Raw genomic sequence first — 69876 nt, 5'->3', positions numbered from 1 at the left:
TAAGTGTAATTATCCTTATATTTTAAGTTAGACAGATAACCGCGGTAGTAGTCATAGGCATTGTATAATGGTTAAAGAAGTTGCAAACAAATGCTATCCACTCCAATAGTAGCAATATAAATAAGGAATACAAAAATAATAGACAATGTTACATTACAAGCCACAAGTAGTCAAAGGATCACCATGCTTCAACCTTTATGTTCAACCTGGAAAGCAGATCTGGAAGGAGAACAATTATTATAGTAAAGACAATGATAATTGACTTGTTGAGACATGAGATGTAGGTTCACTTGTCATAGAGCCATGCATCCTTCTTAGCAAGGGAATAATTTTACTCTATGAATTGTTCCAATTAATCATTTACTATTCTCCACTTTTTCTACTCCTCTGCCTTCTTCTTTAGTCCTTACGTTCCTTCTTCTTTTGTTCCTACTTCAGTTCCTTCCACTTCCGAGCCTCCTTCCATTGCTCCTTAGTTCCTTCTCCCATTCCTCCTCCAGTTGCTTCTTCTTCTTCTTCTTCTTCCATTCCTTCTTCCGTTTCTACGTCAGCTTCTGACCAATGGGAAAATAAGTTACGGATCATATTAAGAACCAAAACAACTATATGTGTTGGTCAAGTGAAATCAAAAGAAATCTGACTATTGGGGGAGCTATATTTTTGCTCAGACATGCATACTCATGCCCTATCTGCAGGTTAATCCAAAAGATTAGTTGTCATCCAAATTTACATCACTTGTACTTAATATCTTATCACCCCAAGGTCTACTATTTGATAAGAAGTATACAATCTGAAACTAAGCAAAGAATCTAGGACTCTGGATTCAAGTCTTGAACATATCATGGCAGACTCTGTAGTTCATTTTCAGAACTTACTTTGTTGATTAAGTGCGTGGAAATCAATAACAAGGAAGATCAACAGCTATCTGTGATCTATGAAATATTGGCATAGAAGGTATCAACATAAGTAGAAAAGATTAGCCTTTGACCTAGCACGTATCTCAAAAATAATTATAAAAGAAGGAAAATAAATTAAAAATTAAAAATTACAACATAGTCAGAGAGTAGTAGCTTTCTACAATACGGACTCTTCAATGATCAAAAACATTAATAAAAAGAGAGAATTAACGAGCAAAAGACGAAATGAGGAGCAAACAACTGTAGGAGCTCCTTGAACTTAAAATGGCATATGTCTGTTTATTTTTGTTAATCCAAATGACAACAGGAAATCAGGAAATCCAATTTACCGCAATCGTAAGTATTAGGTAATAAAAATGGTAACCTCAAAGCTATTTCATGAGTGCTTGGTAAAACAATCCTGAGATAAATCCAGGTAAGCCTTAAAATTTGGACTTAACACAGTGGAGTAAACAGACCTTTGCCTCTGAGCTCCGGTAGATTGGTATCGTAAGTGAAGGGTAATTTGGTGTACTCCAGATAAGCAATTCTATCGATTGTGTAGGCACGGACATTGGAGAATTGTTGGATGATGGGCCAATCTTCGCATCCCATTTGACATCTATGGAGAACACGGATATTGCAGTCCAGTATAAATTTAAGATCATCGTTGTCAAGGTGTTGTCGCTGCTGTAGCAGACCCGGCAACCAGTCGGGAAGGCACTCCATGGATTCATCTACTAGATACAAGGATTGTAGTGCATTCACATTCTGTATGCAACTTAGAGCAAGTGATTGAATCACAATGAGCTCTCTTAGCTTGGGAAAATTTGAGACCCGCTCTATACTGTTGCTTTCAATGATCTGAAGCCATTGAGTAAGGAAAGGGAGGTTCTCCACTGCACTCAAGCTGTGAGCTCCTTCTATGTGGAAGGTTTGCAACATAGTCGCGTGCCTCAACCGGTCTGGAAGAGCTCTCAACTTTGGACAACCTATAAGAGTCAACTGCTTCAGACGAGGCAGCAATGATAGAGGAAAAGTCGGTGCAATCTTTCTTCCGACAGAAGAAGTTCTCTCCTCAATTTCTTCACCTAAGGACCACTCTTCCCAATTAGGCATTTTCTCTAAAAATAAGAACTCAAGCTTGGGAAATGCTGTTGCTATAGGTAAACTTGCCTTTACCCCATTACCTAGAAATTCTAGGCCGATTGTTATCACTGCTATTGCTCCTTCAATTCGAAGATATCTTAAATGTGGCAACTGGCCTAGTGGCGGAAGGTCCGGACAAGATATGCAATTGGAAAGACTCAACTGTGCTAGACTAGAATGAGGAGATGCCATGTAGGTAGGATATCGGCGACCAAAGAAACCATCAATGTAGAGATGTTCTAAGCACGAGGGAGGAGATAATTTCTCAAAGATTTTCTCAATCTTATTAGTCTCCTCCTCAGAGTATGGCTGTTGATGAGCCCGCTCTTCTTGTAATGTGCAACGTAGTTCTAACGCTCTAAGGTGATATTTCTTTTCAAGCACGACCCCCTCTGTTGCCCTCTCCAACTTTACTATAAGCAACCACCGTAGCTGGTCAAGAGACTCTATCTCATTCATTTCCCAACCATTTTGCATTTCACCGGTAACAGTTTCACTGGCCACTACAAATCCTCTCAAGTCATTAAGTAATTGCAATCTCCTTATCCCTTTCGGCACATCATTTAAAGGCGTACCAGCGACACGAAGATGCCTTAGATTACATAATTGAGTGAGACCCCTTGGAAGGGCACAGAGATGCTTACAACCTAATAGGTTCAAAGTTTGAAGATTTGTCAGGAGACCAAGTGAATTTGGTAGCTTGGATATTCTAGTAGCAGTAAGATCTAACATCCTCAAATGTATTAGATATCCCAAGGAATCTGGAATGCTCTCAATCCCTTTTCTATTTAGAACTAAGACTCGAATATATGCAATACTTGTAAAGAAATCATTCTCAACTCTTGGAGGACTCCTAAAATGCAGCAAAGTCCTCAAGCATAGATGCTTTGTCTTTTTCTCAGGAAGGATGACAATAGTCTCTCCTTCTGTTGCAATTGATAAGCGACGAATCTTAGACATAACAGTAGGATCTAATAATTGTGGGTCTCCATAAAAACTTTCGCTTCGTGACAAATACTGAGCAAGGGACCGTAAAAGATCATGCATTCTGCATCCTCCCCCAGCGACACTGTAAACAAGATCTAGTTGTAAAAGATTTCTTCTAACTAACTCATTATAATATTCTTCTGCTGTATCTTCCATAATTTGGTTACCTCCTCTTACTTTAATAAATCCTTCAGCCACCCAAAAGCTAATCAGAGCTTCACGCCCTATTATCGCATCCTCCGGAAAGAGAGAGCAATAGAGGAAGCATTGTTTAAGCTCAGGGGATAAGTCCTCGTAACTTAAATACAAAGCTCCCCTGAGTTCCTCAGGGAGCTCATTCATGGACCAAGCATTATTTCCAACTAGTTTTTCCCATTCTCTTTTGTCTGGTTCCTTTGTAGCTAAGAAGCCAGCAACAGTCTTGATTGCTAGAGGAAGGCCCCCACATTTCCTCACAATCTGAATTCCTACATCTCTCAAGCTTAGCACATCTTCTTCCCTATCTAGATAAGCTCTCTTGCGTAGTAGTTCCCAACCAGAATTAATAGACAGTTGCGCCACCTGATAGATGTATACTGCCCCCATTCCCTTTGCAACATTTTGGTCTCTAGTTGTTATCAAGATCTTTCCACTGCCTTGTTCACTTTGAAGGGGAACCTTAAGGAAATTTGTCCATACATCTGTTTGCCAAACATCATCCAACACAAGAAAGAGTCGCTTCCCAGTGACAACAATTCTTAGAACTTGCTGGAGTTCTTCCATGCTTTCAGCTCGTCCACAGTCACCCCCACTGCTTCTAATGATCTTCTTTAGCAATTCGATCTCTGAGTAGCTTTTAGAGACACATGTCCATACCATGATAGAGAAATAACTTTTTATTGCAGGGTCATTGTATACTTTCTGAGCAAGTGTGGTCTTGCCTATGCCCCCCATACCGACAATAGCAAGAATTTGATGTTGTTTTCCTTCCTTGCTAACTATCCGCTTCACCAGCTCCTCAGCAGCAGCTTTGATCTCCGCTCCCACAACATCAGCATCAAGAAGTGGAGATGTCATACGAGCACTAGCCCTTGCCACACATTGCTCGTCGGGTCGAGCATGCTCGAGAGTAAACATTACTTTGTCCTTGTGGATCTCCTCCAGTCTATTATTGAGGCTGCGAATTCTGCCTCCAATCTCATGACGCATTTGAATAGTGGTCAAGCAAGAGAGCAAAGGGAATAGGCAGCGTACTGGTGGGTTTGATGAAGAGGATGGTTGATCCTCCAATATGTTGGCAGCCTCATATCTGCAGAGGTCGATGATGTCATCAGCATCATACATGACATCCTTTAGCTCTTTCAGCCAAGTGACAATGGCCGAGTCTTGGATAATTCGCCTCTCCGCATCCTCGAGGACACCTTTGATCATCTCCATCCTTCTCTGCAGCCTCTTAAGCTCATCTTTCACCCCGAGTACAAGGACTACTCGCTCCTCAACCAAAGTAGCAACCATATTGACACAAGTCGAAACAAAAGGAAAGAGGATAGTACCCATTATTTCTTTTCTCCAAAGAGCTCAAAGACTTCCTTTCTCCAGTTTCTCCTGGAAACAATGATGATAATGGAACAAGTAAAAGAAATGCTGTCTACGATGCTTGTCACCCCTGATTTGAGAACATGATTTGAATCTCGAGGATAAAACTCAGAGAACCATTAAAGCCCAAGTGAAAAGTGCATCCAATTTTTTTGAGTCATTCTCTAATCACTTTCTCCATTTCCTGTAAAATAGCAAATTTTTTAGAAAATAAATAATTTTCTTATCTCTTACTTTATTTTAAAATTTAATACATGCTACAATTACATTCTTAATCATTCATATTTTATATTGAATAAATCAACATAACAAAAGATAATATTTCTTACTATGAAAGCCTATCAAAAACTGATAAATATGTCCTATTATCTATTTTTATGTATTTTGATCCGTAGCTATATCGCAATATTAATTGTCATTAGATTGGCATCCAAACATTTTCTGAATAGTCGACCATGCTAGGGTCACAATAGATTACCAGTCAACACCGACAAAAATTAAAATTTTTTTTTCCTAATTCTACCAAAGTCACTTAGCAGCATGCAGTCACATTACATTTCAAAAAAAAAAAAAAAATTCCTGGAAATTATTCTCTAAAAAATTTGAGTTATTAATCTAATTTTTACTAATATACATTTATCTGAATCAATTCGAATTTCAAATATTATAATTCGTCTATTCCCAATGCTTCCCAATATAATTTATCCGTGAAGTATCCACTATCAATATTTTCTCTATCCTATATCTCAATTCTTCATTATAAATCATGTATAGAAAATATAAATAAATAATCAAATATTTGATCTCATACAAATTCTCATATCATAAATAATTTTATTATAAAGATCTCTTAGATTCTACTTTCTATAAATAAAATATATAAGAATAAAGATTTCATATTACATCTTATTTTCTAGAAATAAAATATAATATTAAATATTTATGGAAATCCAAAAATTGCTTTTAAACTGAGGGATGAGGATTCGAAGGTTTAGAATTATGTCTAGGAGAAATATAAAGATGTTATAATCTCTTTTTGTTCTAAAAACATAGTAAATTTAAATATTTATAATTTGAGCTCTATAATTTAACAAATATGTTCATAAAATATCTTGTTGTTGAATTTGTTAGCTAAATTTAACTAAATCCTTGCTTAAGTTAACTATACAAAAAAGATTATAAATATATTTTCAGTTAAGTTATACTTACTCAACCTATACTGTCGGTGCAATTAAATCTAACATAATTTAATCCAACCCAACCTAATATAACCTAATCCAACCCAAAGGTATTTTGGTCTTTTACAAAAATAATTTAATTTGGTGGAATACTGTCAGTTGCCCAAAATAGTGTTAGTTTAAATCTAATCCAAAGTGTTTTCTATATGTATTCGCTAAATTATAGGACTTAATTTATAAATAATAAAATATAGAGTATAAACTATAATTTTATTAAAATACAGGGTGTTATATGCAATATATATATATATATATATATATAGTATGCATGAAGTCTCGACTATCTTTCGTTCTTGAATAAAAACTCGTAATAAAAAATTTTCTTAATCTACTCGCCTCGTTACTCCTGATGCTAAAAGACCTGACAGTGTATCGACTCAATTGCTCTGAAACAGTGAGCAAAAGAATTAAACTAATGCAATGATGGATTAACAATTCCATTCATCCATATCTATTCTTTTCGTTAATGCTAATTAATTACAAGTCCCCCACGAGATCCAAAACAAATCGCTCAATGCAGAATTCGTAAGAAACTGCACAGGAGTTATGAGGAACCCAATGAATCAAACTAATTCGTTGAAACATACAGAAGAAATCGAAAGGAGATGACGCTGACCTAGATCTGGCGAGATCATAGTGGCGGCCGGTGCTGGAGAAGATGAGTGCGCTGACCTCGGGATCGCAGAGGATTGCGAGGTCCTGGGCCTTCTTCAATGGACAGCTGCGCCGCTTCGAGAACGTCGCCTACCTGCTTGTCGTTTTGCCGATCCTCCCGATCGCAATCTTTTTCCGGTCCGGCAACCTTCAGAACTAATATCAAGATTAATTTCCAAGAACAAAAGGAACAAAGAAAGATGACCTTCAGCAATAAAAACAAAAATTAAGAGGCTAAACCAGCAGATGGCAAGAAACTAACGAGAAGGAGATGAGTTGTTGCCTCTCTTTTCTTTTCACTCTCTCTTAATCTCCGATCTCTCAGTTGGTCAAGGCCCAGAAAGTCTCGTCAAATCCTAGTATTGCTGTAGCTATGCTTAATGGTAAAAGCACTTCTAGAACAGAAAGCACAATGCAGGATAAATAAAAGCCGCAAAACCTTTTGCAATCAAATTACGTAAAGCCTTAGATGATGGGAGAAATAAGGGGAACATTTTGGTCATTATTTAATCATCACCACTGAACTACAGATGAAGTAGCTGCACAAGTGACAAACCTCTGCCTATAAGCGCTCAGGTAGGTTGATGTAGCAGTTGCTGGGTTGTTTGGCGTACTCTAGTTGATTTGTGTGAGCATGTATCTTGGAGAACTGTTGGATAATGGGCCAATTCTGACGTCCCTTTTGGCAGAGTTGTCTACCGAAATAGATATACTTTTTAATTTATTTATCAAGTTAGATAACACATAAATTTAAATATTAAAATGAGTCTATTTTACTATTATCCTAGTAAAATGCTTAACTATTAAGTATTTTACTTAAAAAATTGCTCATCTTATCGGTGTTTCTTAAGTAAAATGCTAATTTTAATTATTAGTGTTTTTATTAAGATGTTTTAGATAATACTTTGTATCCCTTAGCCTAAGAAGGTCTTTAAAAATATGTCCACGTCCACGTCCACGTGATATTAATTTCTATTTCTGTTGGTTGTTATTAGAAGAAATACAGATCGCCCGCTTTACCTTTTGATGGGATGTGATTTGATTGGGGAAGAGATAAGAATAATTTTACCTTTCTCTTCTCCATTTCGAAATTTAATTTCTCTTTTCATTCTCATCTAAGCATGCTGCCTCACTCTGTGCCCTAATCTCCTGTTGTCGCCTATATTACTTGAAGAACTACTGGTCATACTTTGAAGACGAGTATATTCTTGTACACTGAAGGTGTACTTTAACAACCCTAATATTTGATATTTTTTTTAAGTACAAATATCTTGGAGGTAGTGTAATGTCTATTGGATTAAGTTAAAAAATTTGATTTTTAGTAGGAATATATGATTTTTGTCTCTATCTTGGGGAATTGTTTGATTTTTTTTCTTGTAAAAACATAATTGCTTTTCTCTTTGTGGTCCCTGATATCTGGATCTAAGTTAAAAAGTTAGATTTTTAGTGTGACTGTGAGCCAAAAAAATATTTTTTCTTCTGGTACTGTTTGTAAAAAAATTATATCTGTGGTCTTTGTTTTGTTTGACCTGATATCTGGATTTCACTTTTGTAATAGTTTTGTCCCCTAGATTAGCAGCAAAATATTTTGCATGTAATATTTATACTAATTAATTTCACCTCAAAATAGATGTCTTTTGCCTATCACAAATTGGTCATTTATTATGGGAGAAGATAGTTTGCGGCCCCAATGTCAATTTTGTTAGAGGAGTTATATCATGCATAACAGTGGACCTGATTTGATGTCCTATATAGAAGTGTTGAGTATTTTGAAAGAAAAAATTATACTAAAGCTATGGTGTATTACAAGTTGCCTTAGGTTAACATGAATAGTAGATTAAGGAAGATTACTAATGATAATGATGTTTTAATCATGTTTGGCATGCATGCTGAATTAGAGGAGGTACTATTATACAAAAAATAACCTAACAAAACATATGAAAACGAAACATGAACCACCTAAGCTAATAGAATAACCTACTAAGCTAGAAACATATGTACCTTATCCCAAAACACTATAACCTTTTGAGCTAGAAACATATGTATCTAAGGATAGAATAGATGTATATTTTGATAGTTTGTAGGATGATAGTTATGATGAGCAACCTAGCGTTTGTGAAGAGGAACCATATTTAGGAGAATCATCAAGTGAAGTTGAATTTTTCGATGCTAGTGGTTTGCATTCTTTCAAACCTACCCCTACTTCTATCAAAAGAAAAAGAGCCTAGAACTTGGATGCTTTTTATGACTCTATCAATAGTCAAGAGGCAAAATGTTTGAGAGGGGCCTCAAATAATAATGATCAACCTAATTATGAAGAATATATGGGTGAGAAAGACTTAGAAAGCTCTAGATTATTTGTTGGTATGACTTTTCCTAATGTACAAGCATTTATGCTACCTTATCAAATTAAAAGTCTAAAAGGGTTTCATTCATGAAAAAGAGTCTTTAAAAATACAGTAGCAATAAGTACATGGCTTTCAAAAGAAATATATGGAGCAACTAATTGACAATCCATATTAGAAAGATAATTCTATAAAGAAGACAATTAGAAGAGACTAGATGTTAAATGTATCAAAATGCAAGTTTATAGGGTAAAGAAAAAGGCTTTACAAAAAATAGAAAGAAGTCATGTGGAGCAGTATGGTAAGTTATGTATGAAGTGCTAAGAAAACATAATCCTAGAAGTAGGGCCATATTATAAGCTGATAAAGCCTACTATGGATGCACAGCCAGTGTTTAGACGACATTTCACCATATATGATGCACAATTTAGAGGATTTTTGGATGAATGTAGACCCATAATTCAGTTAGATGCTTGTCACTTGAAAGAACCATATGGTGCGCAACTATTGCATATATTAGGGATAGATAAGAACAATTAGATGTATCCATTAGCTATACAAGTAGCTAAAGTAGAATGCAAGGACAGTTGAACATGATTTTTGAAGAATCTACTTGTTATGATGGGAAGGCCTAAGTATAAAGAATGGATTTTTATCTCAGATAAACTAAATGTATACTTTGTATAATCAATTATTTATTTTATCTAATAAGAATTAAGAATTTAATATTTTTTCTATCTATTATTACAGGGTTTTATATGGACTTTTGAAGAGCTAATGCCTAGAGTAGAGCATAGATATTATGCTAAATACCTATATGCAAATTTTACAAAGATATTCAAAAGAAAAAAAAAATACAAAGATATGATGTGGGCAGTTGCATCGACCTACACAACGTATGAATTTTAAGAAAAAAAAAAAGATGAGTTAAAGTCTCACAATCAAGAAGTCTATAATTGGTTGATGAAGGAGAACCTTGCTTGTTAGGCTAGATCCAGACAAAGCCTTAGAAGTAAGTGCGACAAAATTGTGAATAACATGAGTGAGACATTTAATATCTTCTTAAAAGATATTAGGGATAAATCAATAATCATAGTGGTGGAGGGTATTATAAGGTAGTTGATGACTAGATATCATGAGATGATGCAATTGGGAGTTAACTACAAACACAAAATTTGTCCTATAATTTTGAGAAAATTAGAACAAAGGTGGCAACAAGAAAATATGAACCATTATATATAGGCACCATCTTTGAGGTTAGCAATAGTTTTAAGACTAAAATTATTAATTTATCAAAAATGAAAGACTTAGGTCTTCTTCATTATTAAAAAATAATGAAGAAGACCTAAGTCTTTCATTTCAAACTCTTGTTGAAGAGCATCTTTGACCTTTTGTATAGCAGAAGCATTATTCCCTGTGATTATTATATCGTCTACATATAATAGAAGATAAACATGGTAAGATCCAGAAGTAAACACAAACAAGGAAGGATCTGCAATAGATGGTCTGAAACCAAGTTGGGGTAAGAAAGATGTGAACCTCTCATTCCAAGCACGAGGAGCTTGCTTTAACCCATATATGGATTTTTGCAATTTGCAAACATGATGTGGAAACCTTGAATCCTCAAAACCTGGTGGCTGTGACATGTATACCTCCTCTTTCAACATACCATGTAAAAAAGCATTTTTCACATCTAATTGATGAAGCTTCCAACCAAACTGAGCAGCCAGAGCCAAAATAAGACGCACAGTAGTATGTCGAACAACTGGACTAAATGTTTCTGCATAGTCAATACCCTCCTCCTGACTAAAACCACGAGCTACAAGGCGTGCTTTCTGCCTTGAAATTGAGTCATCTGAGTTTCGTTTAACTTTGAAGATCCATTTACAACTGACAATGTTCTTGTTAGCTTGAGGAGGAACTAAAATCCATGTTCCTTGTTTGGTTAAGGCATCAAATTCTTCTTGCATAGCAGCCTTCCAAACTGGTATTTGCAATGCCTTTTTGTAAGAATTAGGCTCACTAGTTGTAGGATCATACAAAGTATTGACTAGAAAGGCCTTTGGTTTAAATATCCCATTCTTACTTCTTGTAATCATAGGATGAGTACCTTTGTCAACAGAAGTGGACACAGATTGAGGTTGAAATGCTGAAATAATGCTAGAAGTAGCCTCAGATGGTGGATCCAAATTAATCTCAATATCAGATACAGGAATATAGACTTCTTCAGGATGTAAAATAAATTTCGTAGAAGAGCCAGGAATATCATTTTGAAGCTGAGATGAAGCTTGAGGTTGTGTAGTGTCAACCAAAGACGGAACCTCAATAGGAGTTGTAGCATTTTGAAACTGAGATGGTGGAGCTTGAGGTTGTATAGTGTCAACCACAGATGGAATCTCATTAGTAGCTATAGGGACAGGTGAGGTATGGTGCTGCTGTGGGATGGTCTTGGAGATATATGTATGTTTAAATGGATACCTAAGAAGAAACTGAGTAGGTGGAGGATAAGATGGATGGGAAGAAAAAGTTGTCTGGGTGGGTACAAATTGATAAGGAAATGATGACTCATCGAAGACAACATGTCTTGATGTAAGGAACTTAGAACTTGAGTAATTGTAACACAGGAAACCCTTGTACCCTAGTGCATAGCCCAAAAATATGCACTTAGATGTCTTGACTTGCAGTTTGTTAGAATTATATGGTTTAAGCAAAGGGAAACAAGCACACCCAAAAACCCTTAGATTATCAAGACATGGAGGTTTAGAATAGAGTAGCTCATAAGGAGATGACATGGACAATATAGGTGATGGCATTCTGTTTATAAGAAAGACTGAGATAGCACAAGCATGGAACCAGAATTTGGGAGGAAGATGAGCTTGATGAAGAAGTGTTAATGCAGTTTCCACTATATGCCTATTCTTTCTTTCTGCAAGGCCATTTTGCTGTGGTGTATAAGGGCACGAGATTTGGTGAATAATACCAGTTTGAGAAAGAAAAACTTTAAACTTGTGACTCAAGTATTCACCTCCTCCATCAGTTTGCAGAACTTTAATGGAAGATGAAAACTGATTAGAAACAAAGGAGTGAAAGGCAATGAATAAGGAACAAACTTGTGATTTATTATTCAAAGGAAAAATCCAACAAAATCTTGTACAATCATCTATAAAGGTGAGGTAATATTTGAAACCTTCAATGGACAAATGAGGAGAAGGACCCCACACATCTGAATGTATAGTATGAAATGGTACAGATGATCTAGTACTAGACTTTGGAAATGGTAGCTTGGTAAATTTACCAGCTAAACAAGATTCACAAATAGAAGTAGATGAAGCTATAGTAGGACATATTTTGGACTTTGCTAACATGGACGCTGTAATGATATTGGATGGATGACCAAGGCGTTGATGCCAAAGAGACTGAGATATCTTGGAGCCAATGTAAGCTATAGGTTGTAATGGAAGTGAATGGAATATGTTCTTGGACATATACATTGGAATAGGATAGAGACCATTCTCACTAAGGCCTTGAAACAGCACCTGACCTGTCACCTTGTCCTGTATAAAGAAACAAAACTCATCAAAGATCATTCTGCAGTTGTTGTCCTTGCATAATTGAGATACAGAAAGCAATTTCGCTGCAAGTTTTGGAACATGTAAAATATTCTTTAATGTAAGAATAGCATGTTTATTAAGAAAGATAGAGCTATTGCCAATGTGCTTAATAGAAAGACCTGCACCATCCCCAATTTGAACTTGAGCACCATCAGAATATGTGGTCACGTTGTTGAGATTATGAGCATCTGAAGTCATATGTGTAGAGGCTCCAGAGTCTGTGATCCATACTTCCTGAGAAGAATTTGGTGTGTGCTGATGAGATGCAATCATTGCTATAGGTTGACCTTGAAGAGCAGCAAATTCTGTTTCCTGATTGCAATCTACAGCAGTATGATTTGTTAAACCACATAATTGACACACCATAGCAAAGGAAGATGTCTCATAACCTTGAATCTTATTGAGATGCCAACAAATTTGTGCGGAATGTCCAGGTTTGTTGCAAATTTGACAAACAATTCGAGGCTTGTATGTAGAGAAGCCACCATTAAATCCATTGCCATTGTTCCCAAATTGTGAATTTGCACCTCTATTTGAATTTGCACCTCTATTATTCCAACCATTGTACCCACCAGAGTTACTAGGTCCACCATTGTGGTTTTTGTAACCTCCTCCAGAATTTTGTCTAAATCCACCATTAGATCCTCCATTATGTCTACCATTATGCTTATAGCCTCCCCTATTATATCTTGGACCATTATCTTGAGCCAATAACCCATTGTAATTAGGTGTTGACAAGATTCCCTTATCTTGATTTTCTAAAGAATAAGAATTGTTCTTGGCCACCATGGCAGACATAGAAGGCAATACAAGAGATTTGGACTCACAATCCAATTCAGATTCAGCAGCAAGAAGCAAAGAACGTAGCTCAGACATGGATATTGGAGCATGTTTAGCCTTAATCATCATTCTCACAGTACTAAATTCTGAGGGTAAACCCTTAAGAACAAGAATCATAATATCTTCATCTTCAATCTTAATACCAATAGCTGACAATTGATCTCTAGCATTTTTGACTCGAAGCAAATATTTATCAACACTATCTGACCCTTTTTCAATAGATTGCAAATTAGACTTCAGCTGAACCACATTAGAGCGAGACACAGTAGCATACCTATCTTTTAGAGTATTCCATACCTCCAAGGCTGTGTTACAGCCAACCACATGAGACAAAGCTTCAGGAGATAGAGTTGCAGTAAGCAAAGAAATGAGATTGCAATCCTGCTCTAGCCAATCATCATGATCTTCAGAGGAATTTTTTATGAGACGACTATCATCTGAAATGGAGTACTGAGATGGACAAGGATATGAACCATCAGCAAACTTGAGCAAACCATGACCTCGAAGAAGAGAATACATCTGGAAATGCCATGTGGTATAGTTGTTGTCATCAAGCTTGACAGAGATGATGTTGGAGAGATTTGCAAGAAGAGAGACTGTAGTAGAATTCACCATTATTGTAGATAGTTCTTGATCTTGAATCTTGAATCTTGAATCTTGAGGATTGAGAGATCGAAGAAGAAGAAGCAAGCAAAGGAGATGGAGGAGAATTAAAAAATGGATTGGATTTGTAATCCTAGGCTCTAGGCTCTGATGGGAAAATGGATTGGATTTATAATCCTAGGCTCTAGGCTCTGATACCATGCAGAATTGAAAGGTTTGGGGTTTAGGGATTTGAGAGTTGAGAAGAGAGAGATGAGGAAGAAGATGAGATTGTATTCCTCTTTTTTCGATATGTCTCTCAATGACTAATACAAAGATTTATTTATAGAGCTAAGCTTAACAGAACTCTAACAAACTTTAGTTAAATTGCTAACAACCTTACAGCAACAACTTGATGTTGTTTTCCTTCCTTGCTGCTAACTATCCTCTTCACCATCTCCGCAGCAGCAGCTTCGATCTCATCCCCCACAACATCAGCATCAAGAAGTGGAGATGTCATACGAGCACTCGTCCTTGTCATATGAGGGTCATTCGATCCACCATCCTTAAGGCTAAACATTACTTTGTCCTTGTGGATCTCCTCTAGTCTATTATTCAATCTTTTAATTCTACCTCCAATATCATGACGCATTCGGACAGTAGTAACACAAGAGAGCAGGGGGGATAGGCAGCGTACCGGTGGGTTTGATGAAGATGATGGTTGATCCTCCAACAGGTTCCCACCCATGTACCTGCAGATGTCGATAATGTCATCAGCGTCGTACATGACATTCTTCAGCTCATTCAGCCAAGTGTCGATGGCCGAATCTTGGATCCTCCGCCTCTCCGCGTCCTCGAGTACACCTCTGATCATCTCTATCCTTCTCTGCAGCCTCTTAAGCTCATCCTTCACACCGAGTACAAGGACTACTCGCTCCTCAACCAGAGTGGCAAGCCTATTGACACAAGTAGAAGCAAAAGCATGGAGGATGGTTGCCATTACTCCTCTTCCCCAAAAGAGCTCACTAACTTCTTCTTCTCTCAAGTTTCAGAGACTTGTCTCAGCCTGGGAGCAACATTGCCCACAACTTAAACCTCCAAAAAGTCGAGGACACCAAGACTATCTTATGAACCCAATAAGATGCAGACACGCATCAAAGAAAATAGAGCATTGCCAAAACAGTCAATTTGTTTACCCTGTAGACCGGGGTATCATAGAAGGTTTCACACCAAATTTATGACCCAATTTAACCCAATAGGCTGTAAGATAATAAGCACCCACAAGTTTATATAGGAAAAAGTTTTCATTGTGAGCCTAAACGTCACTTCGTTAGCAACGTTTATGAAAGAAATTATAGTTAAACTGAAAACAGTGAAAACATTGACGGTCATTAAAGATCTTATTCGTGATTAGCTGATATAGTTATTAATTATCTTAATGTGCTTTAGCTTTGGGTGCTTATCTATTCTCCTTATCCGACACTCTCACCAAATTCACTCCGGTCTTTTTTTTTTTTTTTAATTCACTCCGGTCTTTACCATAAGTCCAAGAACGATAAGATCCTTTTCTAATTCATATAATTATTTGCAAGACTTAGCCCGACTTTATTTTTCCAAGTCTTCTACAGAAAAACAGCGCATGCATTAATTACTTGCAAGACTCTGCCAGACTATTCCGAGTCTTCTTGCATGGTGGCTAACTCAAGCAACTCCCTCTTAACCTTGGAAATCCTATGTAAAGCTCTAGTCCTCCCCTTCAAGAACTTAAGTAAATATTATTTTATACCTACCCCTTTTGTGGCCAGAAACTCATAAGACTCGTAGCATATGGATATTAAACTCAAATCTCTTCACTAATATTTTATTATTATTATCGTTTATACTCTACTATATGGATATTTCTTATTTGACCCTTATATTTTGCGTTTAGTCATTAGAAAACTAAGTTAAATTTAAGGGTTAATTACGCTGACACCTTCTGAACTATATTTGAATATATAGTATTATACTTAAATTTAACTTATTATCAAAATTAACGTCTTCCTCCCCTATCCATCATCACCCACTTCTCCCTTCACCATCATCGGCAACCCCTTCACCATCGCTGGCCACTAACATCGCCTCCCCTTCGTTGGCTTGTGACAGCCAGGAACCAGTCGACCAACCTCTCTGCTATTGGCTTGTGATAACTAGGAACCAGCCGGCCAACCTCCTCACGCGTCGAAAGGCTAGGTCGTGGCAAGCTTCGCTGCCCAGCTGCATAGGAGGGGAGGCCACGAGAGTGAGAAGAGAGTATGGAGAGAGAAGAGCGTGAGAGGGGAGGCCATAGGAGAGAGAAGAGAATAAGGAGAGAGAAGAGAGTAAGATAGTTAATATTTTAATTTATTTTTTAAAATTAATAATATTATGATATATTAATTAGGGGTACAATTGGTCATTACGCATTTTCCGTCACTACCATTACCTGTTTCATTTTATCCTAAACTTTAGGAGTGACATTGTAATCTAAAAAAGTTTAAGGGTTTTTCATAAAAATTGAGTATAATTAAGAGGGTGTCAATATAATTAACCCTAAATTTATAATTAACAATGTAATTAACTCTAAATTTAACTTGATAGTAGTTGTTAATTAAAAATTAAAATTTAAACACCTAAATTACATGGCACTCATATTTCTTCAAGATGACCTAGATGCCCTCATAAACCTTTTAATTAAATTAAGATAAAAGAATATATAGTATTATACTTAAATTTAACTTATTATCAAAATAAACGTCTTCCTCCCCCGTCCATCATCACCTACTTCTCCTTTCACCATCATCGACAACCCCTCCACCATCACTGGCCACTGACATCGCCTCCCCATCGTTGGCTTGTGACAGCCAGGAACCAGCCGGCCAACCTCTCCACTGTTGGCTTGTGATAACTAGGAACCAGCAGGCCAACCTCCCCGCGCGTGGAAAGGGCAAGCTGTGGCAAGCTTCGCTGCCAAGTTGCATGGGACAAGAGGCCATGGGAGTGAGAAGAGAGTAAGGAGAGAGAAGAGCATGGGAGCGGAGGCCATGGGAGAGAGAAAAGAGTAAAGAGAGAGAAGAGCATGAGAGGGGAGTCCATGGGAGAGGGAAGAGAATAAGGGGAGAAAAGAGAGTAAGATATTTAATATTTTAATTTACTTTTAAATTAATAATATTGTGATATATTAATTAGGGGTACAATTGGTCATTGCGCGTTTTTCATCATTACCATTACTTGTTTCATTTTATCCCAAACTTTAGGAGTGACATTCTAACCTAAAAAAGTTTAAAGGATTTCTGTGAAAACCGAGTATAATTAAGGGGGTGTCAATGTAATTAACTATAAATTTAACTTAAGAGTAGTTGATAAAATAGAGAATATTTCATTAATTAAAAATTAAAATTTAAACACCTAAATTACTCTCATTTCTAATCTCTCCTTTGTCCTAGTCTTCCTTTGCCGGCGCGCCACCTCCACCCTTCCCTTCTCTTTCTTTTCTTCTTCTTCTTCTTCTTCTCCTTCTAATCTTCTTATATCTTTTTGTCCTTTTTTTTTTTCCTTTCGTCCTCTTCTTTCTCCCATCGAAGGAGAAAGTATTCCTCTCATTTCTGGTGGCGGTGCAACACCACCATGCCACCGCGTTGATGTCGTGTTCCTAGAGTATAGGATGGGGTGGGAGAGGTGGTAGATGAGGGGCGAACAGCATCGACGACCACGATCGATCTCTTGATCAACTTGATCAGAGAATGAGGGAGAATGGTGATGGAGCATGACTGACGGTTGGGAGCGCATGTCTTCCCCACGATAACCAAGTGAATAAGGCCATTAGGACTTTGTTCACCCAGAGCTTAGCATAATAAGCTAGCCATGGTGTGGCCGACATCATGCCCCTTTTTTATCTTTTTTTTTTATTTGGTAGCAAGGATACTCCGATCATTTTACACTTTAGATTAAGTTAATTAATGAATATGATTACGTTCAGTTCAAAAACCTTACATTGGGGGTGTTTTGATGATTAAATATTTAAATCCAAAATGCAATGGTTGAATGATAAATGACTATAATAATGTAGGGCATAAATGATAATAAAAAATAAGGGATAATTCCTTTTTTATTCCATGAACCACTAGGACCCTCTGAACTATAAAAAAACACATCACTCCCTTACCGTCGTAGACGTAATTAGTGAAATGACCAAATTGCCCCTCTATTTTGATCACATAAAATTCTCTCTTGAGTTGCATATGACTTGCACATACATACGAGGGGTAAATACATTATATTTTTATCGCGTGATTATCACTTGACAATTTATGGAAGGAAATAATTAACAAAAACTTATCGGAAGGGATGGAATAAGATATTTTTGATAGTTTAGGGAGTCATTATGTACCAGAAAAAAAACTTCAAAAGGCTATTGCAAAAAATGATGATAGTTTAGAAAGTGAAAAGAGAATTATCCCTAAAAATATAACACACGGTGTTTTTGATCAATTTCCCTAAAGAAGTATAATAAAATAGGAGCATAATATGATATATTTTCATATTTTTGTGTGATTGTTTTAATCATTCAAGAGCCGGACATAGGCTATACAAAGTCATTGAAGCTCCTAACATATTAGACGGTGAGCTGGAAAGCTAGGCCGAGTCTATCAATAACCAAGTCATAAACAAGCTCACTTAGCCTACCCAAAGCATCAAATTATGTAGTCTAAGCTCAAAGTTGGTACGTCATTATCGAGTTATTGCTCCAAGCTCTTCCAAATCGATGTATTATAGAGTAACCAAATCGAGCCAAGCCATCATCAAAATAAGTTTTCTAATTTCTGTTTCCCGCTCTTTCCTGCATAAGGTGGGATTGAACCAGCAACCAGCCGAGTCACACGCCTGGTGTATTGATTAAGTTGAGTAGTTCTAAACTAGTTATGGCTTCAGAGTTCAAATTTAGATATTTTCTATATCCAATTTGAATTTCTAATCCAAATTAGCATTATATCAAATCAAATTAGCCATTAATATTTAAGTAGGTTTATAAGCAAAGTTGTTTGGAAGTGATTGTTTTGTCGAGTTTTTGACTAACTGGCCTCCCTCGAACTTAATTCACACCCAAACTTTTGCTAGGTCAATATTCATGTCATCAACTCCATAGTAAAATGTCAAATTAATCAGCGTTTTATTTATAAGATGAATAAGTCCAAATATTTCCTAACAAATAAAATACTAAAATATTTTTTTTCCTTTTTTAGGTACTTGATTTAAGTATACTGAATCCCGTGTCTTAGTAATTCTTTTCAGATGTGTCAACTTACGACAATAAAAATATTGATAAGATTATTAAGGTAACCTACAAGGAAGATGCTAAAATCATTAGCAAATTTATTTTTCAAATAAAACACCGATCAATTTAGTGTTTTACTGATATGGATGCTAACCCGATAAAAGTAGATCCCTTTTGGTATTAAGTTTAGGATGTAGTCTAATTCGGTATATAAAGTTTAGTGGAGGGCTAGTTTGCTAAAAAAATCTCTTATTTTGTCCATAGTTGGAGGTTTTTCAACTTATATTCCAATAGGTAAACATAAAGTGATATATAAATTTTACCTAAGTCAAACTAGAAGTTTTATTTCTACCTCTATCATTTTCATAATAAGAACAAGGAATTGATAAGGATAAAAGTGTAATATCTATTGCTAAGAAGACTGGGTATTAATTTAGCCCTTGTTCACTTTAGAAATATTTTTTATTTATTTTAGAATAACAGCTAAATATCATAATAACCTCATTCTAAATTCAAACAATATTCATTAAATATAACGCATATTAACCCAATTACTAATTTATCCTTAATATCTATCTCACCGACCTATTTAATATCAAATCAAAAGGTATTCATAGTAATTTTTTCTTAGTTACAAAAGCCTCCACTGTTTAGCATAACATATTCTTGTGACCATTGTCATATAACAAGCTCATGTATTACAACAAGACAAGAAGTGAACCAAAAAAACTAAGGTAAACATGAACATCATCTCCATGGCCTTCTTGCTCTCGGAGTAGAAGGCAGTCGTTATTACCAAGGTGAACAACTCCAGTATCTTTGCTACAAGAGCAGAAAGGATCGCAGATAGCACTAGTATTACTTCTTTAGAGCTGGGAGCATGAGTCAAAGCAAACCTTTTGTATGGCTTGGATGGCAAATCCAAAGGCAGCAATGAGAAGAAAAAGTAGAAATCCCCTTGCTTCTTCCTTCCTTCGATTTGAATTGCCTTCAGTCCGTAACAAAGATAATAGACAATGTTACAGGATACATGCCACTAGTAATAAAAGGAAGGACTATGATGCTTCAACCTTGAGTATGTTCAATGTGAACAGAAGATCTGGAAGAAAGAGCAATTGCCTCTGGATATACCAAAGTGAGTCAATTATTTGAGTAAAGACAAGGACGATTGACTTGTTGTGATATGAGATGCAGGATTCCACTTTTCATACTTCCATCCTTCTGGGCGAGGGAATAATTTTACTCCATGAATTGTTCCAATTGTTTCCTATCCTCCTCTTTTGAGCCTTCTCCACTTATTCCACTCCTGCCATTTCTTTCATGATTCTTCTTGCATTGATCCCTATTTCTTCTTCTTCTTCTTCTTACCCATGCAAAAAATAGTTATGGATCAAAATAACTATATGTGTTGGTCAAATGAAATCAAAAGGATGACTATTATGGAAATACTCATGTTCTATCTGTAGTCATCTATGGTTAATAAATATTGTTGGTTAATCCAACAGATTAGTAGCTATATTCAGTTACATATAACACACATTGTCATCCAAATTTGTGTCATTTGTACTTAATATTTTATCACCCTAATTAATGTCTACTCTTCGATAAGAATTGTACAATCTCAAACTAAGCAAATAATATAGAACTCTGGGTTTTAGTCTTTTAACATATCATGGCAGACTCTGTATTTCATTTTCAAAGCTTTCTTTGTTAATTAAGTGCGTGGAAATCAATAACAAGGAAGATCAACAGCTATCTGTTTACAAACAAAGATCAACAGCTATCAGTAACTTTCTAAGAATATTGATAAGCACAACAAACTTCTCAAAACTACTCCTCAAAACAGATTTTAGTTGCAGTGCGCACGACTGCATACGCATATTTCAACAGTGTTCAGTTTGAAACTTTTGGCTAACTGTGATCTTTAAAAATTAGCAAAAAAGTACGACGTACTTAAATTTAGATGAGATAGCTAGGACAAAACAATGAAAAAAGAATGTTAAAAATGTATATATGTATAAGTAGCTAAATCCAGTTAAGCCTGAAATTTGGACAGGCATGAGACATGCCCATGCAGAGAACGGAAAAAGAAAGAGTTTAACACAGAGGAGTAAACAGACCTCTGCCACTGAGCTCTGGTAAGTTGGTGTTATAGGTGAAGGGTAGTTTGGTGTACTCCAGATAAAAGAAACCAAAGATTGTGTGGGCACGGACCTTGGGAAACTGCTGGATGATGGGCCAATCTTGGTGTCCCAATTGGCATCTCTCGAGGACATGGATATTGCACATCATTTGAAATTCGAGGTTGTTATCGTGAAGGTGGTGTTGTCGCTGATGTAGCAGTCCTGACACCCAGTCGGGAAGACACTCCATCAATAAATCTTCTACATACAAGAATTGCAAAGCATCCAAATTCTGGACGCAACTCAAAGCAGGTAAGTGAATAAGGACGAGCATTCTTAGTTGGGGAAGATTTGAGACCCTTTGTATACTGTCGCTTTTGCTGATCTGAAGCCACTGAGTTAGGGAAGGGAGATTCTCTACTGCTCTCAGGCTGTGAGCTCCTTCTATATATAATGTTTGCAACATCGTCGCATGCTTCAACTGTTCTGGAAGAGCTAGCAGTTTTGGACAGTCTATAAGATGCATTGTCGTCAGGCAAGGCAACAATGATACGTAAAAGGGCAATGTGATGTCTCTTACGGTGGAAGCAGCTCCTCCTTCATCCTCAATTTCTTCACCCATAGACCACTCTTCCCAATTCGGCATATTGTTAAAGTATAGAAATTCAAGCTTTGGAAAGGCCGTTACCCCGTTGCCGAGGAATTCCAAGCCAATGGTTACCACTGCTAATGCCCCATCAATATCAAGATATCTTAAATGTGGCAACTGGCCTAGTGGCGGAAGGTGCGGACAAGATATGCAATCAAGAAGGATCAAATGTCGGAGGCTAGAAAGAGTTGCCATATAGGTGGGATATTGGCGACCAAAGAAACCATCAAATCTGAGATTTTCTAAGCACGGGGGAGGGGATAATTTCTCAAAAATTTCTTCAATCTTGTTTATCTCCTCTTCAGAGTATGGCTGCTGACTAGCACGCTCTACTTGTAGCGTGCATTTTAGATCTAGTATTCTAAGGTGATGTTTCCTTTCAAGTTCAACCCCATATTTTGCCCTCTCCAGTTTTTCAATTTGTAGCCATCTTAGTTGGCTGAGAGACTCTATCTCATTCAACTCCCATCCTTCTTGCATTTCTCCACTTCCATATTCGCCGGCGGCTATAAATCCTTGCAAGTCATTAAGGAATTGCAATCTCCCTATCCCTCTTGGCACATCATTTAAAGACGAATAAGCAACGCCAAGATATCTTAGATTACACAATCGAGTGAGACCAATCGGAAGGGCATTCAAATGCTCACAATTTAATAGGTTCAAAATCTGTAGATTTGTTAGGTGACCAAGTGAATCTGGTAGCTTGGATATTCTAGTATCAGCAAGATCTAGCATCCTCAGATGTATTAGATCTCCCAAGGAATCTGGAATGCTCTCGATCCCTTCTCCAGTGAGAACCAAGACTCGGAGATATGCAAATCTTGTAAACCAATCATTCTCAACTCTAGGAGGACTCTTAAAAAGCAGCAAAGTCCTCAAGCATAGATGTTTTGTTTCTAAGCCAGGAGGGATAACAACAGTCTGTCCTTCCTTTGCAATCGACAAACGACGAATCTTAGACAAAGTGGTGGGATCTAAATATTGTGGGTCTCCATAAAAACTTTCGCTTTGTGATAAATATTGAGCAAGAGACCGTAAAAGATCATGCATTCTGCATCCGTTCCCATTAATATAAACAGGATCTAGTTGTAGAAGACTCCTTCTAACTAACTCATTATAATATTCTTCTGCTGTATCTTCCATAATTTGGTCACCTCCTCTTTTTACTTTAATAAATCCTTCGGCTATCCAAAACCTAATGAGATTTTCACGCACCAATAGTTCACCCTCCGGATAAAAGGAGCAGTAGAGGAAACATTGCTTAAGCTCAGGGGATAGGTCCTCATAACTCAAATACAAAGCTCCTGTGAGATCTTGAGGAAACTTTTTCATGGACCAAGCATCGCTTCCAAGTAGTTTTTCCCACTCTCGTTTATTTGGTTCCTTTGTGGCTAAGATGCCAGCAACGGTCTTGATTGCAAGAGGAAGACCCCCACATTTCTTTACAATCTGAATCCCTACATCTCTCAAGCTTAGCACATCTTCTTCCCTTTCTAGATAAGCTCTCTTGCATAGTAATTGCCAACCGAACTTAATAGACAATTGTTTCACCTCATGGATGTGTACTGCCCCCATTCCTTTTGCAACATTTTGGTCTCTAGTTGTTATCAAGATCCTTCCATTGCCTTCTCCGCTTTGAAGTGGAACTCGAAATAAATTAGTCCATACATCTGATTGCCAAACATCATCCAGCACAAGAAAGAATCGCTTCCCACTGACAACAGCTCTTAGTTTTTGATGGAGTTCTGCAATACTTTCAGCCCGTCCGTAGTCACCTCCACTGCTCCTAATGATCTCCTTTAACAATTCGATCTCTGAGTAGCTTCGAGTGACACATGTCCATACTATGACAGAGAAGTGGTTTTTCATTGTAGGGTCATTGTATACTTTCTGAGCAAGTGTGGTCTTACCTACACCCCCCATACCGACGATAGCAATAATTTGATGTTGTTTTCCTTCCTTGCTAATTATCCTCTTCACCAGCTCTGCAGCAGCAGCTTCGATCTCAGTTCCCACAACATCGACATCAAGAAGTGGAGATGTCATAATAGCACTAGCCCTTGTCACACGAGGGTCATTGGTTCCACCATCCTTAAGGCTAAACATTACTTTGTCCTTGTGGATCTCCTCCAATCTATTATTGAGGCTTTTGATTCTGCCTCCGATCTCATGACGCACTCGAATAGTGCTAAAGCAAGAGAGCAGTGGGAATAGGCAGCGTACCAGTGGGTTTGATGAAGAGGATGGTTGATCCTCCAACAGGTTCCCACCCTTATACCTGCATATGTCGATGATGTCATCAGCGTCGTACATGACATCCTTCAGCTCATTCAGCCAAGTGTCGATGGCCGAATCTTGGATCCTCTGCCTCTCCGCATCCTCGAGGACTCCTTCGATTATCTCCATCCTTCTCTGCAGCCTCTTAAGCTCATCTTTTACCCCGAGTACCAGGACTACTCTCTCCTTAATCAGAGTAGCAAGCTTATTGGCGCAGGTCGAAACAAAAGCACGGAGGATCGTAGCCATTTCTTCTCTTCTCCGAAGAGCTCTTAGCAACTTTCTCGATCCAGGAAACAACCGTGAAAATGGAACAAGGAAACAGAAAGCTGTGCGTCCACAGTGCACGTTCAGATTAAGTATTTGGAGGCAGCTGTATATGTAATGTCTTTATGCTATCCACGATGAACGTTCAATATGGTCATTCTCTTTACACGATTAGCACATTCATTTGCAATATGGCCAAATTCTTGACATTCATAGTAATGCACCCCCTTGCTATTTATTTTTGCCTGTTTGTTAAACACTGTTAGTTTGACCAATTGGAATTGTCACTTTATTCTTTATAAAGGTTTTAGAGTAAGTTTTTGTTCAGCTTAATAGTCTACTAGAGAGTGGATCTTCGGCAAACCCTACCGCAGGAAATTATCATAAATTACAATAATACCCTGTGATTTGACTTGATTTCAAGTTATCCCCATAGATTGTAAATTTAAGCATTTAATCTCTCCTATGGTACATACCAAATTGTCAGTCAATTGTTAATAAGGATGTGAAAAGACTTAATTAATCTCATAAAAATATAGTCTTGGGATAAACTACAGGGATAAAATATAATTTGCCCTATTAATTATAGGGTGTTTTATATAATTGCCACTAAAATTTTTAAAATATCACAATTGCCACTATATTTTAAAAATCATAATTGTCACTATTTATTTTTACTATTTCATAATTGTTATTATGATTAATTTTTAACGAAATATGCATATAGAATTGTCCTAATAGTAAAGTTAATAAGTAAGTAAATGCTTAAAAATGATATACTTTTTTTAATCCAAATTTGGTTCTTATCGTGATAGGTTATATTTAAATAATTGAATGTCATTTTTGAAAGAGCACAATAATTTCAGTGGTAATTATGATATTTTAGTGGCAATTTTGATATTTTGAAGAATGTAATGATAATTATGATATTTTAGTGGCTATTATATAAAGCTCTTTTAATTCTATATGTTAATATCGGCAGACGTCTTAAAGGTGGTGCCGGCTTCATCTCTAACCAAATTCAAAGAGTTCGCGCTAGTTTTAAACTAAACCGTTGGTTCCAACGACTCAACGGTCAGCCCAATAGCAGATTTTGGGGTCAAACAAGAGCTCCCAAACGTTGACTCTCCCACTCAATTTGAACCTTTCCAGATTTTACCACTACTACCAAGCTACTCTTGGCTATAAAACTCTACCCCTCTCTCTATCTCTCTTAAGTATGGTAGACCCAGGAAGATCCAACCATCTCTAGTCTTTACCAATGAAATCCCTCGGCATTCACCGGATCCTCCATCTCACCGGTGACAAGTCCGGTAGATCAAAACAAAAGAAACCCACGGTTTCAAGCACGATCCTTGTGCTCGTCTTCAGCAATCTTCTCCTTACACTTCTTTGCATCCTAGATCACTCTCCTTCCAACACCAAGAAGCTAATGTGATTCGAACCCGTTAAATATATCATCTCAAAGCTCTTTGCAACCCTCATGGTCTATTCTGCAACCATTAGTTATGACCACCGCCTCTCGATCGAGGAGATGATCTCAATGATTCGACATACATGGAAAGGGCTAATTACTACTTTAATATATGTGGAGATATATGCGGTAGCATTCTCCTCCCTCTTGTCGATGCTTAAAGGATTACTAGGGTTAATCGATGGTGTGGTCATGGCAATTTTCGTGGTTTTAGGCTCAGTGGCACTAATGTCACGTTTGTGGTCCATCTTGTTTGCGTACTCCGACATCGCATGCAAGATCAGCATGGTGGTTTCAATCATAGAAGATAGTTACGAAGGGATAGGTGCGCTCGAGAGGGCTGAGGAGATCACTAATGGGAGAAAGACATAAGGGTTCTTTCTTGTGGTTGCTATGACACTGGTGAAGCAAGCAGTACCTTTGAGATGGCACGGTTTAGTTCTTTTGGTGCACTATATTTCTTGCAATGCTTACACTTTGTTCTACTATGAGTGCAAAAGAGGCCATGGATCAAAAGTAACAAGCTTAGATGGAGAGACGTGTAATTGAATGGTTAGCTTCTTTAAGCTAATCATATTCTTAATAATGATTATTACATAGAAAATAAAGTTCTAACGGTCATTATGAAAAGTCTTCAGAGGGGGTACTTTGGTCACTTAACACAATACCAATAATATTTCTTTTTGCTTTTCATGCAAATCATCATAAAAATAGTAACATCACTTGTACATTAAAGTAACTTAGTTTAAGAAAATTTATCAACAAAAACCCTTATCATATGGATATTTAACTTTTGCAGTTTACTTTTGATGCCTCAAAAATATCATGAATATTTATGTCATTTCTAATATTAAGCAATAATCGTATATGTGATCAAATCATATACATATGAAGTAAATTTCATAAAATAGTAGTGATTCATCAAATTTAGATAACATTTAATCTCCAGTAACAATGTATTGATATAATTATGACAAGATGGAGAAAATGATAGAATTCCTGGAGATGAACTTGGTAAGTATGAAGAGAGAACTAAGCAATCTTCTTGTGTCGGCTCCTCCTTCCGTTCCTTCTTTACTTCCTTCTTCTTCTTCTTCTTCTTCTTCTTTTATTCTTCAATTCTTTCTTCCATTTCTTCTTCTGCTGCCGAGCCAAGTAAAAGTTAGCTACGGATCATATTAAGAACCAAAAATAACTCTTATCTATAGTTAATATACATTATTGGTTAATCTAAAAGATTAGTAGCTATTTAATTAAGCACACAACGTCATCAAACTTTAGGTCACTTGTACTTACTATTTTATCACCCAAACTAAGGTCTACTCTTTGATAAGAAGAGATATACAATCTGAAACTAAGCAAAGCATCTAGCACTCTGGTTTTTACTCTTAACACATGATGGCAGACTCTGTACTTAAAGTGCAGAGAAATCAATAACAAGGAAGATCAACAGCTATCAATAATTTTCCAAGAATATTGATAAGATAAGCAAGAAACTTGTCAAAACTATTCCTCGAAACAGATTTTGATTGCATTCACATACATCGACAGTATTCAATCTGAACTTCTGGCTTATAAATACTGGCATAAAGATGGCAATTAACATACGTAGACGATTTCAACAAGAAGTAAATAAAGTTAAAATTAAAAAATTACAACATAAGTAGACAGTAGTAGCTTCTACTATACAAAAAGATGCATATATATGTATATATAGAGAGAGAGAGAGCAGTTACCTCTGCCTCTAAGCTTCGGTAGGTTGATGTAGTTGTTGAAGGGTAGTTTGGTGTACTCTAGATAATTTGTGTAGACGTGGACGTTGGATAACTGTTGGATGACCGGCCAATCTTGGTGTCCCATTTGGCATCTCTCGAGCACACGGATGTTGCACTCCATTTCAAATTCGAGGTCGTCGCCGTGAAGGTGGCGTCGCTGCTGGAGCAGTCCGGACACCCACTCGGGAAGGCACTCCATCGACTCATCTTTTAGATACAAGGATTGCAGTGCATCCAAATTCTGGACGCAACTCAAAGAAGGTGATCGAATCACTGTGAGGTGTCTTAGTTGGGGAAGATTTGAGACCCTTTGTATACTGCTGCTTTCAATGATCTGAAGCCACTGAGTTAAGTTAGGCAGGTTCTCTATTGCTCTCAGGCTGTGAGCTCCTTCTATGTGGAATCTTTGCAACATCTTCGCGTGCTTCAACCGTTCTGGAAGAGCTCTTAGCTTTGGACAGTCTATAAGAGTCAAATATTGTAGACAAGGCATCAATGATAGAGAAGAGGATGGTACGTTCTTTCTTCCGGTGGAAGTAGCTCTCTCCTCAATTTCTTCACATAAGTGCCACTCTTCCCAGTTTGGCATTTTCTTTAAAAATAGGAACTCAAGTTTGGGAAAGGCCGTTGCCATAGCTAAGTCTGTTCTTACCCCATTGCCAAGGAATTCTAGGCCGATGGTTACCACTGCTAATGCCCCTTCAATTCGGAGATTTCTTAAATATGGCAACTGGCCTAGTGGCGGAAGGTGTGGACAAGATATGCAATGCGAAAGTTGCAATGATGTTAGACTAGAAAGAGAAGTTCCCATATAGGTGGGATATCTACGACCAAAGAAACCAATAATGATGAGATTTTCTAAGCATAGGGGTGGAGATAATTTCTCAAAGATTTCCTCAATTTTGTTTGTCTCCATCACAGAGTATAGCCGTTGACTAGCTCGTTCCACTTGTAACGTGCAACATAAGTTTAATAATCTAAGGTGATGCTTCCTTTCAAGACTAAACCCATATGTTGCCCTCTCCAACTTAATTATATGTAGACCTTTTAGCTGGTCGAGAAACTCTATCTCTTTCAACTCCCAACCGTCTTGCATTTTGCCACTGCCATATTTACTAGCCACTACAAATCCTACCAAGGTAGTAAGTAATTGCAATCTTTCTATCCCTTTTGGCACATCATTTATAGGCGTGTAACTAATGCAAAGATGCCTTAGGTTACACAACCGAGTAAGACTCGTTGGAAGAGCATATAGATGTTTACAATTCATTAAGTTCAAAGTCTGTAGATTTGTTAGGCGACCAAGTGAATCTGGTAGCTTGGATATTCTGGTACCGACAAGATCTAGCATCCTCAAATGTATTAGATCTCCCAAGGATTCTGGAATGCTCTCAATCTCTTCTCCATTAAGAACCAAGACACGGAGATATGTAAGCCTTGTACATAAATCATTCTTAACTCTAGAAGAACTCTTAAAAAGTAGCAAAGTCCTCAAGCATAGATGTTTTCTGTCTATAATAGGAGGGATAACAATAGGCGCTCCATCATTTGCAATTGATAAGCGATAAATCTTAGACAATGCATTGGGATCTAACAATTGTGGGTCGCCATAAAAACTTTCACTTCGTGACAAATATTGGGCAAGAGACCATAAAAGATCGTGCATTCTGCATGCTCCTCTATCAGTATAGTTAGGATCGAGTTGTAACAGACTTCTTTTAACTAACTCATTGTAATATTCTTCTGTTGTATCTTCTATAAGTTGGTCACCTCCTCTTACTTTAACAAATCCTTCGGCCACCCAAAAAAAATTAAGATGTTCACGTCTCATTAGTGCATCCTCAGGAAAGAGGGAACAGTAGAGGAAGCACTGTTTAAGTTCAGGGGATAGATCCTCGTAGCTCAAATATAGAGCTCCTCTTAGTTCTTCCGGAAGCTCTTTCATGGACCACGCATCACTTCCAAGTAGTTTTTCCCATTCTCTTTTATTTGGTTCCTTTGTGGCTAAGATGCCAGCAATCGCCTTGATTGCCAGAGGAAGACCCCCACATTTCTTTACAATCTGAATCCCTACACCTCTCAAGCTGAGCACATCTTCTTCCCTATCTAGATAAGCTCTCTTGTGTAGTAGTTCCCAACCAGAATTAGTAGACAATTGGGCCACCTCATGGATGTGTACTGCTCCCATTCCCTTTGCAACATTTTGGTCTCGAGTTGTCATCAAGATCCTTCCGCTGCCTTGTTCGCTTTGAAGGGGAACTCGAAGTAAGTTAGTCCAAACATCTGCCTGCCAAACATCATCCAGCACAAGAAAGAGTCGCTTCCCAGCGACAACAACTCTTAGAACTTGTTGGAGTTCTTCCATGCTTTCAGCTCGTCCATAGTCACCTCCACTGCTCCTAATGATCTTCTTTAGCAATTCAATCTCTGAGTAGCTTCGAGAGACACACGTCCATACCATGACAGAGAAGTAGTTTTTCAGTTTAGGATCATTGTATACTCTCTGAGCAAGTGTTGTCTTGCCTATGCCCCCCATACCGACGATGGCAACAACTTGATGTTGTTTTCCTTCCTTACTGCTAACTATCCTCTTCACCATCTCCGCAGCAGCAGCTTCGATCTCATCCCCCACAACATCGGCATCAAGAAGTGGAGATGTCATACGAGCACTCGTCCTTGTCATATGAGGGTCATTGGATCCGCCATCCTTAAGGCTAAACATTACTTTGTCCTTGTGGATCTCCTCTAGTCTATTATTCAATCTTTTAATTCTACCTCCAATATCATGACGCATTCGGACAGTAGTAACACAAGAGAGCAGGGGGGATAGGCAGCGTACCGGTGGGTTTGATGAAGATGATTGTTGATCCTCCAACAGGTTCCCACCCTTATACCGCAGATGTCGATAATGTCATCGGCGTCGTACATGACATTCTTCGGCTCATTCAGCCAAGTGTCGATGGCCGAATCTTGGATCCTCCGCCTCTCCGCATCCTCGAGTACACCTCGATCATCTCTATCCTTCTCTGCAGCCTCTTAAGCTCATCCTTCACACCGAGTACAAGGACTACTCGCTCCTCAACCAGAGTGGCAAGCCTATTGACACAAGTAGAAGCAAAAGCATGGAGGATGGTTGCCATTACTCCTCTTCCCCAAAAGAGCTCACTAACTTCTTCTTCTCTCAAGTTTCAGAGACTTGTCTCAGCCTGGGAGCAACATTGCCCACAACTTGAACCTCCAAAAAGTCGTGGACACCAAGACTATCTTATGACCCAACTTAACTGAACCCAATAAGATGCAGACACGCATCAAAGAAAATAGAGCATTGCCAGAACAGTCAATTTGTTTCGACCATGTGGATCAAAGCGCCCCTCACCCTCCCGGTAAGTTAGATCTATAATTAATTAATTATTTTTGAGTTTTTCTCCGAAACTTTCCGCTCTCGGGCTTGCCATGATCCGGCCAGTCGGCAGCTTTGTGCCTTGTCGCACCAGTCCGAGGAGCTTCCCTTTTTCGTAAGGATGCCCCTGGTGGCTTCCTTCAATGCCCTCATGGCCTGTGCCTTCGGAGGTGGGTGCTCGCCACCGACTGTCTCTGGGTGGCTCGGCTTCCCTCGACTGGCTTCTCCTTGCAAGGGGAGCGTGTCGGTGCGGTCGGCCGGGTTTGCCAACAACCAGCCTTCCTCCCTCCTTTCGGTCTAGGTGAGGAAGGAGGGGGCGGTCGGGATGGGTGCAGCCAACCCCAGAGCAAGATCGGGTTAGGCGCGGCCCAGCCTAAGTGCTAGGTCTGGCTAGGTGTGGACCCAGCCCGGGGTAAGCTTTGCAATAATGGTGTTTCCTACAAGTTATGAATTTTTAGTCTTGCAAATAGCTAAATTTCTAGAGTTGAGTATTCCATGCTTGAGTTTTCCTTATTATTAGGCAATAATGTTTGTGATAATGAGAATAAGTGTGTTATACTATTGTCTTTTTGAAGACGTGTCAAGATTATTAAAATGTACTATTTCTTCTTTGTTTTGCAACGTAATTATGGGGTGGATATTGCCTAGTATTTGAAACTGTATGGGAAAATGATAACAAGGTTATAAGTATAAAATGATTAAATATAACTTGAATGTCTTCGAGAGAAGAGCTAACCATCCTTTAGTAATTTTGTATTTAAGAGATACTAGCTAGTGACCAACTAGGAGTTGCCATAATGTAGAAATTGGAATACATATATAGAAGTTTGAATCACCTAAGATGTATAGTAATGACATAATATGCATTTCAAATTTATTCTTACTAGACACTAACTAAAATTGTGAAGAGTAGTCAATGCAAATTAATCGAGAGTGAACTTCTGTAATTGGTATTACAATGTGAGGTCAACATTTTATTGTTAACGTGTGGTCCTTCCTTAATTCATTGGTAGTAAGAATGGATCTTCCATTGGTAGAAACTATAGTAGATCGTTATTTGAAAGATTTAAACTTTAAGAACATGTTAATGATAAATTAATATTGTTGGTAGACAACTAGATATAATCAACTTGTAAAAGTGGACTCAAGGTTGCAATTTGTTTGGATCATGTTGGACTATGAGAGAAGCGGATAGTTAGTCCTATCAGGATAAGCTTTATGACAATTAGTTTCCGTGATACTGGTGACTGTGATTTCTTGTCTTGACTAGTTAGTCTAATAATCTTAAATTTTTTATTCCCGTCCAAGATGAAGGAATAGACGAATTCGTCAGTAGAATCCGAGTAAGACCCTGTAGCTAAAGTTCTTTGGTATAATGTATTTCATAAACTTTTCAAAGGAAAATATAAATTTGTATAGAGTATACAAACATCCACAACCAATAAGTTATTAAATAATATATTTCATAAACTTTTCATAGGAAAATACAAATGTCTGTAGAGTATACAAATATCCACAACCATCCAAAAGTTATAAGTATATGCCATGTTTTACAATCATATAATTAGACATGATATAAGATCTACAACCACCCAAAGTGATTATATACCAAAATAAGTACTTTTAAGACATTCCAAATTTCCTAATACTAAAGATGAAATAGCCCCAACATATCCAAAAGTTGAGATGTTACTATTGTTTTTTCACTTGTAACGTGGTTTGACCTGAAAATTTTGAATAAAATTGATATTAAAACAACTTCTTCACAGCCTGTACATGATTATATTATAATTATACTTGAAGGGTATAAAATCAAGAACTTTTAACGTAAAGTTCACAGATGTACCTTGTTTGATGTTTCACGTCTTTTTTAACCTTCTTAGTAGGAAGTACCTATCAAAATTAAAAAATTTACATAATTTAATTGAACAACAATCTTGCTATACGAAGAAAATGAAAATATACAAGTATATATATATTATAAAACATTCGTGACATAAACAAACAATAAGTAATAAGTATTGAAAGATATCTAAATCTACAAAAAAGCCTTAATTAAAGTAGAAAAAGTATAACTCAAATAATATCACTTGATAAATATTCATGTTTAAGTTGTTGACTTTTTATTATTCATGTGTAATAATAATATAAATTATTTATATACAAGATAGTAAAGAAATTGTTTTAATATCAATTAGAAGATCTCATTAATTAGTGGCATATATATTATTTTATAGTGAATATCTCTCAACATTATAGTTAAAGAGGAGAGGCTAAAACAAGAATTTTAAAAAGTATATATTGAAGTAGTTGTTGCACCAAACAGAGTCTTTAGTGTTACGTATAGAACACATGACAAGAATAAATAATTATTATTATTATAAGCTTACTGAATTCTACTATTGTACATAAAAAGAAACAAAGAATAAGGATCTTGGGTAACATAAAAAAATGTAACGAATATATATAAGTTATAATTTTCTAGCAAAAGATATCATGAGAACTATGTACCTTATTAGTTGCTTAATTTGTTTTTTGTAGCAATACAAAGAAGATTTTTAAGAACTTAGACCTTGAGTTGCCAAGATTCTATCAAATTGAGCATTAGAGAGAATATATGAATGTTACAAACAATCCATATATTGAGCAGTTACCTCAGTTTACATTGCCTTGTCTTCCCTGACAGTAACTTAGCTTGCAATCGTCTCATTACGCCTGATGATAAAAGACTTCACTGTGTATCGACTCAATTGCTCAAGCACCTGAAAGTAGTAGAAACAGTGAGCAAAAGAATTAAATTAAATCCAATGAAGGATTAACAATTCCATTCATCCATATCTATTCTTTTCGTTAATATTAATTAATTACAAGTCCCCACGAGGTCCAAAACAAATCGCTCAACGCAAAATTCGTAAGAAACTGCACAGGAGTAATGAGAAACCCAATGAATCAAACTAATTCGTTGAAACATACAGAAGAAATCGAAAGGAGACGAGGCTGACCTAGATCTGGCGAAATCATAGTGGCGGCCGGTGCTGGAGAAGATGATTGCGCTGACCTCGGGATCGCAGAGGATTGCGAGGTCCGGGGCCTTCTTCAGTGGACAGCTGCGCCGCTTCATGAACGTCGCCTGCCTGCTTGTCCTTACGCCGATCCTCCCGATCGCAATCTTCCCTCTCCCCATCTCTTCCGATCCGGCAACCTTCAGAATTAACCAAGATTAATTTCCAAGAACAAAAGGAACAAAGAAAGATGACCTTCAGCAATAAAAACGAAAAAAAAAATTTTAATTAAAACAAATTACAAGGCTAAACCAGCAGACGGCAAGAAATCAATGGTGTAGCCCTTCTTTTCTTCTCACTCTCTCTTGATCTCGATCTCTCAGTTGGTCAAGGCCCAGAAGAATGTTGGGGGTTTGGGGATTTGGGGATATTTTGAGAGCAAATTTATTAAAGCTATGGCCTTCAGAGAAGCTCTATTGTGCATATATATAACAAAGAAATTTCAAACTAGTGGATAGAGTCAGATTCCCTGTTGCTGGTTAACATCATTAATGGTACTAGTCAACCTTCTCAGACGGTTGACTCTCTTACATAGAAATGGCGATATTTTAAATCTAACTCATAATTTTCAAATTTATAAAAGTATTCATATGTATATAGACAGAGAGCAATCAATTAGGCTACTAATTGCCTTGCAAATAAAGTAGTTTTTATTTTCTTAAAAAAAATCTATCTTTCGGGGCAATCAGTTAGGCTACTAATTGTATTACTGCTGATATTACTATCAAACATCGATATTTGTGATCTAATGCTGGGAGCCTTTTTATAAAGAGTCCTAAGATACTACGTGCTTAAAATAGCTCAGATAAAACACTTGATAAAAGAAAGTCAAAGTGTAGATTTGTAGCAGCTAAATGGGAAAACAAAGAGAACAGAGGGGGAGTAAATAGACCTCTGCCTGCAAGCTCTGGTATGTTGGTGTTGCAGGTGAAGGGTAGTTTGGTGTACTCCAGATAAGCGATTCCATCGATTGTGTAGGCATGGACCTTAGAGAACTGTTGGATGATGGGCCAATCCTGGCGTCCCATTTGGCATCTCTCGAGCACACGGATATTGCACTCCATTTCAAATTCCAGGTCATCGCCATGGAGGTATTGTCGTCGCTGCTGGAGCAGTCCAGACACCCACTCAGGAAGGCAGTCCATTGATTCATCTTTTAGATACAAGGATTGCAGTGCATCCAAATTCTGGACACAACTCAGAAGACTAGGTGATCGAGCCACTGTGAGATGCCTTAGCTGAGGAAGATTTGAGACCTTCTGTATACTGCTGCTCTCCATGATCTGAAGCCACTGAGTTAGGGAATGGAGGTTCTCTACTGCCCTCAGGCTGTCAGCTCCTTCTATGTGGAATCTTTGCAGCATTGTCGCCTGCTTCAACTGTTCCGGAAGAGCTCTCAACTTTGGACAGTCTATAAGAGTCAAATGCTGTAGACGAGGCAGTAAAGATAGAGAAGAGGATGGTGGGATCTCTCGTTTGGTGGAAGCAGCTTCCTCCTCATTTTCTTCACCTAAAGACCACTCTTCCCAACTTGGCATTTTCTCTAGAAATAGGAACTCAAGCTTCGGAAAGGCTGTTGCCATAGCTGAGCCTATCCTTACCCCATTTCCGAGAAATTCTAGGCCGATGGTTACCACTGCTAATGCCCCTTCAATTTTAAGATACTTTAAATGTGGCAGTTGGCCTAGTGGTGGAAGGTGCGGACAAGATATGCAATGCAAAAGTTGCAATGATGTTAGACTAGAAAGAGAAGTTCCCATGTAGGTGGGATATCGACGACCAAAGAAACCAGTAACGATGAGATTTTCTAAGCATTGGGGAGGAATTAATTTCTCAAAGATTTCCTCAATCCTATTTGTCTCTATCACAGAGTATGGCTGCTGACTAGCTTGCTCTTTTTGCAACGTACAACGTAGTTGTAATGTCCTAAGGTGATGCTTCCTTTCAAGAGTGAGCCCATATGTTGCCTTCTCCAACTTAACTATTTGCAACCATCTTAGCTGGTTAAGAAGCTCTACCTCTTTCAACTCCCAACCGTCTTGCATCTTGCCACTGCCATATTCACTGGCAACTACAAATCCAGCTAAGGCATTAATTAACTGCAACCTTTCTATCCCTTTTGGTACATTATTTATCTGCGTACCACCCATGCCAAGATGCCTTAAATTACACAACCGAGTAAGACTCATTGGAAGGGCATGCAGATGCTTACAATGCATTAAATTCAAACTCTGTAGATTTGTTAGGCAACCAAGTGAATCTGGTAGCTTGGATATTCTAGTAGCAGCAAGATCTAGCATCCTCAAATGTATTAGATCTCCCAAGGAATTCGGAATGCTCTCAATCCCTTCTCCATTAAGAACCAAGGTACGGAGATATGCAAGCCTTCTAAACAAAACATTCTCAACTATCGGAGGACTCTTAAAAAGCAATAAAGTCCTCAAGCATAGACGTTTTGTTTCTATGCCAAGAGGGATAACAACAGTCTCTCCATCCTTTGCAATGGATAGGCGATGAATCTTAGACAATGCAATGGGATCTAACAATTGTGGGTCTCCATAAAAACTTTCGCCTCGAGACAAATATTGGGCAAGAGATCGTAAAAGATCGTGCATTCTGCATCCTCCTCCATCAGTATAGTTAGGATCTAATTGTAAAAGACTTTTTCTAATTAACTCATTATAATATTCTTCTGCAGTATCTTCCATAGTTTGGTCACCTCCTCTTGCTTTAACAAATCCTTCGGCCACCCAAAAAATATTAAGATGTTCACGCCTCATTAGTGCATCCTCAGGATAGAGGGAGCAGTAGAGGAAGCATTGTTTTAGCTCTGGGGCTAGATCCTCGTAACTTAAATATAATGCTCCTCTGAGTTCTTCCGGAAGCTCTTTCATGGACCAAGCATTGCTTCCCAGTAGTTTTTCCCATTCTCTTTTATTTGGTTCCTTTGTGGCTAAGATGCCAGCAACCGTCTTGATTGCCAGAGGAAGACCCCCACATTTCTTTACAATCTGAATCCCTACACCTCTCAAGCTGAGCAAATCTTCTTCCCTATCTAGATAAGCTCTCTTGCATAGTAGTTCCCAACCAGAATTAATAGACAATTGGGCCACCTCATGGATGTGTACTGCTCCCATTCCCTTTGTAACATTTCGGTCTCTAGTTGTTATCAAGATCCTTCCGCTGCCTTGTTCGCTTTGAAGGGGAACTCGGAGTAAATTAGTCCATACATCTGACTGCCAAACATTGTCCAGCACAAGAAAGAGTCGCTTCCCAGCGACAACAACTCTTAGAACTTGCTGGAGTTCTTCCATGCTTTCAGCCCGTCCATAGTCACCTCCACTGCTCCTAATGATCTTCTTTAGCAATTCAATCTCTGAGTAGCTTTGAGAGACACACGTCCATACCATGACGGAGAAGTAGTTTTTCAGTTTAGGATCATTGTATACTTTCTGAGCAAGTGTGGTCTTGCCTATGCCCGCCATACCGACAATGGCAACAACTTGATGTTGTTTTCCTTCCTTGCTGCTAACTGTCCTCTTCACCAGCTCCGCAGCAGCAGCTTCGATCTCATCCCCCACAACATCGGCATCAAGAAGTGGAGATGTCATACGAGCACTCGCCCTTGTCATATGAGGGTCATTGGATCCACCATCCTTAAGGCTAAACATTACTTTGTCCTTGTGGATCTCCTCCAGTCTATTATTCAGTCTTTTAATTCTACCTCCAATATCATGACGCACTCGAACAGTGGTAACACAAGAGAGCAGGGGGGGTAGGCAGCGTACCGGCGGGTTTGATGAAGATGATGGTTGATCCTCCAACAGGTTCCCACCCTTATACCTGCAGATGTCGATAATGTCATCAGCTTCGTACATGACATTCTTCAGCTCATTCAGCCAAGTGTCGATGGCCGAATCTTGGATCCTCCGCCTCTCCGCATCCTCGAGTACACCTCTGATCATCTCTATCCTTCTCTGCAGCCTCTTAAGCTCATCCTTCACGCCGAGTACAAGGACTACTCGCTCCTCAACCAGAGCGGCAAGCCTATTGGCACAAGTAGAAACGAAAGCATCGAGGATGATAGCCATTACTTCTCTTCCCCAAAAGAGCTCACTAACTTCTCTCAAGTTTCAGAGACTTGTCTCAACCTGGGAGCAACATTGCCCATAACTTGAACCTCCAAAAAGCTTCAACCTCCAAAAAGTTTCAACCTCCAGAAAGTCGTGGACACCAAGACAGGCTTATGACCCAACTTAACCGAACCCAATAAGATGCAGACGCGCATCAAAGAAAATAGAGCATTGCCACAACAGTCAACTTGTTTGCCCTGTAGACCGGGGTATCATAGAAGGTTTCACACCAAATTTATGACCCAACTTAACCCAATAGGCTGTAAGATAATAAGCACCCAAAAGTTTATATAAGAAAAAGTTTTCATTGTGAGCCTAAATGTCACTTCGCTAGCAACGTTTATGAAAGAAATTATAGTTAAACTGAAAACAGTGAAAACATTGACGGTCATTAAAGATCTTATTCGTGATTAACTGATATAATTATTAATTATCTTAATGTGCTTTAGCTTTGGGTGCTTATCTATTCTCCTTGTCTGACACTCTCACCTAATTCACTCCGGTCTTTACCGTAGCTCCAAGAAACGATAAGTGTCCTTTTCTAGTCATCTAATTATTTGCAAGACTTCGACATAGAAACAGTGCATGCATTAATTATTTGCAAGACTCGGCCAGACTATTCCGAGTCTTCTTTACGAGAAAACGAGAAGAAAATACGACTCCCTCTAACCTTGGAAATCCTATGAAAAGCCCCCTTCAAGAATTTAAGTAAATATTATTTTATATCTATCGACCTAAAGTTCATAAGAAGTTTAGCACTATAATATTTCTCAAATATTAAATATGATACTGAACTCACTTCTTTTTATTTTTTGTTGTCATAATACTCACTTTAAAACAAATTTTTATGTAATTCTCTTCATATATTTGAATAAATGAGTATATAATATGTTACGAACTGACTTGATTCGATTCGTAGCAGATGAGATTCAGATTTACACGAGATTTGAGATTCGTGGGTGGAGGCATGGATTCCTAGGTATAGGATGGAGGTGATGATAGAGTGGAGGTCGAGTAGTTGATGGAGGTGGCTCGACAATAGATGACGGTGGTGGTGGTTTACAAATGCAGATGTGATAGGTGATTGAAGGCTATGATTAGCCTACCATTGTGATAAAAATCATACGGGAGGTAGAGACAGTTATTAAGATAAAGAGACGAACGGGGAGAATTAGGCCTATCATACGAGACTAGAGAAATCGGCGAAAAAGAGAGATTAAAAGCTAGATGAGACTGTGCTAACGGAAGAGGTGGCTGGTTAGTAAAGGAGGAAAGAGATGTAAAGGCCAATGACTTAGTTGAGAGAGATGACAGGGCAAAAGCCAATTAATCTTTCATTTTAAGCATGCCTAATTACAAGCCATAAGGCCATATTTATAGATATTAAATCAAAAAGTCTTAAACAAATTTAACTAAACTAATATTCCTTATCTTCTCGGATTAACCCTTCGTTTCATACCGAATCTGGAGAAGTAGTGAATACCAAAGTTGTAGATCTGGAGGTTGGCGATCTTATCCAACTAGTTTGATATTATTCAGACGATTTTATCCAACTGGTTTAATATTATTCAGACATCTGTAGAATATTCTGCGAATATTTTTTTAAAACTGCACAGAGCTGGATTTAGCTAATTAAATAAAATTATAACCTACTAAGGCTCTAACTAAACTAAATAATCAAATAAGATAACTAGACTCAATCCATTGAGCATAACATTTTTCGAGATGATCCGATCTAGTTCAAATTGCATCGTAATATCAAAGTACTCTTTGAGCTCTTTTAATTTCACAATTAATCTATCATTAAGAATGTGTAGACTCTACTTAAATTAAACTCAAAGTTAATAAAATATTCATGTTAAATATATCATATTTCTAATAGAGTTACCTTAGTTTTATGGTTGACGTCTTATTGTAATACATTAGCTTGTTATATGTAAGGGGCTAATGAACCATCTCATCCATAACTTTGTATCGCTTAATTTTGTACCATGATATGTTTTATATAAATTACTCATCCAAAATAACTAAATTCGTTCGAGTTCAATTTGATTTGGGCAACCAATTCGATTCGATTTTGTTTTTTTCATTTACTAGTTGACCGGTATTAGAGATATGTGTGGAAGGCCCGGCAAACCTTCTTAAGCACTAATCTCTTGAACTTGGGCAGTTCCTCCATTCAGTTGACTTATATCCACCTAATATAAATCCGCATCTATTATTTTAAATTTTATTAGCATTTTATAAATATCAATATATTTGAGGATTCTAGCATTTAAATGCCGGTAAAAGTAAGCTAATATAGCATTACATTCAAAAGTGATATTTACACTATTGTCCATCGGATATTAACTAAGGTACGTCGAATCAACCGATCTCGATCCAGACCTGATTTCGATCCACGACCGATCCTAGTCAAACATAACTAGTGTGAAGATTGACAAAGAAAATAAAAACAAAAATAAATATTCTAGAAGCTGTTCGCAAGGTATTTGTCCAGAATTGTCGTGACCAAGAGGACAAGAAAATTGTAAATGGCCACAAACTCAAGTTTCATATTATCTTCTCAATCCCAAAAAAAATTCTCAATCTAATCACCCAACCATCCTATACTTTTCCAAGTCTTCTGCATAAAAACAGTGCATGCATTAATTATTCGCAAAGAGTCGGCCACAAAATTAAAGAACCCAACAACATTTGACTGGTAGACTTTTCCAAGTGTTTGTAATGCAGCACATCTCACTCTACAAATAGATCATCACTTCCTATAGAAATCCACCCTTCGATTCTCCTCCTATCTCAAACCATTACAAATTCCTCCTCATTCCATCTGCATATATGGCTAACTCAGGCAACTCCCTCTCAACCTTGGAAATCCTATGGAATGCCCTTGTCCTCCCCTTCAAGAACTTAAAACTCTTCCTCCCCCTCTTTCTCATCACCTTCCTCTCCTCCTCCATCCTCTTCTTCTCCATCCTCTTCTTCATTTTCCCTCTCCTCACTGATCTAATCCTAAAGGCCAACGAATTAGATCACATCGCAGATCGCTCGAGCCCCGAGTTCGCCCTCCTCCTCGCCGCCATCAAGAAAGAGATCACGCGTCTCATAGTAGAGGAATCCGTCGAGCTCCTCCTCGCGTTTATCATCAATTCCCTCCTTATGATCATAACCTTGTACGCAACTGTAACGACTTACTGCGGGAAGCTCTTATCGCTCGTCGAAGTTCTCACCATGGCGAAGAACAACATCAAAGGACCTATATTAACGCAACTCTTGGCCGCCTTCTTGAATTTTGCTTGTTCATTTCTCTTCATACTGCTCTCCCGCTTTGCTGCTATGTTCATCTCAAGGAGTTCTATAATTTTCTCCATCTTTCTAATCCTTATACTTCTCTCGGCTCTCGGCTTGTTTCTATACTACAGTTTTGTGTGGTCATTGAGCATAGTAGTCTCGGTTGCAGAGATCGGCTGTTATGGACCGAAGGCAATTCACCGATCAACAGAACTAATCAAAGGAAGGAAGAAACAAGGGTTTTTTCTTATTCTTCTCATTAATACCTTTGGAATTGCCATCCAAGCCATTACAAAGTTTACTTTGACTCCTGCTTCTAGCTCTAACGAAGTCATAATATTGCTATCTGCGATGTTTTTAGCTCTCGTAGCAAAGATACTGAGCTTGTTCACCTGGGCAATAATGACAGTCTTCTACTCTGAGTACAAGAAGAGCCATGAAGATGGCTTTGTATATAGTAGCTTGTCTCTTTCTGAGGCTCATGTTGATAAAGAGTTACCTTAGTTTTATGGTTCATGTCTTATTGTAATACATAAGCTTGTTATATATATGTTAGGCCTTAATCAATCATTTCCTCCATAACTGTGTATCATTTAATTTTGTACCAAATTATCTCTTACCAACAAATATAACTTGTTATAAATTTCTTAATAATTTAATTGGCAATATTAAACTATAAAAATAGCTTAATTCTTAATTGTATATCTGACTCTTATCATTACCAATTCCTTGTTCTTATTTGGGAAAGAAGAAAAAAGATAGAAACAAAAAATTTAATTTGACTTGGCAAAAGTTATTGATCACGATATGTTAATCTAGTGGAGTATAAGTTGGAAATTCTCCAACTATGGACAAAAAACATTGATCACTTCCAAACAACTCTATAAAGTCATTAATATTTGTCAATTTTTGCTTGCATCGGAAACAAAAAGAAATTTCCTGCTGAAAATTTTCTCATAAACCTACTTAAATATTAATGTCTGATTTAATATGATGCAATGCTTGTTTGGATCATCAAATTCTTGACCAAGACCCCATACAAACGACACCCTTGTCTGGATTGAGGATGATGGTGGGGAGGGTGAAGGTGATGGATGAGGGTAGGATGAGTAAGGGTGATGTCAAGCCGAGCCTGAGCAAGCCAGCTTTAGCTCAGGCTCGGCTTGATATTAATTTTGAGTCGGTTTCAATGGTTTGGGCTTAGCTCAACTCTGACCAAGCCGAGTCGGACTCGAGCATCAGCCAAGCCAAGTCCAAGCCAAGCCCAAGCCGCTCGTCATGCTTGATATCCCTTAATATCATTAAAAGTTTCACACCAAACTTATGACCCAACTTAACCCCAATAAGCTATGACATATATAAACAATTAATCACCGAAAAGTTTATATAAGAGAATGTTTTCCCATCTTTTCTCTTTCATCATTGTGAAGCTTAACCTCACTTCGTTGATTTGCAGCCATTTTTTCCAAATCTTCTATTAAAAAATAGTGCATGCATTAATTATTGGCAAGACTCGGCCAGACTATGCCAACTCTTCTTTGGAGTGGGAAAAAAAACGACGACGAAATCAAAGAACTATATAACATTTGATTGGTGTTAGACTATTTCAGGTCTTTCTAATGCAACACATCTCACTTGATCTACAAATAGATCACCACTTCCTATACAAATACACCCTTCGATTCTCCTCCTATCTCAAACCATTACAATTCATCCTCATTCCATTTGCATGCATGGCTAACTCAAGCAACTCCCTCTCAACCATGGAAATCCTATGGAATGCCCTTGTCCTACCTTTCCAGAACCCAAAACTCTTCCTCCCCCTCTTTCTCATCACCTTCCTCTCCTCCTCCATCCTCTTCTTCTCCATCCTCATCTTCATCCTCCCTCTCCTCATTGATCTAACCCAAAAGGCCAATGAATTAGCTCACATCGCAGAACGCTCGAGCCCCGAGTTCGCCCTCCTCCTCGCCGCCATCAAGAAAGATGTCACGCGTCTCATAGTAGAGGAATCCGTCGAGCTCCTCCTCGCGTTTATCATCAATTCCCTCCTTATGATCATAACACTGTACGCAACTGTAACGACTTACTGCGGGAAGCTCTTATCGCTCGTCGAAGTTCTCATCATGGCGAAGAACACCATCAAAGGACCTATATTAACGCAACTCTTCGTCGCCTTCTTGTATTCAGCTTGTTTTGTTCTCTTCATACTGCTCTCCATCTTTCCTGCTGTGCTGCTCATCTTAAAGAATTCTATAATTTTCTCCACCTTGCTATTCCTTATACTTCTCTTGGCTCTCCGCTTCTTTCTATACTACACTTTTGTGTGGTCATTGGGCATAGTAGTCTCGGTTGCAGAGATCGGCTGTTATGGACCGAAGGCGATTCGCCGATCGACGGAACTAATCAAAGGGAGGAAGAAGCAAGGGTTTCTTCTTCTTCTTCTCATTACTGCCTTTGGAATTGCCACCCAAGCCATTGCAAAGTTTACTTTGACTCATGCTCCTAGCTCTAAAGAAGTCATACTATTGCTGTCTGCGATATTTTATGCTCTTGTAGCAAAGACAATGGACTTGTTCACCTTGGCAATAATGACAGTCTTCTACTCTGAGTGCAAGAAGAGCCATGAAGATGGCTTTGTATATAGTAGCTTGTCTCTTTCTGAGGTTCATGTTGCTCATGTTGATAAAGAGTTACCTTAGTTTTTATGGTTCATGTCTTGCTGTAATACATAAGCTTGTTATATATATGTTAGGCCTTAATGAATCATCTCCTCCATAACTTTGTATCATTTAATTTTGTACCAAATTATCTCTTACCAACAAATATAACTTGTTATAAATTTCTTAATAATGTTAATTAGCAATATTAAACTATAAAAATAGCTTAATTCTTAATTGTATATCGGACTCTTATCATTACCAATTCCTTGTTCTTATTTGGGAAAGAAGAAAAAAGATAGAAACAAAAAAAATTAATTTGACTTGGCAAAAGTTATTGATCACGATATGTTAACCTAGGGGAGTATATGTTGGAAATTCTCCAACAATGGACAAAAAAACATTGATCACTTCCAAACAAATCTATAAAGTCATTAATATTTGCCAATTTTTGCTTGCATTGGAAACAAGAAGAAATTTCCTGCTGGAATTTTTCTCATAAACCTACTTAAATATTAATGTCTGATTTAATATGATGCAATGCTTGTTTGGATTATCAAATTCTTGACCAAGACCCCATACAAATGACAAATGACAAATGACACACTTGTTGTCTGGATTGAGATTGAACCAAATCATCTGCACATTTACTGTCTTGTTCCTTGTATTCTTTAAATATTTTATCAAAACCTCAAATTTTTCTTTGGCCTTGAATGCTTCAAGATAAATACTTGGTCATCTAAATAACCTTTTCTATCAAAAGAAAAACTAAATTTTATATTTCTACTCTACCTTATCCAAATTCAACACTGAGTTATAGTCAAAGTTTCTCAAAACTCTAAACATATAGGTCCAAATGTAATATATTTAATAGTATTACCTAAGTTAACTGGTTATTTCTCAGAAGCTATTTGATTTTTTTTTTGACTCATTCAAATCTAATATGACAACAACCTTGTATATATCTACCATATTGATCTCGACTTGTATCAAATAAAATATGTTTGTTGTATGGATTTGTGCACCATCTATCTTTAATTCCTGGCTTATGATGATCAATTAGATCAAATAATAATATATTTGGTTAATGTGTTTATATAATCTAGAATTAAGATTTATATTCTCTTATTGTCTTCTAGTACCAAGAAACATTTCTTTTTGAAAAATACCTCATTGTTTCCTACTCTTATATATTCTACTCAAATATATATGACATTTAGAATTAATTTTATATTTGATAATAAATTATTTGTTTTCAAAATTAGTTGGAGTGCTGAAGTCATTCCAATTTTTTTATTCAATATGTCATGTACATAATTAATGTGCAACATTATATTTCTTTTATAGTTTTTTTCATTGCACTAGCATTGTCAATAACAGTGCAACATTATACATTGTTTCTAAAATAAATAGTCAGTAGCAAGATTCTACTGTTTCATCTAAAACTATACCACAGAAAAAAATAATAATAGTGCAACATTAATTAACACCTATGAGAGAAATAAAGGGTATTTTACAATAGTTTGCATAATAGGTACTATATTATACAATAAAATTACTAAATAATTGATAATCAATTTGATATTGAGAGTTGCATTCCATATTTTTAGTCGGCTAATATTATAAATAGATGTGTTACGATCCGACCATATAGGTTAAGTCGAGTCAAATCGAGTAGATTCAAATTAGTTACTTAGTTTTATCTTTCTGTTTTGAATTTCAAATAAATCGGATAATCTGCTTATGGATTCGATTCGCTAGAGATTAGTTACCTAGCTTTATCTTTTTATTTTAAATTTTAAATAAATCGGATAATCTTTTTTTACATTAGTCAATTGTCTTTATCTTCATAGGAGTAGACCATAATTGTAAATCCCCTTCAAGCTTCCAAACCCTAGCCACCTCCTATCCAGCAGCTACCCTACTACATGGCCGTCCACCACCATCCTTGGCCGTCCACTACCCTCCGACGACCGCCGTAACGACAGATATTACCGTTCTGCCCTCCCTGACATATCTCCACTATTTTATTTTTATCTTTTCATCATGATCTCCGATTTAGGTGAAACTAGATCCATTAGAATTCTAACTCACGAGGCTACCTCCACCTAAATTTTCATAATCATCCTTCGGACGGATCATTCCAGATCTGGTCCGTAACAAGATGGCATGTATAATTAATTTAAACTCTGAGAATAATATTATAAGGATTCGATGGTAAATATATATATTCTCTGATTTAGAATAGAAAATAGAGGATAGATTAGCACTTAATTACAAAATTAGCAGACAAAATGATTGGGAAATTTCTTAAATAACATAGATTTTTTCCCTTGTAAATTGGGAATGTTAGGAAGTGTTTTAAATGAATAATAAAGAATTAAAGTTAAATAGTTAGATAGTTAAATTTTCTTTTGTGTGTTTGGTTAAAATACTAAGGAGTTATTTGATTGTTAACTAAGGGCAAATATTAAAAAAAATGCACTTTTATGCTTGTAAAAGAGGCATATTTTGATGAATATTTATATTTACTTTAAATATGGTTAAGTTTTATTATTATTATTTTTTAACTCCAAGTTAGAATAGGATCATACAATAGGTTAATTTAACTATGAACTTTGAATAAGGATTCCTAATTAATAAATTAGGGTTTTTTTTTAGACTTTTTATTAAATTTGTTAGTAGAGGCTGTTTTGCGATAATAAAGTCAAAGATAGGGCTCAAAATGTGAATATTGAAGTGGTAGGATGTGAATCATAAATGTACTGTAATGTAGGGTGCAAAGTATAAGTTTCCTATTCTATTTTTTTAAAACAGAAAAATATATAACTTTACGTCTTTACCGTCGGTGACCATAACGTTTGCACATTCCTTCGTCCCAAAGCGAACACGGTTTCTTCCCATTTTACCCCTCGTCAAACTTACGCTACTCGCCCAGATCCCGTCACCGCCTCTTCTCCCTTCGTTTTCAAAATTTAAACTTCTTCTCTTCCCACCAATCCCATTACTCTCTCGTCTCCAAACCCTAACCCTAACTGTGATCTCCTCTCCCTCCTCGATCCCTCTCCTCCCCGATCTCGTAGCCATGGGGGGATCTCACAGCCGCGAGGGTTTGGAGCTCTCCGACTCCGACGCCGAATCCGACCAGGAAGAAGAGGAGGAAGAAGAATCCTCCCAAGAGTACGGTGGTGAGGAAGACGACAAGTCCTCTGCCGAAACCTTAGCTCGAAATCCCAAAACCTCTTCCTCCGTCGATGCCATCGACCTTAGGCTCCAATCCCTCCACCTCAAGTATTCCAAACCCTCTTCTCTCTCCCCCTCTTCAAGCCCTAGCCCTAACGTTAACCCTAATTCCATCGACGCGGCGAAGCTTTATCTTCATATTGGAGGTAATTCCCCCTCTGCTCGCTGGATCACCTCTGAGAAGCTCACCTCCTTCTCCTTCCGCCATTCCTCCGGCAGCGGATCCGGCTCCGACGACGATTCGCCCGCCCCCGGCACCGGCGCCGCCCCCTGGTTCTTGTTTGTTGGCTCTAGGATACGAGCTCGAGTTGGTCCGGCGCTGCAGTTGAAGCCCTTCCCGGACCAGCGGCGTGTTGATTTCGTCGCTGATGGCGTCTGGGCTCTCAAATTCCTAAACCCCGAAGGATACCGGAGGTTCTGCGAGCAGTACCAGGGCTGCCTCTTCGAGAACACTTATAATCTCGAGGCGACAGAGGGAAACCGTTTGAAGGTGTACGGAAAGGAATTTTTGGGCTGGGCGCAAGCAGAGGCAGCGGATGACTCTATCTGGGAGGACGCAGAGGAGAGTCTCAGCCCAAGCCCGAGGAAAGTTACAACACCAATTCTGGAAAGGCAGGACCTTCTGGAGGAGTTTGAGGAGGCTGCGAGCGAGGGAGGGATCCAGAGCTTGGCATTGGGGGCACTAGAAAACAGCTTCTTGGTGAGCAATTCTGGCATTCAGGTGGTCAAGAATTTTAGCCATGGGATCCACGGAAAGGGTGTTTCGGTGAGGTTCCCTGGTAATGGGAGCAGAGTAAGTGAGTTTTCGACTCCAAAGAAGGCACTTCTGATGAGGGCTGAGACCAACATGCTGCTGATGAGCCCTGCGGATGGGGGGAAGCCACATTCCACCGGTGTGCATCAGCTTGACATTGAGACTGGGAAGATGGTAACGGAGTGGAAGTTTGAGAAGGATGGAACAGACATTACTATGAGAGACATCACAAATGACAGCAAGGGAGCACAGTTGGATCCCTCAGAGTCCACCTTTCTAGGTTTGGACGATAATAGGTTGTGCCGTTGGGATATGAGGGATCGAAGAGGGATGGTTCAAAACCTTGCTAATTCCATGGAGTCACCAGTATTGCAGTGGACCCAAGGGCACCAGTTCTCCAGAGGGACTAACTTTCAGTGCTTTGCATCCACTGGTGATGGATCTATTGTGATTGGGTCCTTAGATGGGAAGATTCGATTATACTCAAAGAATTCAATGAGGATGGCAAAGACTGCCTTCCCAGGGCTAGGGTCTCCAATTACCCATGTGGATGTAACTTTTGATGGAAAGTGGATTTTGGGCACAACAGACACATATTTGGTCCTGATATGCACCATTTTTAAGGATAAGGATGGGAAGGAGAAGACTGGCTTCAGTGGTAGGATGGGGAACAGGATCGCTGCTCCTAGGTTGCTAAAGCTTACTCCTGTTGATTCACATCTTGCTGGAGTGAACAATAACTTCCGTGGGGGACAATTCTCATGGGTAAGTATTGCACGTTAGTTAAATTTCAGATTACATTTTTTGATTGGACACTCGATCATGCTGTACATTTTGCTTAAACTTTACTAGATAAGATGCAGTTCCCTTTTTTGTTGGAGGATATTTTAATTAGAAACATCTTTGTTTATGTGCGGAAATGTTGCTTAATTATGGTTTATGCATATAAGGTAATGTGTACTCACTTTTAGTATTTAAATTTTGGTCAGTAGATGGAAATCAGTATTCCGGTTGGTCCTTGTTAACTTCTTGTAGATCAGGTTTTCTCTGTTGTTCTATTATGATTCACTTGTGAAATAGTCTGTGTTCATTAACTTTTTATTAGCATTTTTGATTATTCAGGTAAAACATTGCTTATTAAGGCCATTTTACCTTGGTATGCCCCTTATGTGCTTCAATTTGTCATAATTGACTGCCAATATAAGGTATTGACGTTAAGCCTTAGTGTGTGGTGAAGAATATACCAAGACTTGGTGGATCAACTCTTAGGAGCCTTAAGTGATCATGCCACAAATAGGTTGAATATTTGTTTTGCTCAAGTTTAACTAATGTAATTACCTACTAGGTATACTTGATCTAGTAAATAATACTGGATCCTATTGTTCAAACTTGGTCACAACCTTTGACCTCATGTCCTTCATTGCGGACATGACTGCTGCCTTGATTTGCATGTATGTCGAAAATTGTTGACTGCATTTGTTTGGTTGTTTCACTTCAAATTTGCAAATTTTCTTAACTTTTATGAATATCATCTCATGGATTTTAATTTGCACTGTGAGATTTTCTCTTTGGAAGATATTGGAAGATTTGAAACTAGCTAGCCAGAAGTTCTAAGTAGCATGCAACACTTCGCAGTTGCCACAGATGGTTGATTTGAGTTTATGCATCTAGCTTGTCTCTGCTGGGAAGATTCTTCTATTTGTATTCCTAAAGATGAGTTACTTAATTTCCATAGTCTAACTCTGTGGATGGATATCTTGGTGGCTGGTTCTTTAGTACAATAATTTTTTCCCTGGGTAAATACATGCTCAAAGTGGGCAGAAGGTTTTCTCTTCTTTTCTTCTAGGAGAAGGGGTGTTTGATCCAGTGGCACTTAGATCGGAACCAGAAGTTGTTGCATTACATAAGGAGGTTCGAGGTTGTTATCTAGCTCATCCAATTATTCTAGGTGCTTTGCGAAGTTATAGACAGACATAAGTTGTTTGTTGACGTAATATTTGCTGCTATTTCTAAAGACAAAGGGTTGTCATGCAAACATAACTATTGTATAATTTTATTGCATCGATACTAACATCGACAATTCTACATATATACTGTTATTACTATCCTTCATTGTTAGAGAGCATTTATTAGTGTGCCAGTAAGGCTTCTGATACTGCACTATGGTGTCATGGACTTCTAGAAAGTATGATGAGCCTATCCGGCATACATCTTTTCCTCCACAGATCTCACAATGAAGGGACTCTCAAGCAGCAGGACTCTTTTTGTTAGTAGCCTGTAATTATTGTAGGGTTTACATAGCCAAGAGATTTCCTAGTTACTATTTGGACTTATATTAAAGTTTTCTGTAAATTTGGCACCGTGGAGATTTTTTAATGCCAGAAATCTCCTGCTGCATAAAGATGAGTAGTGCAGTGGTATGAGTTATTATGGAAATTTTGTGCATGCAACGCTCACCTTTTGGTTTTGCCATTGATTGCTTCTCGTGGTTCAAACCTGCAGGTTACAGAGAATGGTAAGCAGGAGAGGCATCTTGTTGCAACTGTCGGTAAATTTAGCATCATCTGGAACTTCCAGCAAGTGAAGAACAGTTCCCATGAGTGCTACCAGAACCAGGTTGGACTGAAGAGTTGCTATTGCTACAAGATCGTCCCGAAAGAGGAGTCAATCGTGGACAGCCGTTTCATGCATGACAAGTTTGCAGTGACAGATTCCCCCGAGGCTCCCCTGGTGGTAGCGACACCAATGAAAGTCAGCTCCTTTAGTATATCCAGTAGGCGCTAGCTTTGCGCCTAACCTCTCCTCTTTGAACTTTCTTAAGGCAGCTCATCTATTGAGACTGTTGGATTTTGTTGTCATGTGTCTTATAGAATGTTATCTACTGATCTGTTGACACCATCTGGTCGTGTAACTCTACGGCCAAGGAAGTGGAAGATAAGATGGTCTCTGCTGCTTGGTTTGTCACTATGAACCACTAATCATTTTCTTTCTTTCTTTTTGAACGTCGTTCTCTTTTAGCCTGTTGACATAGTGTATTAGTGTGCCAGACATTTGATAAGCAGTCACGACTGGGTGTATTGTGCTGTTGTATGATGATTTAAAGCTACTGTTAGTAGTAGCGCTAGTATTGTTGCTTTTACTGAAATGGTCTTTTGATGTTGCACATGGAAATTCCATTTTTTCTTATATATATATATATATATATATATATATATGTATGAGTTAGTTATTATTATTATTATTATTATTATTATTATTATTATTATTTGTGAGAAAGGGTATCCATTACCTCCAAATGGGGCAAAAGTGATTTTAGGTAATCTGGCAAGTTGAGTTACATATTTTGGTGCAATTTTGTTAGTAGTAGCAGTAATGTTGTTCAAACCAATACATCAAAAAGTACTATAAATGTATTGCGAGTAGGACTTAATCTAAAAACTGCATTCAAATCAGTAATAAAAGAATGGGAAATTATATATTAACCTTCAGTGGTTAGTCCTGAATTTATTTCACTCTGTTTGTTGTTTAACAGAAAGAACTTTCAGAATAAAACCCATGGAATAACTTTCTATTTTTTCATAGATGACAACTTGTATAATTTGCAGATACCTGACAATTTATCAATTCCACTGCAGAATTCAACTACACTGTTTTAAGTTTATGAGTACAATTTGGAAGCACAGAAACAAAATAGAGCATCTTAAATGAAAACTTTTAGGATAAAACCAATGTCCACTATGGATGAGAAAAGATGATGTGGCTATGCCTGCAACTTGTGCTATTATATCCCTTCGTCTCTCTGTTTAACCTGCATTATGCAACAAAAGCAAAATAATTTGTGGAGATTAATTGATGGTACGGAAAATCTACACTGTAGATACAGTCAAAGTAAGATTGCACTCAAAAGTTCAAAAAAGGCCACCTAAGTCATAATGACAAGCATCGAACAAGAATAGATAGCTTAAACAATCACAAATCAACATTCTAAATAAGAAGGGAGGATCTTATGGTTTACTTCAAAATAATGTAGCCTGTCATATCTGTTGTTTATGCTGATCTCATCTCATCAGGAAAAGACAACTAGTTAGTTGAAATATCAAACAAGAGTGAAAATATTAGATTAATAAACCGTTTCACATCTTAGAAACAGAAAGATTCCAGTGTCACACATTTCATGTTGCTTGTCAAAAACGACAGAAGACAATTAGAGGGCCATGAAATGAAGTTAATCTTTATATATTTGTATCTAGAACCTGATAGAGTGCCAATATAGGAGAACTTTGTATGAGCCTAGCAAAAAGCCAGTAAGCCATGACAGCATTACCATGAAACAATCACACCAGAATCATATTTCCACGAACCCAAACGTTTATTGGCAAAACTTAACTACAATTTGGACAACTATTTTATTGCAAACAAGTGACCAACTACTAAATGTACCATAACAAGCTAAAAGATCTGCTTCATCCAAAATCATGCAAGGACGAAGTCACTCAGCAAAGATCATTTAGGTTCCTCTAATTTTGTCATAATGACAAGGTTTCCAAGTAAGTTTCCATGCAGAAGAAACTATCCCAAAATTCCACAGATGTAATGAGCCTTGACTCCTTTAAAGGAGTACACAAATGTCGGTATAGTCGACCAAGCAACCATGTCGGAGTCCATTTTCAGTTTTCTTTCACTTTTAAACCTTTCCTACATCCCATCTGGCTATGGTCTACCAAGCAAAATTTTATCAGGAGTGATATTCCTTAAAATCTTACTGGCATGGCTGTGTTAATTCAGGGATGGTGGAACCTTGGGAGGCCAATATTAAAAAAGTTCAAAAAAGCTATATCAGAACTGAGTATTGAGGGGCCACAAGCTGTTCTCTAGCTGCAGTCTGCCATCAGATGAAAGTCACAGTCAATAAACCAAGCAAAGAAAAAGTTTCATTAGATATGATTACAATTGGGAAACTCTGTCACAGTCAACCTTTGATATTTTACCACATCTCATTGTACACCATCAGATTTGTCATGTGAACAAGAGCAAATTATAAAAAAAACAAGAAAGAATTGAAGTATTGAACCTCCTAAGGCAAGCTTCTGCTATAGAATCTCTTCCTTATTAAACAAATAAAAGATACCATTTTATAGCTATCTAATACTCAGGATGAGGTACATATATTCACTATAATTTGTTAATCCTAGGGTTAGTTACACTTTGAACCCCTCAACTATAGGTGATTTCCACTTTCACCTCATCTTTTTATTTCTACAACTTGTCCCCTCAACCATTTTAAATTATGAAATAGGTCCTTCAGTTATTTTACCGTTAGGATTTCTGTTATCTAACCGAAATCTATCACATGTTTGACACATGATGTCATTATTGACCAACATGTCCTCATCTTCAACCTCTTGTTTTCCTCTTTCTCCTCTTCTTTCTCATGTTTCTCTAAAATTCCAACCCTAAATATAAATCTCACTTCCACAATCATCATCACCAACCATTCTATTTCTCTTCCTCTTTCTCCCAGATCTCAATCCTAAATATAAATCTCACTACCATCACCAACCCCTCCAATCCTTTTTCACTTTCTCCCAAACCATAACCTTAGATATAAATCCCACCACCACCGTGATCGCCGCCAACAACACTTGTAAAACCCATGATATAGACCCTAAATCCTAATACTTTATTTCTTATTCAACCCGTTAACCTTCTCCTCTTTCTCTCAAATGCTAACCCTAAGCATAACAAATTAACAAATACTCTCCCATTACACAAATATTTTAGGGGCATAATAGTTATTTTATAACTTTTGTTAACACTGTTAGGAGGTCTAATAATTGTTGATAGTTGATGGGATCAAGTTGTAGAGGAAAAAAAGAAGATGAGGAGGTGAAAATGAAAATCACCTATAGTGAAGGGGTCAAAGTATAATTATCCTGCATTCCTATATGTGAAACAAAACTAATGCACTTGTGGATTGATTCATGGACGAGTGAAAAATAAAGTATTTGTGTGTTTACTCTCATGTAGAGTGCCAATAAGTAAAGAACTGTTGATGCATCGACATTTATGACACAAAAAGCATCATTTTAGGAGATAGGGAGATAATATTTTAAGTTTTAACCCTCTCAATACCGTTCAAACAAGGGCAAAAACCTAGCAATGACTTCCAATCGGCCAAAATATCCTTGCAATTTCCATTACAACTCATCACAACTTTCAATAGCTTAAGAGTTTATAGTACAAATCAGTTAATGTAAAATCGAATTTTCTCCAACAAATCTAACGAGATCAGCAACCATAGCGACATCAATTAGGGATCCAGATCTCGTTACCTAACCAGATCCAACAATGATGTTGTTGATCGGGATAAAGATCAGCTTCACGAAGAACCCGACGAATCCCATCACCACGAACCCGATCGCCGTGCGGAACGCCACCTTCGTGAACTCTATCCAACATCAGATTCCCATTAGAATCGAACAAAGGAACACCAGATCACGACAGATCGAGAGGCGAAGGGAGTGAGAAATAGATCGGTGGGCAAACCTTTTCGATCGGGCTTGTGGCACCTCTTAACGAGGCGGATGCTATCCTTGGCGAAATCTCGCAACGGATCGACGACGGAGTCCATAGCGTCCATCTCAATCGCACACAGAGAGAGGGAGAGGAATGAGATTGCGATTTAAAACCCTAAAAATCGAGATCGAGGAGAACAAAGAAGACGAAAGTAAATATATTGGAGGGACTAATTCGGCGATGGACTTCGTCTTCTTTCTAAACTAGGTTTGTTTTTAAACTAATTCGAAAAATACCTGAGCTACAAAAGTACTTATTAGACTAAGCGCGTGGGAAGGCACTAAAGTCACCTGTTTCTCTAATTACTTTTGGGAGACGGGACTTATTTTTGCAAAAGAAAAGTCCCTAACCTAACCTTTCCGACATCGAAGTCGAGCATTTGCTCCTCTGTCTCATCGCCGCCCGTTGAATCGAGAAGCTTTTAGGTGACAAGCGATCTCTCGCTCTCTCGCTCTCTCGCTCTCTCGCTCTCACTTCGATCTTTCTATATCTTGTTACTATGACTCTTGCGATTTCGGATCTGATGCTGCTTCGTTGCCGTAAACCCTAGAAATCCTTTTGCAGATCTTTCTGTATGATTTTTCATAGTTTTCTTGCTGGATTCCTACTAAGATTTTGCCTCTTGACTGCTTCCATTGTTTGCAAAAGGAAAGCATCGTCGATTGATCAAGAAATTACTACTAGTTTGTTTCAACAGTTTCTTCTTCAGTATATTTGAGATGCTTTAAATTCCTATTTGTTTATTACACTAATTTCTACTTGTTTGTTACACTAGTTTCTTCTTTAAATGATCCATCCCAAACCCTACTATGTTAGTTTTAGATTTGGGGCTCCGGATCTAGAAGAATATGAGGTTTTCTTGCGTGTTAATTTCCAAACTTATGAGAAGATTCTATGTGCTCTGTCTTTTGCTATCTTTAATGCCATTTTTTGGTTATAGTTTTATGTGGAACACGTAAGTGATCCTTCTTTTTCTTTATTTTTATGACTACATCTTGTTAATAGCTTTTCAGTGGAGAACCGTGGTTTTGATTTCTTTTTCTTTTTTTCTTCTTCTTCTAGATTTCTTTGTCAAAGATGTCTCGTGTCTATGTGGGCAACCTGGACTCGCGAGTCACTGAACGTGCACTTGAGGATGAGTTTCGAACTTTTGGAGTTATACAAAGGTAAAGCGTTTTTTTTTTTTTTAGAAGTATATATTACTGCTCAGGTTCTACTGTTACGGACATCATTATAAAGAACATGCAAAAGCTCTTGATCACCCATCGAAACTAGCTGATCACTCTATCCTACCAACAATTGGAATAAGATAGAAAACTAGAAATTTGTAAGGTAATTTTGATCAATGCCTGACCAAATTTGGGTTATAAGGAGTCCGACTAATAGCTGGTGAACTCTAAAGAGGAGAAGCATTTTGGAATTAATTTCTTTGTTAAGGCAACTCCACAGATATATTCTTCTCAGCTGTAGGGATGATATTTGATATCCCAAATCTTGCTCCTTTCCCTCCTTGTAGCTTGGGTCAGTGTGTCTACTTTCTCCTTTCTTTCTCGCCTCAGTGTCCTCCATTTATGTTCTCGTCTATCTTTGCACTCAGGTGATTGTTTTCTTTCCTCTTTCTGTCACTCCCATTCTTCTCTTGTTATTTCCAAGTGTCTGGATCTTCCCTTGTTATCTCCATTCCCATACTACCTATTTATTCTATCAATCCTCTCCTCATTTCCTCTTCTGGCTGCCACTCATTGAGGTTACCAGTCCCTGAAAAGTTATGAATTCCCGAGACTAGATTTTATTCTGTAGCTCTAGTAGACTCCTGTTTTTGTTTCTGTTTTCAAGGTTGATTTAGGTATGCAGTTCTGCAAATAAATTGGTTTCAAATTTATTAGGGTCTTTAGTCAATAAAGAGATGTTTTACTGCCTATTATCAATCTATTGAATATATTTTGTGATTATGACCTGTTGAGATTTGAGAACATTTGTTCTCATCAGTTTTGTGTGATGAGACTCTAGAGTCTAGAAGCATACTCTAATCTCTGTGAAAAGATCATGTGCATCAATGAAAGAGATGTAAAATTGATCATTCCAAATGCTGTGCGGTCAAGCTGATTATTCTTCCAATGAAGCACAGTGGTATAGTTGTGTTCTGCTTTGAATTTTGAAATGTATTAAGCAATCTTTAAACAAGGAACTGCCGAGCTGGTTACATTTGTTCATTTAGAGTTTCTTTTCTTATTTACTATTTCTGCATGCAGTGTGTGGGTTGCTAGGAAGCCACCAGGCTATGCTTTTGTTGACTTTTCTGACCGAAGAGATGCTCAAGATGCTATTCATGAACTGGATGGTATGTGGATTTGTTGAAAATAATTCACTGCTTTTGTTCTTCTAAACTGAAAGTTATTAAACCATTCTTTGTTGAAAATCTGAATCATACACATAGCAGTATGAAGGTCTGTTAATGCTGTTAAGCATCAATATCCGGAACTTGTGAGATACAACTATCTAAGAGTACTGTGTTATGATTTAATTTCTTTTCATAAGTACTTTCATGTGGCATTTGCATACTTTATATTGTTTGACTGCCTTTTCTATGATACTTACGGTTTGCACTTCGCAGAGTTCAGCTTATGAATTAAAAATTAAACCCATTTTCCTTTTCTTAACATGAAATTTCTCCTTTTTTGCATCATAAAGGTTCATTTTAGGGGTGGGCCTATGATTAGGGGGCTTCACATTGATTGCTCCTCTTTCACTGAAAATTTGATATTAGCATCTCATGTATATGATGGCCCATTAAGTAGAAACATTTACTATTTAGTACAGGCAGTTAGTAATAGAGTGAGATTTTGGTCAATTAATTTCTTGCATGCTTGTCCTCTGTATCATGTAGAATGACTTAATCTGAAATTGTTATACGTGGTAAAAAGTAGTTAGGATGGGGAAGGGGAAGTTGTGTGGAAATTGTATACTCATCAGATAACACATGGTTTTACAGTCATAAGCAATGTCCAAGAGTGTTAATTACTTAAAAGTTCTATTTAACCAAAAAAGGGGAAAAAACTTAAAATTCCTACCTTGTCTTTCTAATAATAGCAATTTAGCATAGATATCTATATAACAACTTATCATTTTCACTGCATAAATAAGCACAGAAAGCATCTACTGTGTAGTGCATTTTTTATATATATTCTTGGTTGACTGTGTTGAGCAATATTTTGCCTTTGTTCTTACTACTGCTAACTAATCGGATGAAATTTGTCAATACGTTGATAATTAGTTAACTCAAGACGGCATCATTTTTGAATGTTTGTTTGTAGGTAAAAATGGATGGAGAGTTGAGCTTTCTCATAACACTAGGGGAGGTGGCGGTGGTCGTGGCGGTGGTGGCGGTGGCGGTGGCGGTCGAGGTTGTGACCGCTCTAGTGGATCTGATATGAAGTGTTATGAATGTGGTGAGGCCGGACATTTTGCTCGTGAGTGTCGTTTGCGCGTTGGTTCTGGAGGTTTAGGCAGTGGACGACGTCGTAGCCCAAGTCCTAGATACCGCAAAAGTCCTAGCTATGGCAGAAGGTTAATTTTCTATATTACCAGCTAGTTTCATGTCCTGAAATTCCATGTGCTGGTTAAATAATTCAATACTACTACTTTTTATTGTGTAATAATAATCAATGGAATTTTCACATCAACTTGCATTTACATGCAGAACTGTATTATTGCATCTGCATGTGTGTGTGTGTGTATATATATTCACACACAGACTCCACCAGCGCAGATATATGCAAGTATAAGACATAATCACGTAGGAACATAAGGCACACGTACATGTCTTCATGCCCAATGATAGATGAATATGGCATTATGTAGTTAATCTTGGTGTTATCTATAGTTAAGTAATTGGTTCTGTTATCTACATATTAGTGGATAGACATCCTTCCTTTAGGGGATGAATTATCCTAAGTTTATTAATTTAGTCAGTTACCAGATGGATTTTATATTTTCAGTTCTCTTGCTTTCTTCCTTAATACTCCTACTTCGAAACTTTATATCCTCGCGAATATTTTATACTCAACTTACTATTAGAGGGACCATGCAATACACTGAGTTATGCTTTTTCTGTCTTCGTTCTCTTTTGTTATGGGATTTTTGCATATAAGGCAGTATAGCATGAACAGATAAGATGGTGTCGTCATCAATTTCAATTAGACTTAATCTACATGCTTACTTAGATCTGCATCTTTTTTTTTCTCCGACCTTGTATTGGTACTAATTGCTTTCTGCAGGAGCTATAGCCCGCGCGATCATTCTCCAAGGCGCCGCAGTGCATCACCAGCTCGCAGAAGAAGTTACAGCAAGTCACCACCTCATCACCGTGGCCGTGATGAATCACCAGATGCTAACGGGTATGCATGCCTCATTCCTTCTCTCTAGTGTGTCAATTAATTATGCAAGTTTGATTACTGCTCAATATAACCCTTCAGATTCCATGATATATGTGACTTACAGTCAATGTTTTGATCAGAAAATCTTCTGCTAGAGAGAGGCGCCGAAGCAGGAGTTGAGAGAAATCTTGGCATGGTGTGGAACAAGATCCCTGTTGTCTCTTAGATTTTGGCTTTGTTGGATCTTCTGAACTTTGTTATGTCAGAGTATATGCTCTTGCCTAAACTGGTTAAACGTTGTATGAATCTCTTTTACCTTGATTTGCTTTGTGATCTTCATACGTTTTGCAGCTGTTGTTTAGTGGCTTGTGGAAATAGAACTTAATTTATCTATGTACTTTTAGAATACCACTGAATTGGTAACTTTTTGTTTGTTGAGGTATGCTTTCACGAGTCGCTAGGCAACTCTGCTGCTTTTGGCCTACACTGGCTTATTGCTTCTACTTTCGTGGTGTTTTGCACTCGCTCGCATCTGCTCTTCAAATCATTTCTGAGTATCTTCTTTGCTAATCGTCGTGTCCACTTCCCCTTGTTATACTCTATGGATGTGATGGTGCACCTCTTAAAACCTGTCACGGATCTAGCGCTTGTAGAGGGGAATGATGAACTGCTGCTCTTGCTGCTGCTTGTGCTTCCATTGGATCAGGTATGCGCCTTTTTTTTTTTTAAAGCAATTAAGGGGTATAGCTTTCTTACTTCCTGGATGTAACTGTTTTTAGGGCTCTGTCATTTGATTAGCCATTGTAAACCCTCTCTCTCTTTCTCAGTTCAAGTGTCATCTGGCTTCCGCTTCACTTGCGTTATGGGAGCTATATCTTTCTATGGATTTGTCAATGAGATATCGGTTTGAAGTGCTCATGATATGCGTCGTTTTATTTATTCCTCGTGTCAGTCTTCCAATTTATCATTGAGAAGGAATTATAAGGGAGGTTATGACACCGTTGACAAGGGATTGATGTCTAGCTCCATTACTGGACCGATATGCTTCCGTGGGTTGTGGAGAGAACGCAGTCAATTGGTGCTAGTATGCCTAATTATTTGTTCTGTTGTATATTACTTTCATCTCAATCGGTTAAGAAGAAGAAATTCTAGTCATGAGGTCGACATTAGTGCTATCTCCCCTATATTCTCAGTTGCAGAAGGAACCCTCTCCATAGATTTGTTTTCAAGTGTTTTTAGTCTTCAAAAATTTATTGATAACTTTAGTAGTCATTAGAATTAGGAGATCTATTCCTACCCTGTAAACTCCATATAATTCTTGGAATTGCACCTCCAAATATCTTTTGAACTATTTTGGAAGCTCTTGAATCAGTAACAGTGATGCTTGACAGGAGGAAAAGTTGGTTGCACTGAATTCGTCTAATTTTATGCTTTGCGATTTGTCCTTACATATGGAGGCAAAGTCTCCTGAGAGTTGATAATTTGTTCATGTATGCTTTTACCATCTCTTTGATGGAGCTCTCATGTCATGCAATGTCTGAAGTTCCATTGTTACTTCGCTGGAATATTTGTCTGGTACCTCTAATCTACAATTTCTTATGAAGTTTAATATACAGGCTATATGATGATTTTGTTTTTACTGATTCTACTGCATAAGAAAGCGAGGTTTAACATGCAAGATGCCATGAAATTGCAAGAGAAGCACGAAAGGATTGACTTAGTGTTTGCTAATTGACCTTGTATTCTTAACCAAGTGATGAGCTACCATTTGCTTTTGTATTATTTTCTTATCCGAGGGCCATAATTTCTGTGAAAACAAAACAAAAACAAAAACAAAAACAAACCAAAAAATTGTGGGCCAATTTTTTGTTTTTGTAGTTAATTACACTTAGAAGCCTGCACTACGACACAGTTTGTATGGTGTATTTGTGCACCAAAAAGCGCTTAACTTGTTTAAATAATCAGATTAGGCTTTTGTGCATAGTTTGTTCGTAAATTATGTGTATTTTACTACAGAAAGATTGTTTTCACTATAGTTTGCAAGAACTTAATTTTACTATTAGTAAAATTTGAAGAGTTCTTATTTTTTTTTGCCCCCATTTTTACATCATCGCTTATTTGTTATTTATGACACTTATTGCAATGTGCTAAAAATAAATAAATAAAGAGTCTCTGGAAAAAATGGGCCATACTTGAGACGTGTAGGCGTAATTATTTCCTTTTCTTTAAGAGAGAAACTGTGGGAGCTTGAGGATTTAATTTAGTACCTTTTGTTTTAGATTAAGAGTTTTTAGTATTTACATTGACTTCTTTTTTTCAGTTCCTTCTTTCAGTAGATAACAATCAAAGTCATTTTCTCTGATTGCTATTTTAAATGGGTCGGATTCATGAGTAAATTCTGTTGGAAAACTTGTTTACAGCTGATATTTATTTTCTGATATCATAAGTTCATATGATCAGATTAAACAATTAGGGATCCGAGAATTCTTTAATGTTTTCAGAAAAAATTCAATGTACCTGATGATTCCACACTCCACTGAGTGGTTTCTTAAAAAAAAATTAAAAAAAAAAATCTCACGTTTTTAGTAGCATTTGTTTCGATCTCAACAAAAGATAGCGTAGTGCTATTGAACAAGTAATTGGTCAATGAATATGACGAAATAACTAGTCAAGAATTCAAAATTTTGTTTGATGCTTTCTTGGAATTTAGCATTTTACTCGCATGATCAATGTCGACAATACTAGAAATTATAAAATGCCGAAAGGAATGATCTTTGTCTCATGTGCATAATATAAGCACTAAACTTGGAGAAGAGAGATTAATATGTAAACAATTGATCTCAACTCTTAATATAAACTAATTTGACTTTGGCGTGAATCGAGATAATGTACTAATCTTTAAGAAATGGTGAGATTTGTTAAACAAGTAGTAAGATGATCAACTTCTCCCCTCGCTACGAACTAAACTACCCTTAATAGTGGAAGCTTCTCTCCTCACTATAAACTTCTTCATAGGGAGAGGAAAAACAAAGTTGGTCTTGGCGAGCTCTTGGGTAGAAAGATGCCTCCTTTCGTTGAGTTATGAAATGGGTTTCGATTGTTGTGCGAACTTGTGAAGTGGGGGGAGTAGGATTACTTTGAGCTTGGCTTCAGGTTTTGGAGCAATGTTTGGATGGAACGTCGCAGTTGAGGAGGAGAATGAGAGGAAAACCGCAAGGTGAGTTGGAACCGACCCTTGTTTATTTCTCTAAAGAAGAAATCCAAAAAAACAAAAAAAAAAAAAGATTTTGTTGCAATTCATAAGCTTTGGAGTCGAATTTCGGGAAAAACCCGTTATACTATTTGCGTGGATTTAATGTTTGCGACTGTTTGAGATGCAACTGTTCTTTCTGGTAATGATTGAATTACTAGGAAACGAGATTGCAGTCTTTTGCAACAAGTGATCAACATGAGATGATATGTTCATTACTTTGGCTCTATTTGCTGGCACTTAATTAAATTTTGGAAACTTTTGTAGCACACCTTGTTCCTCTGTATAGGTTTGATCCTGAGGAGAAGCAAGAACATCCTAATAAAAAGAACCAAGTTCCAAGAGCTGGAAATCTTTCTGCTAAAAGAGTTGGCCGAAGATGTCTTGGGAGGACCAGAGGATGCCCCGAGGACCGTAAGCCGCAAATTAAATGGATACTGGATCCAGGGGGTAATGTTGCGTTGATGTTGAACTGGGTTTTCCTGATTTCATGTTTAGCTTCTATATGTATAGATCCTCTATTCTTCTTCCTACCACTAGTTGAAAACTATGGCAATTATTCGTGTGTTAGAAGTGACCAGAATTTGAGCACTGTCCTTACTTCTCTGCGGTCTCTTATCGACGTATTTTATATGATGCACATCATTATAAAGTTCCACACCGTGTATGTATCTCCTAGCTCCAGAGTTCTTGGGAAGGGAGAGCTTGTGATGGATCATAGAAAGATCAGTGGGAGATATATCAGATCAGGTTTCCTCATAGACCTTGTTGGAGCATTGCCTTTCCCACAGGTTCTTGTCAGTTTCCAAAGTTGACTATTTGGAATTAATGATTTTTGTATAGTTTGTCTTCATTTTGTTTGACATAACCTATACTAATACTTTTCTTCTTTGCTTTTTGAATTGAAACTCTCCAATCATTTATATAAGATGAGACACTGTCAAGGTCGCTTTCAATGCTGTGATGTGGATTCTTTTCTTGAAAAAGTTTTGGAAAGTTGCCACCAAATATATTCCTTTTCCTGAATAGTTTCTTGTATGTGAAGGAGGTATATGACCATGCCAAGGACATTTGCAACAAAGATATACATGAATTACTTTATATATAAGAGAAGAATATTTGCCGTGACATCAAGGAAATAGAAATATGTGAGGATCGTGATTTCAGCTGCTTTGGCCTATATGCAGCTATATGCTCTTTTACCAGTAGGATTTTTTATGGATAACTTCTGGCTTGCTATATTCTCTTGATCTAACATTAGTATACTGACTAGACTTCCAAATCATAAAATATAGCTCCATCAGTAATCTATATGTAGCTGGCATCTATCTCTATAGAAGAGGCCTAAACATCAAGTTCATGAAAGACCTACAATCTGGAGATACATTTCACAAATGATCTTTGATCATAGATGTAATAATTTAACGAGAAAGAGAAGGTAAAGCTTAAATTTATCCAAATTCTAAGTGGGTTATAATCCCCACTTTTCTAGAAAAAGGAGGTAGAGCTTAAATTAGAGAAACACTGGCATATGTGATTTTAACTATATATAGCATCTCTTATTGAACTACCTGTGACAAACTACATAATTTTGATGTTATGTTTCTGTTTCAGCTCTCGCATTACCAATATATCTGTGTAAAATCGTCCATTCTATCGTTTTAAATTCTTACGGAATTTTGTAATCCTCAAGCTTGTTAGATACAAGACATAAAGAGTAGGAATAGAAAACCAAAACAAATATCTACTTTTTCTCTCTCAAGAGGGGACTGTCTATTGATGCATTTCGTCTTCTTTCTGCAGATTTTCATCTGGATGGTAACGCCAGCAATTGGTTTTGATCGTACTGATACTCCTTTTCTCCTTGTTATTCTGATTCAGTTTGCCATAAGGTTATATTTTGTAATTCCTTTGAGCAACCGAATAATTAAAGTTGCTGGATTTCTTGCAAAGATTGCCTGGGGAGGAACTGTGTACAATCTACTGCTGTATATGTTGGCAAGCCATGTTAGTCTTCTTGCTTTACCATTGGTTACCATTTTATGATATGGGAAAAGGGCTAGAACACTCTTAAATTATCTTTCAAATTGCATTATAAGAAAATCACTATTGATTGACAGTCTTTCTTTGCAGGTTATAGGGGCAATATACTATCTACTTGCAATCGAACGACAGACAACATGCTGGCAATCACAATGCTTGTTGGAAAATGGCTCCCCTGATATGACGCCTTGTGAATTTAAGTACCTTGATTGTGACTTTTTGAGATGGAGCGATGGCCAAACTTGGGCAAATAGCACAAGTATTTTCACAAACTGCGATGCTAATAACAATGGTATCGCTTTCAACTACGGCATATATAGTTTTGCATTGCAATATGGTGTTGTTTCCACATCATTATCAGAAAAGTATTTCTATTGTTTATGGTGGGGGTTTCAGCAGTTGAGGTATGACATTATATAAGTGTATCCTATTGATGTGAAGAAAAAGTTTTCATGTTTGCTTTCTTTCAGTACTTCAACAACTTTACTAGGCTAATAATATATCCATATTCTTTTATTAAGACTAACAAGTAAGTTATTACATGTAAAATTTGATAGATTTAAGATGGCATTGCATATCCCTTAAAAAATCTTATCTACGTCAATGAACCTCTTCTTTAATACACTTGTGATGCATCTCTTTTTGGATGCATCTCTTTTTCTTTTTCCAGTACGTACGGGAACCCTCTGATGGCAAGTTCTTGCATTGGTGAAAATTTATTTGCCATAGGCCTTACTACTCTGAGTCTTGGTTTGTTTGCTCAGTTGATTGGTAGCATACAGGTACTAGAAATTTAGTCCTTTTCCTTCAAGGTTTCTTTACCTTTTTGTTTCCATTCTTTTTCTTTCATTTGTTCTTGAATTGATTTTTGGGGAGTTTAAAACTGTATTTTTCTGTAAACTTGCAGGCTATCCTTTCAATCCTTCTTTTTGAGTCACTTAAGATCTAAGTTGGACGTCTAGTTAGTTAGGCCTCCTCAGTCTGCACTACTTGACTTCAGTTTCTGTTCGCTAAGCTTGTAAAATGTGCTGCCATTCATTTAATCAAAGCATATGTTATATCTTTTATTTAACAGTACATTCATGGTGAACACACAAATAGTAGTATAATTGATTGTAGCTTGTCAAAAGTAAGATGCATCACATGCTTCTTATATTTCAACATGTATTTAGTATAAGATTGATTTTGATATTTAAATACTTTTTTGGCATCATATTTCTTCTACTTGTTATGCTTGCATTTGTGCAGTTTTCCATCATCAGTAAAATTATTTCTTAATAGTACTCGTACTGAAATTTCAGTGGACGATTTTCCATGTCTGTTAGATTTCAAAGTTTTCTATTCCTTACCCTTGTTTCATTGTTCATACAGTGCTCTAGATAAAATATTTTAGTGTTCTAATGGAATATCGAATTGCTTGCAGATCTACATCCGATCTATTAGCACAAAGCGTGAAGAGTGGAGGCTGAAGCAAAGAGACAATGAAGAATGGATGAAAGATCACCAACTTCCTCATGAGTTGCAAGAACGTGTTGGCCAGTTTCTCCAATACAAATGGATCGCAACCCAAGGAGTGGATGAAGAATCTATCTTGAAAGATTTACCTGCAGACCTTCGTCGAGATATACAACATCACTTATGTCTAGACCTTGTTCATCGTGTAAGTGGCTTTTTTACATTGTCCTAATATTTGAGTTAGTAGTGATAACATTTTCAGAGCTAGGACATACCAATACACAATTGATGCTGAAAGATGAGCTTCAAATTAAGAAACCTTTCATAGGAGTAAAATAGGAACAACTCATTTGCAAAAATAACTACAATCCTAAGAAATTTCTGATTTTTATGTTGTTTCATCTCTAATCAAATTGTTCCAAAACATTGTGATCCCTGGTACCATAAGTAAATTAGTATAAGAAAATATTGGGACATATCTCTCTTCAATAATTTTATCATGCTCACGGCAGAGTATCAAGCTTGAATTATTTTTGTTTTATTTTCTTGCTCTTCCAATCTAACTACCAAGATCTAACATTGCCATCCTTCATTTAAACACACCCATCCTAACATCCAGACCCATACTTATGTACTGAATTGGCTAGTAATAAACTAGCTATCCAATGGTTCATCACACATAGGAAGTAACCAAATTTTTTGTTAAATCAAATTCTCTCTAGTTAGATTCTTTTTTCTAGCATACTAACAGAAATCATGAACAAAGGAGTAAAAGAGTTCCTTACCTAGTTAAGACATCAATAACAGCAAATCCCAGAATTTTGAATCTGCCTGATGCAACAGTGAACTCTCATGGTGTTCCCTACATCCTCAGGGCGTCATCCTTTTTCTTCTCTAATATTGGTTAAGATAGAACTTGCATCAAATCTTTCAATTCTATCTGTGGCCTTTCCTATAGGAATCCACTCAAATCTCAGGGTGGCATGGTTTTGTGTTGCGTGGCACAACATCGGCATGTCCAGTGCAGAGGGTACCACAACCATATGAGACAGAAGGGTGCCTCTTATATTTTGGAAGTCTTTGTGTGTATGTGGCCTTGCTTTAGAGATGCAACAATTACCTCTGGAAGCTTGACTTCTGATTTGTAAAGTCTGGTAGTTTATCAGGATTAATGCATCAAAGATTCACCGTTACAAGCTGCAACAAATATATATATATTATTGTTATTTCTTTTACTTTACCATTTGCAGGTTCCTTTCTTCTCAGAGATGGATGATCAGCTACTTGGTGCCTTATGTGAATATATGAATCCCTTCCTGTGCATCGATGGGACATATATCATCCGTGAGGGTGACCCTGTAACTGAAATGCTCTTTATCATTCGGGGGAAATTAGAGAGCTCTACCACTGATGGTGGCAGAACAGATTTCTTCAACTCCATAATTCTAAGACCTGGTGATTTCTGCGGCGAGGACCTACTTACATGGGCATTACTTGCAAACTCCATCACCAACTATCCCTCCTCTACAAGGACTGTGAGAACTCTTGTTGCACTGGAGGCCTTTGCGTTACGAGCTGAGGATCTCAAGTTTGTCGCTGCCCAGTTCAGAAGGCTGCACAGCAAAAGGCTGCAGCACACATTCCGTTTCTACTCCTATCAGTGGAGGACATGGGCAGCTTGCTTCATCCAAGCTGCATGGCGTCGACATAGTATAAAGAGAATGAAGAAAGATCAAAGCAGCCGATGGGAGCCATTCTTCTCATTGGTAGAAGAGGAAGTAGATGGAACCCGTAGTTCAAGTTCTATCAGTGATGAGGCCTCACTTCCGGTGACGAAGATTGCTTCAATCTTTAGGAAACCTCGTTCCCAGAAGCCAGAGGAGCCTGGCTTCTCTGCCAACAGTAGTGCCTATTCTATGCTCCAGATCATATTTTTCTTACATGAATGACAGGAGTAATGCCATTTACTATGGAAGCAAGCCAGGTTTGGACTGTTAAAAGTTCGCGCTGATTTATATACTACAGAATTGAAGATTAAAAGTTCAGATCTTGCAACTTCTTAATCCATATATACCTCAGATTGGAGAACAGCAAGGTGACTGGATCCTACCAGAAATTGGAGCACTTGAAAACTTTGGTTATTTCTTGTGATAATTTTCGAAAGGTTGTAAAAGTATTCATTCTCTTCAATATCTTTTTCCCTATATTTAGGAGGTCATTCATACTGATGTCACAGCACTCTTTTGTTATAAAAAAAAATCAAAAGAAAAGGCATGTTACTCATGTAATTATGTATAGATCTTTGTCATTAATCTTGCTTATATGTCCAACAAATTCTTTGCAAACTTTTTTAATGCACTGTATTGCTTGTCAATATGATATTATCTAGTCTAGACCAAAGAGATAATATCAAGCTAAACTATCCTATATATATATAATAGGTTCTTCAAGGTATATATTTGATTCTTTGCACATGCATATGTTTTGATCTACCGAGATCAAAATTTCTTTTTAAATGAAACATATATATATATATATATATATATATATATATATATACATTCATCTTTAATTTTTGGGTACATTAGTATTAGTAACATTGCACCGTTAGTATTTTCACTTATTTAGCTCTAACAAAATATAAAAAAAAGATTATCATGTTCTAAAATTATATATAAAAACTATACAGAAGGTACATTTATAATTTTGATAAGATACACATTCAAATCTAATAAAAAATGACATGTATGTAATATATATATATATATATATATATATATATATATATATATATTAATTTGTCAAGGTATTCATCTAAATATCCCCTTTTAATCAGGACTAAATAAGTGAAAAAAAAAACACAAATTTTCTATTCCAAAACTAAAGAGCAAAAAACTAATGGGGAGGTTTTCTTTCATACAAATTGGCATGTTCGTTGGCATTCAAATGGCTCACAGCTTTCCAAACAGGTGGAGATTTTTTTTTAATCATAAAACCTTGTCACATATTAGAGTTTTAAAATTTTTTATCGAAATAGATTACCCTCAAACTTATTTACTAAATGGGTTCTAATTTACTGTAGCCCTACAAAAAAACGTTAATCAGTTTAGCGTTTTTATCACGAGATAATTCTTTTCCTAAACTGCTAAAAGAATAAGTTAAAAAAATTTATATACATAAAATGCTGAACATATCAGCGTTTTAAAACTAGATAAAAATGCTAAACTGATCAATATTTTTACTTACGAAAAAAATATTAATTAGATCAGCATTTTTGTTAGGACTACGGTGAATTAGATTTTATTTGATAAATAAGTTTGAGAGTAATCGTTCAGGTCAAAAAAAAAAATTTTGAAACAGGCCTAGTTTGGTTAAAAACTCCACATATCAACATAAAATCTTGTCACATGACATCTGAACGGAATCTTTTGATCCAGAGCCCAGTGGACAGTACTCAAATATACCTTTTGGGAGGCCCAAACTTTAAGGAACTATGATGCTATTTGTTGGCCACACTGGCCAAATGCAAGTACATATGGATGGTACTCCTATGTTTGTTTCTTTACTATACTACTGTATAAAGATAATATCTAATTTTTTTAATTTTATTTGTTTTGTTTTTTTATCCAAAGTAAAAAACTGTTATTTTTTTATTTTATATATTTGATCATACCACAAATCAAATTTGAAAATACTCCTTAAAAAATAATATTGCAGAGAATTGGATAAGCTTTTCAACGTATTTAAAATAATATCGATCAGATCTCGGATAGTTAATATATTTGTCATATTTTTATTATTTAAAATTCAGATTGGTATAATCATTGAATGCATTAGAAAATTTATGTAATTCTTTCTCAATTACTTTCTATTGTTAATATGCGGAAGAAACTAATAA

The 69876-nt window shown here is 37.2% G+C and overlaps 9 protein-coding genes across 14 annotated transcripts; 3 read left to right on the top strand and 6 right to left on the bottom strand.

The window, feature by feature from the left end:
• Positions 1–86: 86 nt before the first annotated feature.
• LOC140793251 (putative disease resistance protein RGA3) lies at positions 87–6909 on the bottom strand. Its single transcript, XM_073144624.1, has 4 exons — positions 6762–6909; positions 6462–6647; positions 1376–4791; positions 87–554 (listed from the first exon to the last, which is right to left on the bottom strand). Exons 3-4 carry the CDS (start codon positions 4566–4568, stop codon positions 430–432), a joined length of 3318 nt encoding a protein of 1105 aa, XP_073000725.1. The 5' UTR covers positions 4569–4791; positions 6462–6647; positions 6762–6909; the 3' UTR covers positions 87–429.
• Positions 6910–21770: 14861 nt separating this feature from the next.
• LOC140793685 (putative disease resistance protein RGA3) lies at positions 21771–24468 on the bottom strand. Its single transcript, XM_073145332.1, has 2 exons — positions 21874–24468; positions 21771–21788 (listed from the first exon to the last, which is right to left on the bottom strand). Exons 1-2 carry the CDS (start codon positions 24466–24468, stop codon positions 21771–21773), a joined length of 2613 nt encoding a protein of 870 aa, XP_073001433.1.
• Positions 24469–26858: 2390 nt separating this feature from the next.
• On the bottom strand, positions 26859–31003 carry LOC140794025 (putative disease resistance protein RGA3). The gene is given in 4 exon segments (XM_073145836.1): positions 26859–27103; positions 27697–30563; positions 30605–30734; positions 30737–31003. Coding segments are annotated over 4 exon segments (3171 nt in total). The 5' UTR covers positions 30876–31003; the 3' UTR covers positions 26859–27068.
• Positions 26859–36814, bottom strand: LOC140794024 (uncharacterized). 3 transcript variants are annotated; one of them, XR_012110050.1, is made up of 5 exons: positions 35090–36814; positions 34138–34337; positions 33790–33897; positions 32982–33028; positions 26859–27100 (listed from the first exon to the last, which is right to left on the bottom strand). XR_012110050.1 is itself a non-coding variant. In XM_073145835.1 (3 exons), exons 1-2 carry the CDS (start codon positions 36810–36812, stop codon positions 34153–34155), a joined length of 1908 nt encoding a protein of 635 aa, XP_073001936.1. In that variant the 5' UTR covers positions 36813–36814; the 3' UTR covers positions 33922–34054; positions 34138–34152. The 3 variants fall into 3 exon arrangements, 1 of the variants encoding a protein (XP_073001936.1); XR_012110049.1 differs by lacking the exon at positions 26859–27100 and adding an exon at positions 32582–32859; XM_073145835.1 differs by lacking the exons at positions 26859–27100; positions 32982–33028; positions 33790–33897 and adding an exon at positions 33922–34054.
• Positions 36815–36844: 30 nt separating this feature from the next.
• On the bottom strand, positions 36845–38316 carry LOC140793683 (putative disease resistance protein RGA1). The gene is made up of 2 exons (XM_073145329.1): positions 36917–38316; positions 36845–36864 (listed from the first exon to the last, which is right to left on the bottom strand). Exons 1-2 carry the CDS (start codon positions 38286–38288, stop codon positions 36845–36847), a joined length of 1392 nt encoding a protein of 463 aa, XP_073001430.1. The 5' UTR covers positions 38289–38316.
• An 8927-nt stretch (positions 38317–47243) lies between these two features.
• LOC140794293 (protein CYPRO4-like) lies at positions 47244–51423 on the top strand. Its single transcript, XM_073146269.1, has 2 exons — positions 47244–49043; positions 50781–51423. Exons 1-2 carry the CDS (start codon positions 47367–47369, stop codon positions 51060–51062), a joined length of 1959 nt encoding a protein of 652 aa, XP_073002370.1. The 5' UTR covers positions 47244–47366; the 3' UTR covers positions 51063–51423.
• Positions 51424–51834: 411 nt separating this feature from the next.
• Positions 51835–55044, bottom strand: LOC140793445 (protein transport protein Sec61 subunit gamma-like). Its single transcript, XM_073144926.1, has 3 exons — positions 54825–55044; positions 54611–54726; positions 51835–52086 (listed from the first exon to the last, which is right to left on the bottom strand). The coding sequence occupies exons 1-2, from the start codon at positions 54916–54918 to the stop codon at positions 54611–54613; spliced, it is 210 nt and encodes a 69-aa protein (XP_073001027.1). The 5' UTR covers positions 54919–55044; the 3' UTR covers positions 51835–52086.
• Positions 55045–55139: 95 nt separating this feature from the next.
• LOC140793444 (serine/arginine-rich splicing factor RSZ21-like) lies at positions 55140–60629 on the top strand. Of its 4 annotated transcripts, XR_012109970.1 has the most exons (8): positions 55140–55279; positions 55917–56020; positions 57107–57195; positions 58169–58421; positions 59132–59251; positions 59371–59529; positions 59670–59936; positions 60058–60629. XR_012109970.1 is itself a non-coding variant. In XM_073144925.1 (6 exons), the coding sequence occupies exons 2-6, from the start codon at positions 55932–55934 to the stop codon at positions 59408–59410; spliced, it is 582 nt and encodes a 193-aa protein (XP_073001026.1). In that variant the 5' UTR covers positions 55140–55279; positions 55917–55931; the 3' UTR covers positions 59411–59653. The 4 variants fall into 4 exon arrangements, 3 of the variants coding, with proteins under 3 accessions (XP_073001026.1, XP_073001023.1, XP_073001024.1); XM_073144925.1 differs by lacking the exons at positions 59670–59936; positions 60058–60629 and having other exon boundaries at positions 59141–59251; positions 59371–59653; XM_073144922.1 differs by lacking the exons at positions 59670–59936; positions 60058–60629 and having other exon boundaries at positions 59371–59653.
• A 1544-nt stretch (positions 60630–62173) lies between these two features.
• On the top strand, positions 62174–68312 carry LOC140793936 (cyclic nucleotide-gated ion channel 17-like). Its single transcript, XM_073145718.1, has 7 exons — positions 62174–62447; positions 62770–63271; positions 64284–64487; positions 64614–64927; positions 65194–65305; positions 65947–66183; positions 67229–68312. The coding sequence occupies exons 1-7, from the start codon at positions 62395–62397 to the stop codon at positions 67925–67927; spliced, it is 2121 nt and encodes a 706-aa protein (XP_073001819.1). The 5' UTR covers positions 62174–62394; the 3' UTR covers positions 67928–68312.
• The last annotated feature ends 1564 nt before the right edge of the window (positions 68313–69876 follow it).

The sequence above is a fragment of the Typha latifolia genome, chromosome 8, assembly GCF_019914945.1.
Source record: "Typha latifolia isolate L0001 chromosome 8, TyphaL0001v2, whole genome shotgun sequence".
Classification (NCBI taxonomy): Eukaryota; Viridiplantae; Streptophyta; class Magnoliopsida; order Poales; family Typhaceae; genus Typha; species Typha latifolia.
This window is presented reverse-complemented; position numbering and strand designations above follow the sequence as displayed.

What these genes read in the sequence shown, in the direction of transcription:
- LOC140794293 (XM_073146269.1), top strand. Translation starts at nt 47,367, where the DNA reads ATGGGGGGATCTCACAGCCGCGAGGGTTTGGAGCTCTCCGACTCCGAC. An exon ending in GTGGGGGACAATTCTCATGG is followed by an intron (nt 49,044 to 50,780) that starts GTAAGTATTGCA and finishes TCAAACCTGCAG; the next exon opens with GTTACAGAGAATGGTAAGCA.
- LOC140793444 (XM_073144922.1), top strand. Translation starts at nt 55,932, where the DNA reads ATGTCTCGTGTCTATGTGGGCAACCTGGACTCGCGAGTCACTGAACGT. An exon ending in ACTTTTGGAGTTATACAAAG is followed by an intron (nt 56,021 to 57,106) that starts GTAAAGCGTTTT and finishes TTCTGCATGCAG; the next exon opens with TGTGTGGGTTGCTAGGAAGC. An exon ending in AGTCCTAGCTATGGCAGAAG is followed by an intron (nt 58,422 to 59,131) that starts GTTAATTTTCTA and finishes TGCTTTCTGCAG; the next exon opens with GAGCTATAGCCCGCGCGATC.
- LOC140794024 (XM_073145835.1), bottom strand. Translation starts at nt 36,812, where the DNA reads ATGCACGATCTTTTACGATCTCTTGCCCAATATTTGTCTCGAGGCGAA. An exon ending in ACCAGAGCTTGCAGGCAGAG is followed by an intron (nt 34,338 to 35,089) that starts GTCTATTTACTC and finishes TTAATTCTGAAG; the next exon opens with GTTGCCGGATCGGAAGAGAT.
- LOC140793936 (XM_073145718.1), top strand. Translation starts at nt 62,395, where the DNA reads ATGTTTGGATGGAACGTCGCAGTTGAGGAGGAGAATGAGAGGAAAACC. An exon ending in TGGGGGTTTCAGCAGTTGAG is followed by an intron (nt 64,928 to 65,193) that starts GTATGACATTAT and finishes TTCTTTTTCCAG; the next exon opens with TACGTACGGGAACCCTCTGA. An exon ending in AGTTGATTGGTAGCATACAG is followed by an intron (nt 65,306 to 65,946) that starts GTACTAGAAATT and finishes AATTGCTTGCAG; the next exon opens with ATCTACATCCGATCTATTAG.
- LOC140793251 (XM_073144624.1), bottom strand. Translation starts at nt 4,568, where the DNA reads ATGGGTACTATCCTCTTTCCTTTTGTTTCGACTTGTGTCAATATGGTT. An exon ending in ACCGGAGCTCAGAGGCAAAG is followed by an intron (nt 555 to 1,375) that starts GTCTGTTTACTC and finishes CCCATTGGTCAG; the next exon opens with AAGCTGACGTAGAAACGGAA.
- LOC140793683 (XM_073145329.1), bottom strand. Translation starts at nt 38,288, where the DNA reads ATGGCTATCATCCTCGATGCTTTCGTTTCTACTTGTGCCAATAGGCTT. An exon ending in ATTTGTTAAAGCAAGAGGAG is followed by an intron (nt 36,865 to 36,916) that starts GTGACCAAACTA and finishes TGAGTTAATTAG; the next exon opens with AAAAAGTCTTTTACAATTAG.
- LOC140793685 (XM_073145332.1), bottom strand. Translation starts at nt 24,468, where the DNA reads ATGGCTACGATCCTCCGTGCTTTTGTTTCGACCTGCGCCAATAAGCTT.
- LOC140793445 (XM_073144926.1), bottom strand. Translation starts at nt 54,918, where the DNA reads ATGGACGCTATGGACTCCGTCGTCGATCCGTTGCGAGATTTCGCCAAG. An exon ending in CCACAAGCCCGATCGAAAAG is followed by an intron (nt 54,727 to 54,824) that starts GTTTGCCCACCG and finishes GATGTTGGATAG; the next exon opens with AGTTCACGAAGGTGGCGTTC.